We start from the raw sequence: 71,868 nt of genomic DNA, 5'->3' as shown, positions 1-71,868 counted from the left end.
ATTATAATATACAATATCTAATAAAAATTATAGGTTTTAGCAATTCTACTTCTGGGTGTATAATTCAAAAGAATTGAAAGCAAGAACTCAAGGAAGTATCTGCACACTCATGTCCATAGTAGTGCTATTCACATTAGACAAAAAGTTCAAGTAACTCAAGAATGTAATGATAGATGAAAGACGAAAAAAACATATATTTTACTACAATAAAAAAATGTACTGAGCCAGGGAGGTCTATAACCCTAGCTACTTAGGAGGCTGAGATCTAAGGATCATGATTCAAAGCCAACCTAGACAAGAAAGTCCATAAAACTCTCATCTCCAGTTAAGCACCAAAAAGCCAGAAGTGGAGCTGTGCCTCAAGTGGTAGAGTGTGAGCCATGTGTCAAAGACAGCACCCAGGCCCTGAGTTCAAGTCCTAGAATCAGCACACACACACACACACACACACACACACACACACACTAGTTTGTAGCTATGACATCATATTCTACCCTTCCAACATCCATGGGGAAGAGGAGTAGAAATTCCAATCTCCCTGGTACAGTTTATATAAAGGAAAGTGAGACCCATCAGCACTAGATACCCTGGCATGTGGCTACTCTCTGCCTGTGGCTTTTAATTTGCAGCATAGAAACAGGCGCCTACACTGCTAACCCGGGGACCAGGGTAGTTTGGATCTGCCTGGGACTCCTCCATTCTCTTCCTGTTTTCTCTTCTTCTCTTCTGTTACCTCCTATACTCCAAGAAGGTTGCCAGACTTAACAGGAAGCCTCCAGGATGGACCTCCCATTATGACTGACTCTCACGTTGGCACTGACCCCCGAGGTGAGGAAGACCAGAACCAGCTCAAGCACCACTGTCTGGGTGGTGTCCCTTGTCCTGTCCTTTCCGGGCCTCTCAAGGCTTCTTTTGCCTTATCCTGGAACCCCCTTCTGAGCTCCCATCCCTTGTCAGCCTCCTCCAAACTCAGTTCCCAGTTTTTAGGACAGCACAACCCTTCAGCATCCAACCAACTCCTTCCTCCCAGGAGACAGGTCTCAGCTCTCCTGGGGCCACTGCTGAGTCAAATCTCTCAATAGTATCTCTCTCTCCCATTCCTCCTTCTTTGCCATCCTCTTTTCATCTCCCTTTTCTTCTAGAAGCTTCTGTATGGGCAGACCATTTAATTGGGCGGCTGATTTTGTTTGCTTGAAAACAGGTGCACCTGCTTGGGCTTTGTGGGACTTTCCCATCACTGGCCAAAAGGAGAGAGGTAGAGCTTGCTTGACACCAGGGCCCTTATAAGAGCAAGGACAAGAAGAGAGGGCCTCTTTAGTGGGGCTGGGTGTGCCAAAGAAACATGGAAGGGAGGCAAGGCCTGGCCTGGGAACAGGGGAGGGTCCTAGGTTGGTGCTATTCCCGGGTCCAAGGAAGGGGAGCTGGGAGGGGGAATCTAGAGTCTCCAACGGTGTGAGTGTGTTTAGTAGTGGAAGTACAGGGGGAGAGGTGTCATGCCCGGGAAGTTCTGGGAAAGTGGGACCCTTCCCGCCCATCCCGGGCGCCTCCACCCAGCGTCAACTTTTTGCTGTTCCCGTTAGATGGCGCTCAAGACTTTCTAACCACTTGGTGAAAGTGCTCCTGGCCCGGAACAAAAAGAACTAGGGGTGTGAGGAGGCGAGGGGAGCGGTGGGGGTGGGGGGAGAGGGGGGAAAGGGGGGGTGCGCGCGCGCGGGCCGGGCACGGGGCGCGGGTGTCGCCTGGCACCACGAGAGACGACGTCACGGGTCAGCCTGGCCTCGGCGGGGGTGAGCTGCGGGGAGGACTTGGAGCCTCCCGCCTAGAACTTTCTTTCCTTTACGGTTCCCGTGGCTGCTCGCTGCCGGGGGCAGCCCTGGCCACGCTCGAGAGAGAGAGAAAACTGGTGCCCAGGGGTGACAGAGGAAAGAAGCGGGGTGCAGACGCACCTGGACCCCCACCCCGCGCCTTGACTCTGCCCCAGCTCTGGCACACCTGTCTGGGATCTGTTTCTTTTCTTTCTTAAAGAGAAGAGGGGGAGGGGGGCAGGTGCAGGTTTTTTAACCACTCGGTTGAAATGGTTCCAGGAGAGGTTCAGAAAGCTCCGGGCGCGCGTATTTCCAGCGGGGTACACCTTCTCAGCTCCAATGCTTCCTTAAAAATAAAACAAAAAGCCCTCTAATAACCTCAAGAATCAGAGGCGACCAGTAATCTTAAAACAATCATTGATGGAACCGACCAAGGATCAAGCTTTCTCTGTGACATAAATTCACTTTTTCTAGTCTTTTGCCAGTCTCCAGGAAAAAGTGAAGGGGCGATAGGCGATGCGTCCCCTAGTCCTCTCCTTCGGGCGGATGTAAGCGCGCCGAAGGATGGGTCTCCGCACCCTCCGGGAACCCGCCACAGCCAAGATCTTCCCTTAGGTTCCCCTTAACTGTGAACTTCCCGCGCGGTAGGTTCCCCTTTAAGAAAGTAGAGATTGCCATGAATATTTCATAGGGAGCACCGGCTATCCAAGCTTGACTAGGGGGTAGCCGAGGATCGGGTCCCCGCGCGGGCAGCGGCCGGGGCGCCCAGCTCGCCGGGCCCCACCCGTCCCGCCGCGGCTAGAACCTGGGAACGGGCGGAAGGTGGCCAAAGGAAATGGCTGGGGGAGGCGGCGGGGGCGGGGGGACGGGAAAGAGACTGGACCCGGGGTTCCAGGGTCGGAGAGAGCGGGCATTCGCGTTCATTTCCATAAGAAAGCTGCGATCCCCGTTGGAGGCCGGATTTCTTGGGCCCCTCTGCCCTTCCCCCACAGCCGGGTTTCTGTGAGCAGCGGGCCCGGGAGCGCAGAGGTCCAAGTGCGTGCTGTGCTTGTTGATGGTGTTGATAAAATGTGCTTTGAAAGGTTGCCCTGGTTGAGGCCAGTTTCCTGTCTGTGCGTGGAGTGGAAGGAGCGCGCCGGGTGAGTCCAGAGCTCCGGGGAGCGGGCAGGGGAAGAGGTGAGTCAGGATGAGCACTGTGGATGTAGGTCGCCCTGGAGAGAAAGCCCTCCCAAGGTTTTGAATGGAGAGGAGTCAGGTTGTGTGTGTGTGTGTGTGTGTGTGTGTGTGTGTGTGTGTGTGTGTGTGTGTGTGTGTGTGTTTTGGAGTAGATGATGATAAAGAAGGTCACAAAAGCCCCAGAGCCCAGGACGCCCCGCGCTTGGGAAGGACGGGATGGCCTTGTGGGGGTCCCTCAGCAAAACGCCAGGGAACTTTCACTCGCCACTGCCTACCCTCTTCCTACGAAGGAATAAAGTGAACTTGCTCGTATATTTGAGCCCACAGTTCTCTCTTCGTTTTCATCGAGTTTCTTTTTCGGATTTCAGTGTGAACAGTGCTGGTGTATCCTTAATTCTATCACACACACACACACACACACACACACACACACACACACACACACACACACACACACACACACACACACACACACACACCCGTCTCCCAGGTACTTTATTATCTCATTTGGAGAAATCAAAAACCAGATCTGTAATATTTATCCCTCGTTTACAAAGAACGAGTGGGGGTGGGGTGGAATTTGTTAGACACATATCTGCGAATATAGCAAAAGTATTTTTCTTTCCACTGGGAAAAGTTGCCTGCAAATGGCTGGCTTCCTTTTACCAATTCTGGACCACCTGTACCTCCCTGCGAAACTAACTGGGGTCACTAATAAAGCACCAATTAGATGGAGCAATTAGATACCAATTATGACTATTAACAACTCTATCACTAATGATTGTAGTTGAGGACTACAAAGCTGGTCAAATTGATCAAGCTATTTAAAAATTCTGTTACCTAAGAGTTTTATATCCCTTCTGCCCTTAAAGGAGGTAAGAAGAGCCAAGGAGTTGACCAGTAGGTATTCATCCACCCTCAGTGTTGAATTTTTTTCTTTTAGTATTGCTACTTCCTGTAAATAATGGAGTCTTCATTTTGGGGCCCTGTCAAGTTATGCAAAGTGTAACTGATGAAGATGGTTGCAACACAGTTGGTTTGGATGTGAAGTTGGGGCAGGGTGGGGGTACAACTTCTCTCCAATTATTTGGTTGTTTCTGAAAATGATGCACGTGTTCTAACTCTTCAGATGGAGGAAATGGCTCCTGGGGTACTAGTAGGCAAAGGAATGAAAATTGCTAAGATTCAGAGAAAAGGCTTATTCACACCTATAATCCTAACTACTCAGGAGGCTGAGATGTAAGAATCACGGTTCAAAGCCAGCCAGGCAGGAAAAGTCTGGGAGACTCTTATCTCCAATTACCCATCCAGAAGCTAGAAATGGAGGTGTGATGCAAGTGGTAGAGCACTAGCCTTCAGTGAAAAAACTAAGAGGCAGTGCCCGCACCCTGGAGTTCAAACAACAGCACCAGCCCAAAGAGGAAAAACAAGAGAAACAGAGATATAAGGGATTTGGGTGTCCATTTAAATTTTTCTTCTGGCCTTGGCAGATCAGAACTGAGTGGCTTACCAAGTGAAAAGTTATCAAGATTTTACTGGTTTAAAAGTCTGCAGTATAGCTTGGTTTACTTTTTGTTGAGGATGATTAGCTTCCTGTCTTAACCTTTTTACTGACAACCCTTGTAATCAAATTAAAGTTAAGGCTCACTTCTGGGGTGGGAGACGTGGAAAGATCAGTTCCCAGCAAGAAGAATAAGAGGAGGGGGGAAAAAAAGCAGTTTGCCAGAGCTCCTCTACCAGTGAGAAGCAGGCTAAGCAACAGGACTGTTGAAGGAGCCAGGAGTTCCTCTCCATATTGATTGCTTCTGCTCACAGTTGCTTGGTTCCACCCTTCATTCTGGCTTTCTAGACCACTGGAAGTGTTTGGGGAAATAGAACTTCAAATCTGTTTTACTTAGAACAGTCTTTGCCCAGCACCTGAGTTCCTGCATGGAAGCCTGCAGCAGCAGCATACATCTGGTCATGATGTATTTGCTAGGATGTGTTGGAGATTCCCAGGCTGCGTTGTAGACACCTGAGTTGCTTAAGATGAGGAAGCTACACAGCTACACTGCTCAGCAGTCCTAAAGGTTTTGCTTGGTTCCTAGTGTTGTGTGTGTGTGTGTGTGTGTGTGTGTGTGTGTGTGTGTGTGTGTGTGTGTGTGTGTGTACTTGTACTGGGGCTTGAACTTAGGGCATTGGTGCTGACCCTTAGTTTTTTTCTCTCAAGGCTGGTGCTCTTCCACGTGAGCTACAGCTTTCCTTCTTGCTTTTTGTTGGTTAGAAGTAAGCATGTCATAGATGTTCCTGTTCAGGATGGCTTCAAACTGTCATCCTCAGATCTTAGCCTCCTTAGTTGCTAGGATTATAGCATGCGTCACCGTGCCTGGCTCTCATTTTTATTTTGTCAGAATTAGTTGCTCTCCTCTGGGGCATCTCACACTTCAGACCAGCCAAGAAATACTGTTGGGAAGAAAGAAATTCTCCACAGGTAACACGCAAATAATCCCCCAAACCGTGTTTGAGTGGAATGAGCTTGGGTTAGTCTCTCTTTAGCGGGTCCTATGGATAAGCTTTATTCTGCCCTGTACTGCAGGCAACTTATATAGGACCCTGATGAATCCTGAAAGAAAAGCTAATACAGCCCTTTATGTGGGCCACTGACCCCACAGGCAGGTCTTAACAGGCCGGCTTCGCGGGCTTCAGGAGTCAGCAGCAATTCTCTGCTGTCCCTAAACCAACCCCTCCCAGAGAACAAATTCTCTTTTAATCCTGAGAACTCCAGAAACTCTAGGACTGGGTTCCACGCAACTTCCAGCAAGGCTCATCAGTTTAAGGGTTTGTCTCTCTTAAGTCTGGGGATGGAGTTGGCAGGGCTTGGGAACGAGGAGGAAACAACAACAACAACAACAACAGCCCTACCAATTGTTCTCATTCCCTAGTCAGCTGTAGACAAGTCTGAAACAACAGACTTGGTGAGGAGGGGAAGGATAGGGGGTGGAGCTGGCCCTAGGTTTATTGACCGTCCAGTTCAATCTGGTGGTTCTAGCAGGAGATCCTGAGATCTGTGCTAGAAGAAAGACCAGAGATCTTCCCAAATGCCCAGGAAAAGTGAAGAATACCAAAAGCTAGTTGGTTCCCAGACTACATCACTGCTTCCCTTTTGCTCAGGAGGTCCCTATCACCCAAGTCTCAAGACACCTGGTGGTGGAAACTAGAGAGAGCCAAATTTCCCTCAACTTGTCATTTGTTTGAAAGTTGTCAGATAAGCGGGAAACATTTCTCTCACTAATAGGGTCTCCCAGGTGTCAGAAAACCTTTCAATTCCTAGTGTAGCCTTCATATCCTCTTAGGGGGACACTTACACATTATTTAGGATTTGAAGAAGAAGAAAGGCAGGAAGGAAAAGAAGGAGGTTGATTGATGCCCAGCTACCCAAGTAAGTGTAAATGAGTTTATTTCCTAAAAAGAAATTTTACACCTTTAAACTTTTCCCAGCCAGGGCTCACCAAATTTCATTACTGTCTCTTGTCAGCAACCATCCCCTTCCTCCATCTCTTTTTCTCAGGCTTCTTTGTGGCTTAAGCTTGCATTTTAGGAGGGTTTATATAATGTTCATGTCAGCAAGTCTCTCTGTCCCCACCCTCACCCAGCTTCTTGTAAGAAATTGTAGTTGGAAACCACACACGCAAGATCTTTAAAAAATTTTCTGCTATTCTTCCTGACTAGAAGAATTGACAAGACATAGACACATTAAGTTGCATAAAATACAGTGGACTGATCAGCCAAAATGCATCTCATTTGCACTTGTATGTAGCTAGGGTTGGGGCTTGTGTCACTCACAGCCTCCTGAAATCTCCGCCAAGCTAGAGCGACTGGGTAGAATTTCTAGCAGGCCCCATGGTGAGGCCATTTGTGAGGTAGGAGGCCCAGCTCAGCCTGGGCAGCGGGAAATGGAGGGAGGTGGGGAGGTGGGGAGGTGGTGGGGAGGTGTCTGGAGGCCTGGTCTGAGGGTTGAAGAAGCCAGTATAAAACTTCACGCTCAGTAGTTCAGGAGGCTGGGACAATTGGTTGGTGGGTGTCCGCAGACAGAGATAGGAGGTCTGTAGTGATCCCTCTGGGCATCCACTGGGTTGTAAAGAAAGGAGACACCTTGAAGTAGAGGAATAGTCACTGACTGTATTTTATACCCCAATGAAACCCTCTCCCAAGTTGTATCCTTGGACACCATAGAAGGGATATCTGTGTCTGATTGGGCTCTGTACCTGCAGCTGACCTTGAACTTGGACTCTGAGCTTCCCACTACTTGATTCTACTACCCCTCCTAGGCTACCAATGGGGAAAGGGGACATGTACCTGGAGTTTCCCAACCTGGAGGCAGAAACGTTGGGGCTTTAGTGTCCTTCTTTCCTTCCTTCCTTCCTTCCTTCCTTCCTTCCTTCCTTCTCCTTTTCTTATTTATTCCTCCTTTCTTTCATTTTTTTCTCTTTCCCTCCCTCCCTCCCTCCCTTCGTCTTTCTCTTTCTTTCTTTCTTTCTTTCTTTCTTTCTTTCTTTCTTTCTTCTTTCTTTCTTTCTTTCTTTCTTTTTCTCTTTCTCTCCCTCCTTCTACTCCCTCTCCCTCCCTCTTCCCCCCTCCCTCCCTTCCTCTTTCTTTCTTGCTTGCTTGCTTTCCTCTCTGTCTTTCTCTCTCTGTGTCTCTCTGTCTCTGTGTCTCTCTGTCTCTGTGTCTCTCTGTCTGTCTCCCCCCACCCCTCCCTTCCTTCTTTATTTCCACCTTATGTAGACTTCAATCCTCTTGGTCTCCAGGGTTGAATTGTCAATTCACAGGGACAGGTTCTTGCCCCACAGCTGGAGGCCAGGGTTGTGCATGGTCTTAGGGTTACTACCAGGTTCTGTGCTAGCAGGGAGAGTGGCACAGAGATGCTGGTGAAACCGGGGTCTTTGGGGGAGCCACGGGGCGCGGGTGAAGGAGAGAACCGAGTGCGCAGGCCTAGGCGTGCCTAGGCGTCCCTGGACGCCTCAGGGTAAGGGGTGCTTCTATCCCAGCGTCCTGTTTCTGGTCCTCACAAAGTGTAAGGCTTGCAGAGACACCTCTCACTCCCCCACTCCTCAGGGATCTGGCTGGAGGTCCCAGCACAGGGGTGGTGGTGGTGGTGGTGGTGGTGGTGGTGGTGGAGGGAGGCTGTACGTCAAGGCCTGATTTCTGCCCCCAATCTTCCGGGGCAACCAAGGGGCAGGCGCGTTGCCCAACAAATCCACCGCCTCCGTGAGCCGCCCGAAGAATTTGCCAGGAACAGGGCCCTGTGGACCTAGGCGCAGCCACCTACCCAAGAACACGGAGGCCTGCGAGGGAGCAGGAGACGCCCGAGGGCCTGGCAGCCAAGCCTGCACCATTGGCAGCCCCCCCCCACCCCACCCCCGCACCTACGCGGAGCCCGGGTGTGTGTGTACGGGGTATATGTGTGCAATCAACCGCTTCTACCTCCTGGGAGCTGGGGAGACGCCTGCAAGGTGTGTGATCCTTGCTAGTAGTTTTTGCTGGAAGCCTTTGTTACAGCTTTGTCCGCGGGCGTGCCTTCATCCGCAGCCACTGCTGGGCCGCTCTGGTCCTTCTCTCCTACATCCCTGAGGAGAGGACTCGGTGCGGTACGTGGGGACGAATCTGCCCAGGATCAATCGTCTTGCTCCAATTCCCCTCTTTCAATAACGTTTCCCCCTTGCCTGCAATTTTCCTTTCAGGCCTGGGGGGCAGATAAACAGTTCTTTACCACCAAGGCCTTTGGGGCCAAGCTTTGCCCAGAGATCAGGCTTTTTGAACATGACCTTGCGCTACTGCTGGTGGTAAATGAGAATTGGGCCTGGCCAAGGTGGGTCCTGCCGGGTGCAGCTGGGAGGGAGTAACCTGGCCTCATCTGGATTCGAAGATTCTGACAGAGTTGAGTAGAATGCCATTTGTCTTCTGCTGGACATAGGCAATGAAGATGCAGTATTCTTGAAGACCTTTGCCTTCCGATCCTAAGTATCAAGTGTGACACCTCCTCAGGCAGGACCTCTGAAGGATGCTCTGGCACAGAGAACTGGAAAATAGGACTGTCTTCATGCACACCAGTTTACCCAAGGCACAACACACCCTACTCCCTCTCTGCCTCCCTCTCTCCCCTCTCTGCAGTATTTCTGTTGAACTGGTCTTCATGTCTCTTTCTTGGGCTTTTCTGCCCGAATTTGGAGAAATGTGGTGTGGGTGTGTGTGTACCTCTCCTAGCAGAGGCTTCTGTACATTACATAACACACTAACAGGGGATTCCTCAGATTTATCATTTTGTCCCAAATCAGCTAGCACTTGGTGTTCTGGCAAGGTGATGCAAATGGCAGTCAAGGCTCCTGTCTCTGGGGGCTTTTGTTCTCCTCCTTGAAGCCCAAGTTCAAGGGATTGGAAGAAAGAGGTGAGACAACTGATCTCCCTTTTGGTCTCTCTCCTGGTTTCAGGAGGAAAGCCCAGAAAGCTGCTGGGTGAGGTATATATGTAGATCCTGCTGACCCAAGCACCTCTCCTCACTGAAAAGCAGAAAGCCCATTCAGGTGGTGGTGGTTTTTGAGTTTTTGCCACCCCCATTTCCCCAGACTAGTGGAACTTGAGGTTACTGGCTTAACAAACCTCTCCTGTTAAAAAGCAGTCAGGACACGAATGGGGATGTGGTCCAGTGGTAGAGCACTAACCTTGTCTATGCAAGGTCTTGGGGTTTTATCCCCAACACCAACCAACCAACCAAACAAACAAACAAAACTCTCCCTGAGATAGCTAGGCAATAGTTCTTAGAAGGAGGTGAAAGCCTGAAATGTTTAAATTGGAAAGATTTCTCCTCCCAAACCATTCACTAAATATAGTTTGTAAATGTCTCCACCATTGTAACTCAAAGATTCTCAAACTAAGGCTAGTAAGAGTTTTATTTTCATTTTGTTGGTTTTTGGTGTGTGTGTGTGTGTGTGTGTGTGTGTGTGTGTGTGTGTGTGTGTGTGTGTGTGTGTGTGTGTGTGTGTGTGTGTGTGTGTGATTAGATTCTTTCGATACATCGGATTTATCTTTATCTTCAACTCTGCAGGTGAGTTTTCAGCTTTGGACATGTAAATGCAAAGTCATCTTCCTTGCTGTGTAACTTACCTGGACAGGCCCAGGCCCCTCCTCACACTTTGATATTGTATCTGACTTGGGTAGTGTGAGGTGGCAGGCTTTGACACCTTTCATTTCTGTGCTGGCAAAGGAGAGCTCTTTGTAATGAGTATCTATTCTATTTCAGCGTGTAAAGTTCCAGCTTAACCTTCTGCTGAGAGACCATCCTGGAAGACTGGAAACTCTTCATCAAAACATCTCTTGTCTTTTTTAATGTAATTAAACAAAATTATTTAAGAAATGTTTCGTCTTCCCTCCCAATGTATGCCCCGTTACTTTGTAGCTACAATAATGAAACATGAACAGTGGTGGTCATTCTTTAATCTTTTGTAAGAGTGTCCAGTAATAGGGACTTACAAAGCCCCAGACACAGCTCAGGTATGCCCTTGGCTTTTTGTTTTCTCCCCTCTTACTGAGCCACAATGCAAATTCACACTTGATCTTGCTTCCCTCTGGCCAACTCTTCCCCTAAGCAAAACCTCTCTGCCAACTTCCAGGAGAAGGGGATTTACTTAGAAGAACACGGAACTTCCCAAGTTCAAATGAGACCAGGATCAGGTGCTCCAGGTAGGCAATGCCGACTGTCCTGGAAGCTAGGAGATCAAACCCTTGTAGCAAACAGAAATCCTAACCAACATGTTCCAGACAATGCTAAATTGATGGCAACCTGGGATGTTTTACATATATAATTTTCCTGTATTCTCTATCAGCTCTGTTACTTGAATTCAAGTTTTGTTCACATTTGGGTACACAGAAACCAGCTAGGTTTACATTTCCGGCACATTTCTATTGGGCAACTGGTGACACTACCCATAACACACTTCTTTTCTGAAAACTCAAAAAAAAAAAAAAAAAGCAAAAATCTCTTCCACTTAGGAAGATTGTTTAATAGTATTTAACACTCTATAGAAAACCCTTTTTTTTCCTCCCTCAAAAAATAAGCAAACTAACTGTTCTTTTTCTCCTTTCACACACGCCAGCTATTTTCTCAAAGCAAAAAAAGTTCTGTTTCCGAAGGGAGAGAAACATACAAATTCCATTAATGAATTACATACATGGAATGTGGCTTGTCTGGAGCAATTGTATTTGTAAATAAATGGCTTCCTGTTTATTATGTTTGAGCACATCGTAATTAATACAGCAAATAGTGCGACTCTGAGTTTGAGTTTCATCATTGTTATTTTGGCCTCATTAGATATAAGTTTAAATTGAGTTGATTGTTAAGTTCTTTATTCTTCAGTGCCCAAGATGACCTGAAGACAAGTCCCTTCTGAAGTTAACCCATTTGCAAGAGTTCGGGGAATCCGGGGCTGGTTCCTTGGAAATGTTATCCGAAGTAACCTGGGGCCTTTCACGTTTGCCCCAGAAGCTTTCTAAAGCCAACCACGACCTCAATTTGTCGCTTTAGCAGCGAAGCGGAGGATTGTGACCTCTTTAGAGGGACATTGGGCACAGATCAGCCCGTGGGCACGCTTGCCCTGCCCGGCTGCCGAGCCCACACAGGGCCTGCTCAGTATCACCCAGTGGGACTGGGGCCCGCAACTGCCAGGGTGTGAACTGGGCTTGAGTGTGTGACTGTCACAGGGTCGGGCAACAGGCAGATCACCTCCCAGCCCGCGGGAAGCTGAGGCTGGGCCAACCACTGGGGGGGGGGGGGGAATCCAAGAACTCCACCGCCCCACAGTCCGGCCGCCCAAACTTTCACAAAGCGGCTTGCCTCCCCTTGCCCTGCCCCCTCCGCAGTCCCAGCTGCCTGGACTTGTGAACACTGAGGAACAATACGACCTGCAGGCGCGCCGGGCCAACGTGCTCTGACCTCTGCGCTCTCTACATTCGGATTATTGCAAAAGGAGCCCCAATTGAAGCCCTTTTCGGTGCCAGTGCATCACCCTCTTTTAGGAAGAGGTGCCAAGCACGCCCCTCCAGTAAATAAATCTCAGTGTAGGTCTCCCGGCTGGGCTACACAGTCTTTGAAGACCCAGAGGTTCAGGACACCAGTTTCCTTGGGCTCCAGGGCAGCAGCAGTAGACATTCTGAGATCGCCCGGAGTCAGCCAGGCCCGGGATTCAGCCTCTCTGAACTTCAGGGTCAGCTGAAGGCAGGCGGTATCCGAATCCTCCTCCCTCCTCCTCCTCAAAAGAGGCACCAGCCCTGGATGGAAAATCCACATACCTGCAGCCAGGAAGGACAGGCCTTCCTATCTTCTCGTCTTCCAAAAAGTTAAGCACACCACCTTTAAAACTGAGTGACCCCAGCTTTCCCCCCAAGTCATCCTACCCTCCAAGGAAACTTTCAGAAGTTCCTTTGCTCTCTCCTCCTTGGGCTTTCTCCAGTTACTTGGTTTGCCGAGTACTTTACCAACTGTCCTTAGTCCCTAGGTTTCTCAAGGCCCGGTTATTTCCATAATAATAAAAATCACAACAGTTATTATTAGGCTGGGGAAGAATCGGATCAGAGGGCCAGTGGACTACCGGGAAGGCAGGAATCTTGGTGAAAAAGGAATATTTCAACCTGCGTTTCAAAAGGTTTTAGTTTGACAACTATCAGTAACCCGATAGACAACTCCATTTAAAAAAAAAAAAGGAGAGGAAGAAAATTTACTACTGCTCTTGAAAGCCGTTATTTTTTTACATCGCTTTTAGGAAGATAGATGAACAAAACATCGCGTTTCAAGCCATTTTGATCTGTAATTAAATGGCAGGATCGGTTTGTATTCTCCTACGGCTTTTACAGAAGTTGCAGTGATCCAAAGTCGGGTTGCTGTGTCAGAGTGGCATTTTTATTAATGAGAATACAAAAAGCTTGCATATTCTTAGCCCTGCTTGAATTTAGTTGCTAAGCAACCGGTGTATGGTAATTCATCCGCGAAATTTAAATCTTTGAGAAAAGATCGTGCGTTTTTGCTGAATGGTCGCCACGAGGAAAACAACTTGTGGGACCCGCAGCAGCTGCCACCTTCGGTCTACCGGGCCTTGCTGGGTCCAGCCTGTACCCGGCCGCCCCGTGGCCACAGCCATGGTCTCCCTGACGCGCTACACTGCCATTCCTCCCCGGGAGGAGCAGGCCTTTGATACCCGGCGTCCAGCTTCCCACCACTCGACTCTGGTGATCTGGGGTTTTTCACCCCAGGCAGGCCCTACATTTGACCAAGTTGCCTTCGTCCCTGGGGCTTCTCAGTTCACACTGCAAATTTCTCCTCCTCTCCTCCTGTGCACACGCGCGCGTGCACACACACACACACACACACACACACACACACACACACACACACACACATTGCCTCCAAGAGAATGCCTGTTGCCCCTTCCCAGACCCCTCTGAGGTCACTTCCAGAGCCGACTGTTCCTCGAGGAAGAGCGGACTCATCAAGAACGCAACCCAACAGTCCACCAGAAGGCCAGGCGGCTGCCTCTGGCCGGCAGTGACATCATAGGCTCCTGCTCGCCAAACTCGCGCCCACATTTTAGGATACAGGAACAAACACGGATGTGAAATCAAGAATGAAAGAGAGAGTAATCTAATTAATAAGCCATGAGCCAGGCTAACAAAATCAAAGAATCTGATTACCCAAGTACCCTTCTTGCTATCTCCGCTGCCCCCACCCACCCCTAGCTCTTCCAGACTCCTCCTGATTTCCTTTCCTAGACTGGAAAGTTCAGGAGGTAAACACAGAGCCCTCTGATTTCCTTGCTGAAATCAAGATCAAGCCTACCGTGGGGCTCCAGCAGTCAGAAAGGTCACATGGGCGACCTTCAAGCCCAGGGACCAGCATCCCTGTGGAGCTGAGATGACCAAGCAACCCATAAAATTGGCAGAACCAGAGAGAGGTGGCCTCACATGCATACGTGGGTCACACCTAAGCACAACACCTGTCTTGGTGACTTCAGCTGTCAGTAGCAGGACCAGGAAAAAGGGGTTCTCTAATCAAAGCCATTAGAAAAAGGGTCTGTTCTTTTTTTTTTTTTAAATGTAGCACCATGCTCCCCCCCACACACACACCCTGCTTCTAGGTCACTTTAAACTCCCAACTGTCTTCAACTACCTTTCCCAGTACAGAGATCTGGACACCTTCAGGTATTAGGTTTTGTTACAGAAGACAGCATCTTCTCTAATCCTTACAGCCAGCCACGTTATATTTCAGAAGAGAATTCTTCACTTTCTATCTTTCTGCCTTAAAAAGGAAACAAACCAGTACCACCTCCTAAACAACTAATTTCAGGTCTGCATGCAGTGCCAATACTTGTTGCATCCATTTTAGAGTTGATTAATTATCTGGAACTTGGGCAAACTAAACTCCATGTGGAAAGAGTGTTTCATCCTTCCTTCAATTTAGTTCTGAAAGCTACAAGTTATTGATGGATCTTGCTCTATTTACATACAAATTGGTGCAAAGATGCCTATTTCTTAAAATGCATTTTGTATAGGTATATAAAAATGTCATTTTTGATTTAGCTTGAAGAGGTTGATCATTTATTACAAAAATAAACGAATAAATACAACAATATATTGTTGCTTCCAACAGGATAAATACTTTACAAATATATAATTAAAAACAAATTTAATTGTTAAAATTATTTCAGATATTACACTTATGGATAAAACTATAGTATATGCTGCATTTAATATTAGAACCAATTAGCCTCTGAATGTTGAAAACCATCCATACAATACAGGTTATGAGCACTGAAATGAGCAAGCTGTAGAGGCCACAGGGCAGAAGCGGAGGGCATCTCAAAGATCGATAATGGACAGTTCTATTTGGGAATAAAGTAGTCATCCTTGGCTAAATACTAAGAAAATGGAGAGGAAGAGCCACAACAGTAAAGTGACTTTTAAATATACCTCAGATGATTTACTGTACAGACTTTCAAGAGAAGATAGTTGGTGAAGGAGGGGACCAAGGCATGGAAAACTGATCGAGAAATATCAGAGGCCATTAGCTAGTTGTAAATGGGCCTGGCCTGGGACTAGCTAGGCTAGTGGAATAGAACTTTGTCATTTTCCTTTGGGTTGGAAGGGGAGGAGGGGATGGGTTGAAATGAAGGAAACAAATGGGCACTTTACAAAGAGAAGCACAAGACACTTGCACTGCTTGGGAGCACAATGACCAAATTCATTAAAAAGATCTGGTGATATATAACAATATTTTCATTATTTACATGTGTAACAATATGAGCCTCAGCACAAAACCTCTCAGTTATATCTCCTCTCTTTTGTGTTTCCACCATGAATTTCATTTTGTAAATACATTCAAAGCATTGGGGTTTTTTTTTTTAGTCCAAACAGCTCACTTTATAAAATGCAAAAAGAAAAAAAGAAGAAGAAACAAAAAGGAACAAGATGGGTTTGCTCGTCCAGCTTCTTCAATTAAAAGTTAACTTTGCTAACCTCAAATCAGGGCTCTTTCCAAAGTAATCAGTATAGCTTTTTAATAGAAAACAGTGTGAAATCTAATGTAAGCTCTTTTGTTATAAGCTAAATCAAGTAAGTGGATACCTCCTAAGTTTTAAAAATAGACCTACCCCCTGTTTAATCAAGCACAGTGTTTCAGCAAGGAAACAAATAAAAACAACAAAAAACAACAATATGATTCCATCTCATAGACTAGCAATGTATTCCACACACAAGCAACCTGCCCAGTCCTCAGCATTCCAATGATGCCCATTTTGCTTTACACAACAGACTCTCAACAAATGAGCCCCCTCCCCAAGGTTGTAAAGTCTGTGGGCAGGGTGATTATAATAGCAAGAGAAGTAAGAAACAAGAAGGCTAGGAAATGTAAATTGTGGTTTCTTGTCTTCCTTTTTTTCTTTCCTTCTGTTTAATAAATGTTGTTTTTTTCAGATTTCACAAATCAAAATGATTGTGATTTTTTTAGTACGATATGGTGTTTAAAATAATGCAACCCAATACACAGCCATCTGGCTGGGCTTGATTTATGAAAGTGACACAGGGCCCGTCTGAGAGAAATAACTGTTTCTGGGTTGTTCTCATAGTTTCCCCAGGATTTCTTTTTAACCCCTGCATCCACATCCCAAGCAGAAGTGGTGACAATGAGAGAAATAGGCAAACTCTAAGAGACAGCTGAGAAAGACTGGCAGAAATTCACCTATAAAACCATTGCTTCCTCACCCATAACTGCACTTTATCTATAGGTACAGTATGCAGGGACTCAACCAAGCAGAACCCTTCGCATCTTTAGTGCTCATGACCTGAGGTAGTACATTTCAGGTTCCCATATTATAAATATTGATATATGAACTTGACAAATGTGACCATTCTGCAGTGCTTACCTAAAAAAGTGACCTAAAAGTGGAAACCTTCAGCACCAGTAAAGAAGATAAAAGAACCATACTGGATAGATATCGAGTCACAAAAACATAGAGCCTTAATTCTGAGCTAATAATCACAAGGACAGTAGCCAGAACATATGGAGCCAAAGCAGAAATTTAAAACTATATTCTTTCATTACAGAAATAAAATACCCCCCCAAAAAGCAAAAACAAAGAAAACAAAATGGCACAAGCATAATAATTTAAATTTAATTACATATAGTCACTGCCCAGAACTAATTGCGATCAAAATATTTCATAGATTTATAAGGTAGTCTTCACAATTATTAGTCTTTAGAAGAAGAGAAAAGGGACTGAGACTCTGCTTGGGATGTAGTATAACAGAGAAAAGGAGAGGCTGGCCTTAGTAGGGGGGTAAATTGACTATTAATGATCAGTTGGCACTTTTTTTTAACTGTTGATCATCCAATAAAGAACGCAAGTATCTAAGAAAAAGGGCTAATACTTATAGACAAACTCACTGAAAACCAATAAAGACACCCACTAAAATTAAGGGAGATGGGAAATAATTGTGAAATTTATGGATTAACAAGATTGGCCACTATGTTAAAGCACCAGCTGCTTTAGTAATACTTATTCTGCACTTGAGGTGTCCAAATATCAAATATCCTTAGATGGAGCAGATCTACTTTCTTAATGCTATTACTTAATGCTTTGCTTTACTTAAAAAAAAAAAAATTCTAGAGACCTTTTTTTCTTCCCACACAGTATTTATGCATCAGACACAGACTATTTCATTCTAACAAATTTATTTTCTCAATCAGCTTCTTACGGAATCACTACTCAAATTAAATTACAATCAAATGATCACATCAAAAAGATACCCTTATTACCTAACAACTGTCCATATTTTCATTTCATTTTGATTTGTGCTCGTCTGAAAAAAACACGTAATACAAGATCTGGGGAAAAATAAATTACCGTTTTGCAGCAGTTCATAAGTATTCTGAATAAAATATTAAAAGAAGTCATTTAATGAAAATATAAAGCAAATATTTTTAGATCAACAACGGATCTAACAATTCTATATTGCCGTCTTTTCGAAAAGTCTGTTTATTAAAACCTACCAAAAACACTGCTTGGAAATGGCAGTATTATATAATCACATCCACAGCACCCATTCAATCAAAGTTGGCAACGGATTGAGGACTGAAGTCCACAGAAGTGCAGCGGCTGGTGCTTTAGTCTCTCTTAAATCCCTTTTTATCTGAGTCAGTCCAGAAATAAAAAATAAAAAATATTAATAAAAAAAATATTAGCGGTGGAATCTTTAGGCAAGGTTCACCCTGAGCGAGTGAGCGGTAGCCGGTGAAGCCCGGGTCGGTGGCCGGGCGCGGGCCTTCGCTAGGAGGCAGGGAAGGCTAGGCCCTTACTCAGCTCCCTGGCAACACAGCTGCGCTCGCGCGTAGACTGGCCAGGCCTCTCGCCACTCGCCCATCCTCTGGACGTCTCCCTCTCCCTCGCCCATCCTCGGCTCTTGCACGACGGTTTTATTTCCAAGGTGATTTGGAGGATGCTTTCTTTTGGCTTTGCTATTCAGTCCATTAATATCAGAAGCTGTGAATTTTTTTTTTCTCCAGGAGACTTTTCTCTCCTCTTCTTCTCATTTCCAAGTTGATTTGTTCCCAAATGATTTTAATATGGCCAAGAAAAAAAGAAACAGGGTTCAGGAGCACACAGTCAGACTCCATGAAACCTGGTGCCTCTGATTTCTTCCAGGTCGCTCCCAGGAAAGAAAGTTTCCGTGGATCTCTTTTAGGCAGCCCTTTTGGAAGAACTGGGAGGAAAGGGGTGTGTGTGTGGGGGGGGTGTCTTTCTCTCCTCTCTCCTCCGGTTTGTTTTGTTTCAGAGGAGAGGAGGAAGAGGCAGGTGCTGTCCACCACTGCCACCTCAGCGTGGGAAACACCTCAGTGCAGTTTTGGTGTGTCGGGTATCCACCCTTCTTCAGATACAAAAACAACACACCACCACAGTATAAACGAGATCTCACGGTTGTCCCCTTTTGCGCTCTGGTTGTTTGTTATACAAGTATATAAAACAGTCTGGGTATGTATTATGCTTTAAATTTTCTGGTTTGGTCCCTCCTTCCTTGAACTTCAAAAATAAAAAATAAACCAGTCTCCTCGGTCCATCTCTCAATCGATCGTCTTTTCCTCCAAGGGCGTGCGCGCCGGCACGCCTGTGTTTGGGCGGAGGGGGAGGCGGTGGATGAGCCCGGGCTCGGGCCGGGTGCAGCCCAGGTGGCCGGGTCTGCGCTGCAGCGGCGGCGGCGGCGGGCGGCAGCGGCGGCTGGGCGGCGGCGGCTGGGTGGCGGCGGCAGCGGCGGCAGGGACGGCGGCGGTGCTGACCGAGGCTTCGGAGGCGGCGGCGGCCCTCTTCGCGCGCCCCTGGCCTTCACTGCACACTTGTCTGCAGCCCGTGGTGTGGCGGCGGCGTGTCGGCGCTCACGGTGCCCACCTGCGAGTAGACGTCGTCGGGCGTCTGCTGCTGGATCCCCGGTGGCGTCATCCGCTTCTCCTTTTGGCGCCGGTTGCAGAACCAAACCCGCACGACTTCTTTCTCGAGTTGTAGGCTGTCGGCCAGGTTGGTGATCTCCTGCGCCGAGGGCTTGGGGCACTTGAGGAAGTGGCTCTCGAGCGCGCCCTTGACGCTCACCTCGATTGAGGTCCGCTTCTTGCGCTTGCGGCCCTGGGCCGCGATCTTGTCGATGCTCGTGGGGCTGCCGGTGCTCGAGTCCGCCTCCTCCAGCCACTTGTTCAGCAGCGGCTTGAGCTTGCACATGTTCTTGAAGCTCAGCTGCAGGGCCTCGAAGCGGCAGATGGTGGTCTGCGAGAACACGTTGCCGTACAGCGTGCCCAGCGCCAGCCCCACGTCGGCCTGCGTGAAGCCCAGCTTGATGCGCCGCTGCTTGAACTGCTTGGCGAACTGCTCCAGGTCGTCGGACGTCGGCGTGTCCTCGTCCGAGTGCGGATCGTGGTTGTTGAGTCCCGGCCCCGCGCCGCCACCGTGGTGCGGCGGTCCCTGCGCGTGGTGCGGGTGCGGCGGGTGCGGGTGCGCGTGGTGATGGTGATGGTGATGGTGCTCGGCTAGCTCGGGGGTGTCCCCGCGCACCAGCCCCGGGTGCACCAGGCTCTGGGCGCCGCCGCCCGCGCCGCCACCGCCGCCGCCGGGCCCGGGGGGCGCGCTCAGCATGCCGTTCACCGTGAAGCCCCCGGGCTGCGAGTAGAGCAGACTCTGCGGCGGCGGCTGCTGGCCCCCGGCCATGGACGGGAGGTGCGCGGCGGCAGCGGCGGCGGCGGCGGCGGCGGCAGCGGCGGCGGCGGCCCCCCAGCCCCCGGGGTGGCCCTGATGCGGGGGCGGCGGCGGGGGTCCCAGGTGCGGCGGCCCCCGGTGGTGCAGCGCGGTGCCGGCGTGCAGATCGTCGCGCCCGGCGCCCCCCTTCACGTCGGGGCCCTGCGGCGGCGGCGGCGGCGGCTGCGGCGGCTGCTGGGGGCTGCCAGCCATGCCCACCGCGCTGCCCGACCACGGCGAGCTCGCCTCCACGGCGGCGGCAGCGGCGGCGGCGGCGGCGGCGGCGGCGTGGGGCAGGGCCGTGACCCACTGGTGCGCGTGGCTCAGCATATGGCCGCCGTTGCTGGCGGCCATGGCCCCCTGCATGAAGTCGCTCTGGACCATCTTCACGGAGGATGGATCCCCCCGGTAGGCGCCGGAGGTGACGGCGGCGCTACCGGGCTGCATGCCACCGCCGCCGCCCCCTGCACCGCCGCCGCCGCCGCCGCCGCCGCCTCCGCCGCCGCCGCCGCCGGCCCCCGCCGCGTCCGAGTGCACAATGGAGCCGGCCGCGAGCAGGCTGTTCCCCGGCAGGTAGGGGTTAGAAGCCGCCGTGGCCATGCCGCTCCGCTCCCGCCACCCCACCGCCGCCACCACCGCCGCCGCCGCAGCAGCAGCCGCGGCCGCCGCCGCCGCCGCCGCCGCCGCGCCCCCCCGCCTCCCGCCTCCTCTCCCCCCTCCTCCTGCCCCTCCCCTGCCCGGGGCCCCCGCCGCCTTCGCCGCCGCCTCCGCCGCCGCCTCCGCCGCCTCCGCCCCCGCCGCCGCCGCCGCCGCCGCCGCCGCGGCCCCGGGCTGCAGCTGCAAGGCCGCTCGGCAGGGCGCGGGGGTCGCCGGCCGGCCTTGGTCAGCAGCAGCAACGGCAGCAGCAACCGCAGGAGCAGTGCTGTGGGGAGGGGGGCTCGCTGGTCGGGGCGGGCTCCGTGGCCAGCCCTCGCAGGGGGGGTCGTGGCCGCCCCCCGGCCCCGGCGCTCGCGGCTAGCTCCAGCGGGGCTCGCCGGGCGGGGCGGGACGGGCTCTCGGGGCGCTTTCCCGGGGCGCGCGGAGTCCACCTGCTAAGTGAAGGTTTTCTCGGGGAAACAACAAAGAAAGAAGGTGTCCCCTCCTTCCTGAGCCAAAGTAAAGACGGCCGGTGTCCGGCCCCGCCGCGCTCCTTCCCGGCTGCGAACTCTTCTCCTCCTCGCCAACACTTTTCACTCGTTCCTCCTCGGAGTAGTTAAAACTTTTTTCGTCCTGGAAGGCGTGGTGAGGCGGGCTGCTCGCGCGTGCGGAGCAGCAGAGGGGCGACGGGCTCCGGCTCTCCCCCTCCGGTCCTCTCTTAGCAAGTTTTGTTCTGTCCTACGAAAACTTCTTGCGATCGTGCATTTCTCTGAAGTTGCTATTGCCAGAGCTCTGGATGGCCTCTGAAACAAGCGTCCTTGTGCATTCTCCTCGCGACACGCACAGTCTGATGCGACATCTTTCCTTTTGGGCAGAAATTAGGAAACAAATATAACAAGGAAGGAAGAAAAAAAAAAGGAACAGGCAAAAATGATGTCGAATTGCTCTGTTACCTTGCTGCTGACGGTTGGGGTTGTTGGTGTTTTATTTTTTTCCCAGCAGTTGTCTGGAGAAGGAGGAGGAAGAAGAGTGCATTGGTAGAGGTTGAGGTGTGTGTGTGCATATAGGGGATCCTTGATACACAGACCAACTCCAGTGGGGCACGTTCCACTGCTCTCAGAGTGCACCGACGGCGGGCGGCTGGAGCTGGCCAAGCCGGAGCAGAGTTGCCTCGCTCTGCGCCCTGGTTCGCTCTCTCTCTCTCTCTCTCTCTCTCTCTCACTTTCTCTCTCCCTCTCTCCCTCCCTCTCTCTCTCTCTCTCTTCCTCTCTCGGGCGCCCGCACTCGCTCCGCGATCTGACAGTTCGCTCTCTGTCCCTCCCTCTCAGAGCAGGGACTGTCGAATGTTTACCCTCCGCCGCAAGCGCGCACCCACCACCACACTTTCCCAAATACAAGGAAGTCGAGCACCAGGGCTCCCGCTGATTGGCTACCTGCTGGGTGATTGGCAGGCCCGGAATGACTGGCTCAGGACGCGCGGCCCCCCTTCCGGCCGTTCCGATTGGTTGCTTTTTAATTTAGGCAGAGCGTCGTAGAAGCTGGAAATCTGTTGCCCCCCCTCCCTTGCTCCCTCCCCATCGCCTCTTTCCCCTCCCCGCCAACCCCCTCCCGTCCCCTCCGCCACATCTTAACTCTTAGTGTCCGGCCCAAACGTTGGCGTTCCCTCGCCGGCTCCGGGCGTTCGGGATAATTCTGGGAGGGGAGGAAGAAAGGAGAGCGAAAAAGAGAGGGAGGGGACGAAGAAGAGGAGGGGGGGGAGCGATTGGGAGGAAAACGAAGGGGTGGGGGTGGGGGAGAGGGAGAAAGAAAAATAGCAACCGAGCCACCCCGCCCTGTGCTGCACCCGGACCCCACCACCCCCTCGCCGGAGATTTTGTAAAGCGCGCGTCACAGATGCACCATTCAAGCTAATACCTATAGACAGATGTGTCCCCAGTGGGTTTTCAAAGTTTCCTCTCCTCTGCACGCGCCGGCCCCCATCTCCCTCTCGGTGGGGGTGAAGGGGAGGTCGCCTCGCCGGGAACTCAGGTGGCCGCGATCCTTGGAAATCCGCCACCGCAACTTTCTGCAGCCGCGGCGCGCCGGCGGCAGCCCTCTTTGTTTAAGTTCTCGGGTGCCATCATCTGGGAAACCCGCAAGCCCAGGACCTGCGCGGTGCCGGCGCGTGCGAGACGGACGGCTCTCGGCCGCGACTCGCTCTCCCCACCCCCTTCTCCCTCTCCCCCCTTCTCCCTCTCCGGTGCTCCCTCCCTTCCCTTCTTCCCACCCTCCTCTGGGATTCATGCAAGTAGCGTGCGTGCCCTTGTGAGTTCGGAGGGTGCTGGTCAGCGGAGCCTCGCCACGTATTTGAAAAGCAATCAGTCCGACCTTCCCCCATACATTCATCGTAAGTGTATTCGCCCCTGATTCCTCTAGGATTCCCATTGGAATCCAGCCCGAGTGGTCCACACAACTGGGGTGCACTAACCTCGCTCTCCACCGTGTGTGTGTGTGTGTGTGTGTGTGTGATTTCAGTGTGATTGTTGTTAGCGGTGGTGTTTTGCTTGCTCGCTTTCTTGGAAATGGGTGATTTCCACTCCCCCTTTCTTTTCTATCTCTGATGGATTTTGCATGGTGGATAGGACTGGCAGCTACAAACGCTTCCTCAGCCCCTATCCGGCTGCTGAAAGAGTTAAGGGGGCCGGGAGGGGGAGTGTGCTGGGTAGGCGGGAGAAGCGGGGGTGGGGTGGAGTAGGGTGGAAAGGGGGGGGGGACGCGGCCAAGCGGAAACGCTGCACAGAGGAACCTCAGCGAACCAAGAAAAAGGAGAAAGTGGCAACGAAAACAAGAGCAAATTGAACCCTCCTCGGGGATTTCCAATGAACTAACCCAATTCGGACATTCAATAAATACATGGTTTCTAATGAGTGTGCGTGTGCATGCACCCCACGCTCCCAGCTGCGGGTGCGCGGGGCCGTAGAGACTCCACTAAGTCCCCAGTCCTGAACGGCGGCCCGGGATGTAGGGTGTAGTGGTAGGACGGTCGGGGTGCCTCGGTTATAAAGTAAACGGGCCTGCTCTTCTCCTCTCCCGAGGCAAGGTTCCTGTGTCCAGTGCAGTTAGTGGAACTCACTGCCTGAGCTCTGGATTCCAGAATTATTAGTACGCAGCCTCTATGCGGTCTTAAGATTAGCACGAGAAGCGTAGAATTTATATAGGATCTCGTCCAGCTCCTGCTTGCCGGTGAAAGATACCATCGTAGGTAGGTTGCAGAAAAGCATTTTTTTTTTTTTTTTTGGCCAAGGAGTAGATCTAAAAGACAGCGATAACCAATCCCCAAACAGAACGAATTTCTTCCCTCCACGTTCCCCAAAGCCTCCTTTTTATATTTATGTATGAGGATATGTATATATATAAAATAGAACACAGATTTCATTGAATAAATCTGAGATCTCCAGGTGCAGACGTTTGAATAGTCGGTGCCAACACCCCGTGTTTTCCTTTCCTGCCGATTTTGCTTGGATCCGGCTCAAAAACCGAGAGTCTCGTGGTTTTGTTTACACTGAATGGGGAGGATAGGAACAGAGCCATGGGGCCGCCTTTCATTAATATACAGTGAGGATTTTGTCTAAATTACTGCTATGAATTTCACAGTACACGCTTTCAAAAGCAGTCTCAGGTGGCCCGATGAAACGTGATAGCGCCTTTGCAAACAGATCCACTTTCTTTCTTTCTTTGCAAGCCGTGTGTGTGTGTGTGTGTGTGTGTGTGTATGTGTGTGTGTGTGTGTGTGTGTGTGTGTATGCGCGCGCTTGCGCTTGCGCTTGCGCTTATGGGAAGCCTCCCCAAAACGCTGTGCTCCTCGATAACAGAAATGCACTTCTGTTCCGAGGTCTGGCCCCTTCTACCTCCCCCCTTTCCACGTACTTAGTTCTCGAATCGCTCCCCAGCCTCCCTTACCCCCGCCCTCCCTTATCCACCCCCTCCCTTCGAGGAGTGTGATTGTTTTGTCTGGGAAAAAAAAATCCAAAGTATATAACAAGGGGAGAACAGTTAGTGCTGATTTTCATTTGCATACATTTTCATATATTTTGGTGAAAATAATAGACTAGTGAGAGCTGGGCTTACAGGAGTCAGTGTGAGGAGAGGCTAAGGATGCACCGGTTCTGGAGAATTGAGAATATACCTTCTTCTCCACACCCTAGGCACCTTATTTTATTTTATTTTTTAAAAAATAAACATCTCCTTTTATTTAAAAACATAACCTTGGAAGTTTGCTCGGTAAGTGTTTTTCATTTTCTTTCCCTGCTTTCTCTTTCATCCTCTCCTTCCTTTCTGGTGTATTTATTTATGTACTTGTAGGTTTGGGAGCTTATTTTCATTGCTTGGGACGAGAGGGTTCACAGAGGAACTGCCTGAAAGAAGGAAAGCGAAGTGTGTTGGAGGGGGAGCATAAAAAGTCCAACCCTGCTAAAATATTACATAAAAGATGGACTCATTCCAAAGATACACACACTGCAAGGTTCTTTACTCTTGAGGGGGTGGGGGGAGAGGCATAGAATGCTATTAATTTTAATTGTTGATCATGAGGGGGGAAAGCCTTGGAAAAAGAAGTGATTACTACAGTATATAAATACTTCTTATTTTCTTAGGGAATGAAAACTAGAGGGGAAGAAGCCCCTTCTGTAGCTAGTAGGAAGGTACAGAGCTGTGGGGAGCCTGTGGGATTGGAGGGGGGCTCACCGGATCGGAGCAAGGGGATGGGGTAAGGAGGGGGGCCGGGGAAGGGAGGGCAAAGAGCTGGTGAAGGAGGAAGCAATGGGGGAGAAGAGGCAGGAAGTCAATGCACCTCTGGTTAATGCTGTGTCTGGGAGCAAGAGGTTGAGGTGCAGCCTCCCAGCTCAGTAGTGAAAGCTTATCAGGAAAAGGGTGATCAATCAAAACTAACCAGGACATCTCTGTACTTTATCCCCAAAGGAGGCTGGAGCTTCAGCATTGAAAACTACATTTTACAGTGTCTTTTTTTTTTTTTGACAGCCCTGTGTGCCCCCCTTCCTTATCACTTTGGTTTTTTTTTTTTTTTGTCAAAATTGAGGGTACACTTACTACAAGCAGTAATGGCAGAAATTTGGCAGAAGGAAATAGCTTGACCATGTCCAGGTTGTTGTGAACGTCTTGCCTTAGTGAAATAGGCCAGAGATGATTTTAAAAAAGCTTTTGTTTTTATTTTTATTTTTAGTCTTGTTCTTGTAAAGGAAACTGTGTCTGGGGTGTTGGGGGTGGGGTGGGGGAAGCAAACGGCTGGAATTTTATTACACTTTTGTACACCTTGCAATTTCGAGTTGGTAATTTATTTGGAAACAGTTGATGCCAAATCAATGAAATGGTTTGTAACAAGGGAGGAAGAGGTTTCGGCCGGGGAGGGGGGGGGGCAAAGATTCGCCAGTTTTCCACTCCTTGTTTATGTGCTTGGCAGCATTGCATTTGACTGAGGTTAACTCTGTGTGCTCCGTTGGACCAGATGCCATATAGAGCTGCTCCCTGAAGATCATTTGTTTCCTTGATGGGGAACATTTCTGAGCAGAGCATATTGGTTGCCATAGAGAAAGAAATAAAAGGAAGAACACTAGTCACATTAAGCTATATGTTTGTGCACTGGGCTTTAGATAAAAGGACCTTGATTCAGCCAAAGAGAAGAAGCCAAACTAGAGATTTCTAGTGCCACTAAAACTAGCTTTATTTTGTTTTGGACTTTTACAGTTGAAACATATAAGCTAATTTTATTGGTTGTTGTTAATTTTATATGACACGGTTTACTGAACAAAATAAACTTTACTCAGGAGTAGCACCATGAGCTAGTCAGCAGGGGGCGCACTGAGTCATTGTAGCTAGTGCTGAGTAAAATGTAGCCGGTTCAAAAGCAAATCTGCTCTTCCAAACTTGCCAAAGGAACAAACACCTCTACCTTTCTATGCATATTCACGAGTCGTGGATGCACAGCATAACACAGAGTTTTTAAAATATGAGGACAATGACTCCCCTATTCCCTCCCCCTCCCTCCTCCCCGTCTGTGAAATGGTTCAGGAAAGAAACAGAGTGCAAAGAGAGATCTCCCTAGAAATGGGTTGTGAAAGTAAGGATACTTAAAAAAAAATAGTACCACAGTTACCTAATAGGATACTTAAGACACTATCTTTACAGTTGTGTTCCCCACCCCCCGGGGAGGAGGGGGAGTCAAGAAAACAAAATGCATTCTGTATTATCTGTTAAATAATGGATTTTCTTCAACTTGATACACATTTGGCCCTCTAAATAAAACTCGAAGCAATAAAGATGTATCCAAGTGGCCAAGATCTCTTTTAGTTCAGGTGATATTGAGTGGCTACTTTTATTCGGGATGATTTCGGAAAGACTTTGGATTTACTCTTGAAAAGGAAGACTTGATATTCAAAGGGCAATACCAACTAGCCATGGTTAGAGATCTGTCTTTTAGCCCAATATTACTTAATCCAGTTGCAGAAGCCTTTAAATAGAGCACAAAGTTTCTGCCTGAAAGATTTTTAAGTTCTGTGAAAGAAGAAAGTTTATCGTGGTTAAAGCATGAAAAAAAAAAAAAGATATGTGGAAATCTTCCTAAAATAGTGAAGGGCAGATCCTGGTGGGGTTTGAGGCATCAGTCAGTTTGTTTCTCTGGAACAGTTTTCCCAAGGAGATTTAGAGAGCGTGACTAAGAAAGAGAAGCCAGCAGTGACTGGAAGTGTGAAGCTGCCTTGCACGGTTAGCTGGCCTACTGCACCTGCAAATGTGGCAAAGAACCTGCCAGGAAAGGGCATGATTCCGAAAGCTTTGCTGTTCCTCTGCTGCAGGGAAACCCGCCACCCATTTCTTTCCAGCTGAGCTCCCAGCCAAGCAGGGTCCAGTAGTGAGACGTTTTCTTTGAAACTAATTTTAGCAAGTCAGGGATTGGATTGAAGTAGTAGTTCATCTTGGAGGGTTGAGATTAGGCAAATAGACTAAGCAAAGGGGACACACTCAGACACTTTAATTCTATGATTTTCATCCTCAAGCTTTTGCATTTGAAGTCAGAAAATATACTATCAGATTTTGTGCTAATAAAACAAAGTGGACCAGAACAGAGGGAACTGTAATCTGAGCTCAAATGTGGCTTTTTCTCAGCACTCTGGACAATTCAGACAAAAGAATTCTAGGGGATATCCACATGAATTGGACAAATAGTTCAGCCTCAAAGCTCTACCTCTAGCTTATTTTGCATTCCCATGGTTGTCCAGAACATTTAAAAATATTTTTACAGAAGGGAACTTTTCTATTAATTTGGATATTTTACAAAACCACTGGTGACATGATCATTATACATACTTAGAGCAAGCCTATGTAGGAATCATTCTTCCTGAGATCTATGATTGTTCTAGGTTGCTGTTTAATTTCCTTTCGTGCAAATGTGCTTTAAAAAGATCAGGGAAGTTAAAAATTCTCGGTCCTCTTGATTTCTACATTTTTAGTTAACCTGTAGTAAAAGAAACAGTATATGAATTCTACGCAATGCAACAAGTTAACTGGAGAAGCGCTGGACATTCTAGGGAAATCCTTCAGCATTCTGTCATGATTTGAGGAGTGGAAATGATCAAGCTAAGTATGAACTAAGATCCAAACTGCTAGACAAACCTACAGACTTTTCAATTGTTGGAGACAGTGAAATTGCTTTTGCCAAATGAGAAGCCAAATGAGAAAATGAAGACTATTACCTGGGTCAAATGTACAAAGTGGGTGTTTACTAATTTGCTTCTGTTTGAGAATGATGAGGTGCTCTGTACTGCTGTAGAGTGGAAGCACAATTTCCCTTAGCATCTACACATGAAAATGTTCAACATGCCATCCATACCATGTGTTCTATACAAAGAGAAAGGCTCTGCAAAAGTAGCTTTTGATGGGAAAAGAATTTATTGTGTGGGTACTGCAGCACTTGTTCTTTGGGCTTGCTAAGGGTTTGGAAGTGTGGGTTCAATTTTATTCCCTCTCCACCTACATTTTCCATATCACTTTGATATCTGATTATCTGATCTGGAGAAAGGGAGAAGAAATAGAGAACTTTTTTTTTTTTTAAAGATGAGGTAGAAGGAATAACTAAATCTAAATGTTCCATCATTTCTCATTCTAAAGTAAGAGGCTTTCATTCTGATACTTAGAGAATAGCTTTAAACTACAGGGCATTTCAGATTGTGGAAGATAAATTAAGAAGGCATAGTAAGTAAGTTGGTAATCAAGTATGCACTTTTGAAAGAACCTATTTTCAACTGTTTGCCCAGTCTAGCTGTGAATGTGCACCTGACAAGTTTGATAATGAACACTACCAATGGCTGGGGAAGCAGAAATGCTCCTTCTCCTGTCTTCCCCCCATCATTCTCTCTGCTCACTCCCAAATTAGTGGTCTTCAAAATCAGATCTGTAGTAGGTTAGGTAACAGGGAGCCCGGCTCAGTGACTAGAACAGCCATATTGGTGATGCTGATGCTGATTCATTGATTTAAAAAAAAAAAAGTGAATTCTCTCCCAGCTAGAAAAAATATTTCAAGGTCAACGTGTGTGTGTGTGTGTGTGTGTGTGTGTGTGTGTGTGTGTGTGTGTGTCTGTGTCTGTGTCTGTGTGTTTGTGCATTTTAAAGAACAAAGCCCAGAAATATTAGCTCAGCTTTCATAAAGGGGTGCTAGGTTATTTTGAGCTTGTAGTCATTCTAAAATTGAACCTGAAGCACACTTCTTGGACCAAACACTCCCTACTCCTATCTATTTTACAATACCTTCTCTCTGGGTTGGAATCCGGAGTCTTGAGGTGGATAAGGGAGCCACTGTGGCATGCTGTTAGAAAGCAATTCTTGCACTTTGGATGCCTCTTTTCTTTTTCTATTAGAGACTTTTTATTTTTACATTTGAACTTAGCTATTATCGGAGGAGCTGGGTACAGACTGCAGTCTGTCAGTCTGTTCTTTTCTACCAGATAATGCTCTTAGAAGTTCATTCTTCCCCTATGTTGAAATTCCCACTTCAGGACTCTGTTCTTTCCCCGGGCCAACTGTACCCAGTGCCTCAGGGTATCTACCAGAAGAGATTGTTCTTGTTACTCATTTAAAAATAAAACCTTCATATTAGGTGTTTGCAGCAACATAATTTTTAGGGCTAAAATTTCTGGTCGAGATTTTGGTTGTAGTGACCTTATTCGAGGTAGCTTCTTGCAGCTCAGGCTGATTAGTCTCAAGTTAAAAGTTAAGTGTCCAGTATTGCCTAGAGTGCTCCCCCATTTTTTAAAAAAGAGAGCCAGCTTAATAAAGCCCCCCCCCGGGGGGGGTAAGGTCCCAAGCTTAGAGTGGCACTTGATAGATGTAGAATGTTTAGTATCAAACCAGTGCAAAAAAATAATCTCCAAAAGTGAATACATATAATTCAAATGGTATGGGCTGTGTTTCCTTTATTTTTTATTCGCATCACACACACACACACACACACACACACACACACACACACACACACACCGATCAAGTAAAACTTCAGTTTTTTAGTTTCCTAAAATAATAATAAAAAAACTGATTTATTCCCCCCCCCCAGGTGTCTAGCAGAGGTTCCCTTTCAGAGTTAAGGTATAAGAACGTTCCCCTTGAAAGGTTTTCCTTGGAGACTCCAGCGCTCCGGGCTCCCATCCCACAGCGGAAGGGACCTCTTTTTTGTCCCCCTCCCATTTCTGTGATTTCTGGGCACCGAAATGGACTCTTTCCAAATCAGTGGTAAAATGTGGAGCCTCGGGGCTAAGCTTGGCGTCCTTAGGTCGCATTCTAACGACATTTATTTTATTTAGAGCGCAGTTTGCATAATACAATTACAAGGATCCTTTACTCTCCCGCTCTCTCCAAATGCTGCCCAGCAAGGTCTTTCAGAACACGGAAAGGCCTGCAGGAGTCGAGTTCGCATTGTCTCTCCCCTCCCTCCCCCAACCACCTCAAGTACAAGAAAAAGGGACCGCGAGGTAAAAAAAAAGGCCAAGTGAGAAGAAGATAAAAGGAGTGAAGTGGAGAAAGAAAGAAAAAAAAAGCGGACAGGAAACTGGAGACAGAAAAAGATAGGAGAGAGAGAAACAGGGGTGGGGGAAAAGAACCCTCGAATGCTGAGTCATCCGCACAGGTCACTAGAAACCGGGTGCAAATTGCACCCATCTCCAGGGTTTGCCTCTCACTGGGTCCAGGGAGCTGGGGCTTTCAGCTCGGCGCCGCCTGCCGCCTTTGTCACCAACACGGTGCGCGCAGCCACCGGCTCCCGCGGTGGGCTTTGTTCGGTGGGAGCCGGGCAGAACCCGCGTCCAGCCGCGTCCCCGCCCTCCCCGGGCTAAGGACGGAGGGGGTGGGGACAGCGTGACAGGGATGGGGACCCGAGCAGCACCGGCGGGCGCCCGGGACCTCTTCTCTACGCTCCTTTTCGTAATTGAGCTGTTCTCCCCTTGGGGAGGGGACCCGGCTTGGTGGGAGGGGAGACCGGATAGGGGGAGCGTTCTCAGGCCCTCTCCAGGGCAAGGGACAACACTCCGTGCATCTGTGCACGGATTTTTTTTTTCAAATCGTATGTATGTATGCATGCAGAAATGGATGGGTGCATGGATGGATGGATGAAGACAAACGTTGAACTGGGTCCCACGTTCTAGGCTTTCTGGCTTAGGTTTGGCGGCGGCTGGCCATCACAGGTGAAGGCTTCTCGTCACCCCCTAAGATCTGTTCTCCAGAGGGGCTTTGGGGCCACGGGTGGGCGCTATGGACGGACTCTTGGGCGGAGGAGGCTGACCCCCGCAGCGCGCAGCTCTCGGTGGTGGAGGCCTGTGGTGGGGGACAAAGAGGTAGACACTGGAGCAAGCAGAGACCAGCGCGCAGCGCACGCACGCAACTCTGAGCGCACCCCGCGGGGCGGGGGGAGACGCTCCCGCAGAACCCCTACCCCTCAGAGCCCAGGCTCCTGCCTCTGGAAAGTTCGGCTGGTGCGCAATCCTCTCTCTTGCTCCTACTAGTACATTTAGCTAGCGGCGTGTGAACGAGTGTCGCCCTCTCCGAAGCCATCCCCTAAAGGTGTGGGCATCTTGTAAGAGTTGCTGCTCTGTTATTGTTTGTCAAACAGGCCCTTTCTCTTGGGAGAGGGTCGAGGGGCATGTGGTGGATCCCGGGCCAGGATTACATTAATCAAAGCATTATTTCCCTAGAGAAGCCGAACACAAATGAGAGTAAATCCTGATAAAATTGGATCGCGGAGAAATGGAACGCTTTAAGTAATCTGCGTTGCCAAAAGAGAGAGATTGGGGGGGGGGGAGAGGGAGAGGCGGCGGAGAGAGATTAAAAAAAGCTATGAGTTTTAAGGCAAAATCTGTACATCTTTGGCCTTAGCTTGGCTGCTGGGTCTAGGTCAGTGGATCTCCTTTAGTGAGAAAGGGACGTGGTCACTGTGGGGTTCAAGGTTCACAAAATCAGGTTTCCGGACCCCAAGCCCCTGCCAGTCCTTGAGGAACCCCCAGGCCCGGCCAAGTCCTTATGGGCGCGCCTGTGAGGTTTTGAGCTCTGTTTCTCTGGGAACATGGCCCTCAGTTTCCCGTGTGATCGGGTTTTAGGGTGGGCAACACTCCATCTGTGTGTGTAGGGAGTGCCAGGCGAGGGTGCGGGTAACCCCCCCTCCCCATCCCTACTTCTTGTCCTAAGGTCCACTGAGTTCGCATCCTCAGGGTGCATTCCCAGGTGGCCTCAGGTCGTTGCTCTTGGCCCGGGGAAGAGTTTGTGTTTGGGGAGACCAGTGGGGAAGCCAAGAGCGAAGTTCTCCTGAGAGACTTCTGGTCCTTTCTTCCCCACCAGGAAGCAATACTTGCACTTCATCCTCAAGTGGTAGGAAACTTTCCGATGCCTTGTGCAGCTCTGCAGGAGAGAAAAAAAGGAAACGCTCTCCCTCCCAACCCCACCGTAAGAATGGAGTCAAACTGGAGAGAGATCCCCCCCCAGGCACCCCAGGCCTCTTCCATCCCCAGGGATAGGAAATCGGATTGCGACGCCCGCGGCCCTTGATGGTGACAAGCGTTGACAACGGCCGGCCAGACTCTTCTGGTGAGCACTAGCCTCAGTTTCCCCTCCCTCCGTCCCCCCCAATAGGAGAGGCGAGGGGTGGGGAACCCCTTGGGGTTCGACCCCTACTCTGAGTCAGGCTGGCAAGACTCACGCAGGGCGCCCAACGCGTTGCGCCCTCTGCAGGTGGGCGCCGGGAGGGCACGCGCTCCTGCTCCGGCCGCGAGGGGCCGCGAAGGTGCCAAATCCAAGCCACCCGCCCCCCAATTTACCCCCCTCCTACCGCTCGGCGCGCACAAGCACAGCCGCCGCTCCAGGTACGCGGCGCCTGCGGGCTTTCAGGGGAGTTTGTGACGCGAGTGGTGCGAGACGCTGGACTGGCCGGGCGGGAGGGTAAGAACCAGGCAGTGTCACCCAGGGTGGCGTCACCCCAGACCCTCTCACGTCCCTGGTAGGCTGCTCCGCTCCCGCCCCTTCTCCAGTCTGTCCCCGGGGCAGCGGTCGCTGCTGCCAGCTGCGTTGCGCGGCGTTCCCAGCCGGCGAAAAGCCGGGCTGTCACCTTGCAGGGCGGGGCGGGGCTGTCTCACCTAGACGAGCCTGACTCTCGGAGCGGACGTTTCACTCGTGGTCTGGCGGAAGGAGCGGTGTGCGCGCGCGAGTGCGGTGCGCGCGCGAGTGCAGAGCGCGCGCAGGGCAGGGTAGGGCAGGACAGCGCAGGGCAAGAGGAGCTGCAGAGGCCCTGGCACTAGCCTGTCCTTTCTAGTTAAACCTGCAGACGTAGAGCTTATCAACACCCCTTCTTCCTACAGCTCTCTATTTGTGCATCTTCTGCCTTTCTCTATTTGGTTCCCAAAGAGATCTTGGTTGTGACCCGGGGATGTTTTGGGGCTCCCTGCCTCAGGAGGACCAGGGTAAAACGGAGAGGGGCAGAGTCAGCTAGAATTACCCCCTGAGAACATTTCCATTATTCAGCTTGCTCTTAGGACTGGGTTCCACACATCAGGAAGCCACGTTAGGGAGTGGACATCTGCTTGTTTTCTGCCTTGGCCTCAAGGAGGTTGTTATTGTTATTATTGTTATTATTATTGTGGGGGAAAAAAAGAGAGAGGGTAGGATGTAGTCTTTAGCTGACCAACTGTGGTCCCATGGTGAGATTTCAACTTACTCTTTTCTAGTGATGGGACATTGTAGGGGGAAATAAAGACACCCACACTTTTTCAGTTTTGAAATCATACTCCCTTTTCTCCAATCTGTGATATCTATAATTTCATACAAAGCAGGAGATGTCAGTGATCTCTCAGAGAGATATCAGAGAGACAGAGAAAGAGGGAGGGGAGACTAAGACTGGTAGAAAAAAAAAAAAAACAAAGTTGGGCCCAAATAAATTCCTTCTTCTTAAAACATTAACTAGGGACTCCCTGTTTTCTCCTTCCTGGGGACCCACTCAGTTTATTTTTCAACGGGGAAACAGGATAGAAAAAGTCAGGGAAAAAAGGGCTTAACTGTTTTCTCCTTCACGGAATCCAATTGCCATACTAACTTTGATGACTGGAGGTGATGACCACAAAACAAAACAAAAAACCCCCAACAACTGTTGGTCTGTCTTTTCATGGCCATAACATTTACACCTGAGGCTTTCCCATACCTTGGACATATATTTGTTTCTTGGATCAGTTAATATTAGATGCTTTTTCTTGATTGAGATTCTTAGTAAGATCTCTTGTTCTGGAGAAATATTTTAAGTAATATAGACATACACTTTCTGGCTGCCCCAAGAGGCCCTCAGCAGACAGTATCTTGACACAAGATTTCAATCACTCCTTTTCATAAGATAAATTAGAGGCAGTTACATTTTAACAAAGAATGTTAATGGTAAAATGTTAGTGTTTCAATAGATGAGCTTTTGTTTTTAGAATCAAAGTTTAGCTTTCCTTTGAATTATTTATCAGGCTGTTTGCCCATAGGCCTTCCTAAGAGAAGGCCAAGGTAAAGGGGGTGGTTTTACTTTTAATTATTTAAAGCATATGTTAACATAATATTTTAAAACTGGCCTTTTAGAAAAACAACAAATAATTGTCTGTCAACACCCACCTTTGGGATTGTAAAAAACAAAAATCAAAATACAACTTAATTACTTTCATACACAACAGTGCTCAGTTAACAGTTAACTAAAATATTGCCTGGCATTTCTTCGTAGCTCCTCCTCCTCCTTAAGTATAGTACAGTTTGGTAATATACTACACATATTTACACACGATGTAAATATACATATGCACAAGGGTAGATGTTTATGTACATAACATAACAAAATATATACATACCACAACTGAATACATTTGCATAGAACATGCCCATGTGCGATGTACCAAACTTCTATGATTAACAATACATTTTATAACAGATAGTCTCAAAATAAGAGGATGTGAATCTTATTCACGTCGGAAAGAATATTCAAAATTTCTTTTCAAGTGTGAATTGTGTTCTTTGTAGATGACATCACAGAAGTTATTAAAAATAGATTTCTGGTACTATTTTAAACATACTCTATTAAAAAGTACTATGAACTTGAATGTTTAGTGTGAAATTAAACAGCAGCATACTTTTTAAAAAGACATTTAAAATAGAAATATTCTATTTAAAGTCAGATTTTTTGCCCCTCCCCTCCCCCATACATTAAATACGATTGTTTTAGAACATAACTTTTTCATAGGCCCGGGAAGTAGCAATTGGATTCCATTCTTTTGTAAAGAAAACATTTTTAGTTATTTTTAGGGAAATTTATTTGTATTAAAATACATTTTGTTAGTCTGGTGGTAATTCATACTACAAAAGCAAATTTAAAGCATACATTTCATACCTGAAATGATTCATATTAATATGGAGTGACCTGTTTCTTATATGATTCTTTTAAAGTGTATCGGTGTCTTTGGATTCTTAGACATTTTTGTGTTAAAATGAAGATTGTAGTTAATATAAGGATATATTGGCATTTATTGGCAAGGGTCCAAATGCTCATTTGTGCTTGACAAATGTTAAGAGATGTTATAACTGAATTTACCTTTCAAAAGCTATTTGTTCTAATGCAAAAGAGGAACTAAAATGATAAAATTTTGAAGTGTTCTCAAGTATGATCAGGAGCTCATTCCTATAATAAGTTAATTTTTCAACATATTTGCTCTTATTTTTTATGTTTATGAAAGAATATATTTATTTTTAGAAAAATATATAGACAGGATGCTATTGATTTCCTAGTATAATTTATTATTATTTAATTTGGGGAGAGTATTTAAAAGGCTCATGACACTCCAGTAGTATCTACATTATAGCTATGAGCTTGTAAAAATAAAAATCAAATTAGCTGAATTGTTTTTTAAGGTTTGTTTCTTAATCACTTAAAAAGTTTAAAGCTAAAATGATGGAAATTATTGAAAGTTAAAATTAAATTACAAAAACTTATTCCTTGCTAAGGGGATTTTCTTTTCTTTAGTTAGGGGTTTAACTGCAGAAATAGTTTTTTATTTAAGAAAGTTTCCCACCTGATTTTGTGGTGTGATAACGGAGAGATATAGTTTATGAAATGACTTTAAACTGTACAGTGTTCATTCAAAAATTGAGTTGAGGAGTTATTCACTGCAAAATTGTAAAAGGATCTTTTCTGTCATGTTAATTAAGGAAGTGGGTAAAAGTCTGGTTTACCAGGCTCAAATTACATACGTAGAAAGATTTGTAAGAATAAATACTTTGGCATTATGTGGGCTAAAAGCAGACAAAACTATAATATAGCAAATAAAAAACTCCCCAGAATTTGGGCATCCAAGATTCAATTTCATTAAAAAATTTGGCAGTTAAAGAAAAGAAGGAAAATGCTTATTAAATCAGGGTAACTACAAAATGTTGACAGATCTCAAGTTTCATATCCAACTGGGTCTTAGGAAACTGCTGGGGTGTTGGTGGATTTAAGCTATTCTGTCAGACCATTTTTCATAGTGAATTATCTTTTCAGTACTTTCAGATTTAAATGCAACTTCATGGCCTAACCCTTCCTGCCTCTGTTTCGATCTGTCTCTGTCTCATCTATTTTTTTCCTTCCTTCCTCCTTCCTTCCCTCTCTCTTTTCCTTTCTTCCTTCCTATATCCCTACCCCAACTCTGTAAGCACTTAGACTATTTAGAAAGGCTCATAGAGACCTCCAGGGGATGTAAAACCTTCAGCTCTAGTGGTTTAAGATTAGCAACAAATATATGGTGTGCAAAGAAATATCTGTGCTTGCTCAAAGAATTATTATTATTACTATTATTATTTCTCACCCAAGTACTAGCATTTCTAAAAGAGAGAAACAGGTAGTGTCTATTAAAGCAAAAATCCTTGGAGAATTGAATTTGTTATTTGGGTAATTCAGGTATTCCTGTTCTCCCTTCCTCTTAGTTACTGAGAAAAAAAAATCTATCTTAACTATCATTAACTTGTAAGATATGGACTGATTTGACAATATATTGCTTGATTCCCCATTCTACCAATGCTAATAGAGATAGCCACCCCCTTTTCTCCAGGGAACCTGCATTCAGGTCATTGTCTGGGTGAAGAAATTTACCTCAGATTTAAATCAGGGGAGTTGAGGGGCCTGATTTGCCAGGCTTTGCTAAGGACAGTGATTGAAGTTATTAGATAATTATTCACCTTCTTCTTTGCCTCCTGAGAGGAGGAGACACATGCACATAATATAAAATACTTTAAATTAATATTAAATAGTCCAAGTGGGATCACTAAAGTTATTTACATTTAGCAATGAATTAAAATGTTAGCATTCTACGTTTAATGAATTAGGGGCTTAGTCTCCTTATACGATCTGACTCAGAAACATTTGCTGAACAAACCTTCAAGAGCTTTTTAGTTTAGTGAAAGTTGGTGAGCTGAGAAGTACGGTCCCTTTACTTTCTGTAGGGGACAAAGTGGAGACAGTCAGAAAGAGGACAAAGTTAAAATGTTGTAGGTGGTAAGTGGGCCTGGAGCCTATTTTAAAGTTGTCTTTGGAAGATTAGGAAGAGATTGAACATAATTTGGATTTTGCTAAAGAACATTGGCAAGCGTTAATCAAAGGCAGGTTTCAAAAAGATATGTAGTGGGAAATATTATTTAAAAAAGAGAAATTTAGGCTTTGTACTAGTAAACTTTGGTTTCTTCCTCATTTTTAAAGAAAATTTTATCACTTGATTTTGAATTCATCTAATGAAATATTCTTCTGACACATAAAGTCTGACTCCTCTAAGAGCAAGTAAAAATGTGACCTAGAGAAGACAAAAATGCGGTTGATTTCTTTATATATATGTCTTGATCATATTATATATATATGTATAAATTTTTTATACTAATAGAAACTAGGTGAACCTTGAAACACTGTGAGTGATAAATTTGGGAAATTTTTAGTAATTCCTATATCTAGGTGCACATAAAAAGAGAGAAATGCTTAATGTATTTAAGAGTTGTTTACATGGACATTAAACATATAGAGATTAGTGAATAAATGCAAGAAAAATATTCAACGTCTAAGATTGTACTATTGCTGACTACAACTATTAGTCATTGAATGCTTTTTCTTTTCGTTTTTTAAATTGAGCCTTCAGAAACTTATACAGTGTGAAATTGTTATAGAATTGCTAATTATTCCTTACCCCAGACCCTTTTCAATAAAGTGATGCCATCCATGGAAGATTTAAAGCAAAACAAAATCATAGACTTATTATCAGGAATTTCTCTCAAGCTAAGTATTTACAAGATTTTCTAAAAAAAAAAAAACAAAAAACAACAAAAATCCAACTCACTAATAATACCCATCAGGATATTTATTTGGCTTTCTTTTCTCTCTCATTTTAGAGGTATGGCCTAATTCTCCACGTTGGCCGTTGATTTCCATGGAGGCCACCGTAAGGTAGCCATGTAATTTCTTTATCTTTCACCTGCAAATTACACACATTATTTTGCAGCTCAAAATAAGCATTCCCAACGAGTTGCATTCAGTAAATGTCTTTCACAGCATTAGTACAGAACTGAGGTTCAAAAGAATATTAATCTAATACATTCCAAAATTCAAATACTTGTGATTAATAAGCATTATTATCTATAAATAAGGCCCTAATGATACTTTGGCAGTGTTGTAAACACAAGAATCAGAGGCAATTATTGTCATTATTGTTCAGCAAGTACTTCCCATGAATACCAAATGGGTATTGCTGTCCAGCTACTTGGCAAGTAAGGTTCTTATAAAGAAACAGATGTTGGCCAATCAGGCCTGGGCACTATTAACTGCCCTTAGCTCAAGACTCAGAGCCCTTAAAGAAAGAAAAGAAAAGAAAAGAAAGCCATCCCCAAACTAAGACATTAAAAACAATTGTGATGTGATTAAAAAAAAAACACAAAAAACACCCTTTATTGCAAATATAAAGGCATCCTGAAAAATGTTGTAATTCAATACTGACGTTGGTGAATTGGAACTATCAGCAGCCATTGTGTTATTCGGAACAGGAAGTCTTATTTGTGATACTCTTCCCTCTGTGATGAAGTACCCACAGAACAAAATCAATGAACGCCAAGATATAAGTTGCAACAGCGCTGAAATCCCTCCCAAGGCCAAGGCCATGATCAGGACATAGAAAACTCTTTCTTCTATCAAACATATTCTTTCCACCAGACTAGCACCTGTGTGTGTGGATGAGAGCTGCAGTTTAAGTTAAAGCAAGGTCTCTAGTCTCCACAAAAACAACACAGACCCATGGCCACCCATTTGCTCTTTACTCCCTGTCTTAGAAGTCAACAGAGAACCAGCTCTGCCCACAAGCTCATTTTTGCTTTAAGTCCAGTGGCATTGGATAATAGCTGATGTGAGTTGTTTTTGGTGGAGAGGAGGAAAACAGAACGTTTTGTGTATAGATTTTCCTAAGGGATTAGGGCATTAAGCATTGGGTATGTCTATATTTTGGGTATATCTATATTTCTTTTCTATTTTTAAATTCCTCATGCAAACAAAGCCTTATACCTTTTTTTTGTTGGTAATGTGGCTTGAACTCAGGGCCTGTGTGCTGTTCCTGAGCTTTTGTGATCAAGGCTAGTGTTCTGCCACTTTGAGCTACTGTACCCTCTCTAGTTTTCTGGGGACGAATTGGAGATTAGAGTCTTATTGACTTTCCTGCTTGGGCTGGCTTTGAACTGTGAGCCTCAGGTCTCAGCCTCTCGAGTAGCTAGGATTACAGATGTGAGGCACCAGTGCCCAGCTCCTTATACCTTAAACATGGTTAGTGAGAGTTCGAGAAAGCATAAATTGTTTTCCCAAAGACATTGACAAAGGAGTAACTCAGACAAGATCAAGACTGTGTGGGTGCAAGGTAGGGTAGGTGAGGTTTTGAAAAGCAGTGTCTTTGTTAACTGTTATTAGCAGTCAATTAAAGCATGAGAGTGTTAAGGGGAGTATTTGGTGGATTGTGTGCTCACTCACAGGAGATGAGTGAGATTGTTTAATATAGCCCCTCCCTGTACCCCTCAACCCTCATTTTTCAGCATCACTTCAGATTGGATAGGATCCTTCCTCTTGGTCTTCCTCATTCTTCTCCCTCCTCCTTCCTCCCTCCTCCTCCTGGCTAAGCCATGACTTGAGCCATGACTCTGGGTTGAGCTTTTATGGCTGATAAATTGGAGATTAGAGTTTTGAGATCTTTGTCACCTGGGCTTTGAACTGAGGTGTTCAGATTTATTGAGTGGCTAGGATTATAGGCATAAGCCACAGGCCTTAGCCTCAAAAATTTCCTTCTTGGTCTCAGAAAAGTGATGCCAAATAGAGTCCACTATTCTCAGAATAAACAGAAAATGAGTTTTTTTTTTAATTGGGCCCCTTTGGAAAATGTTCAGCCAGGGATTTGTCAAGAGAGCCAGGTGGCTGTGTCAATGAATGTGGACTATTGTGTGCCAAAGCCATTGGATGGAGGCGATTGCAGTCTACTTTCTCCTCTTTCTTGAGTTTGAACTCCTCAGCATTGGACACAATGTGCATTACCCACCAGTATTCAGCATCATACTCTCAGTCTCTTCAGTATCTTCTCTCGTTCCCAAGCATGTTGTGACTCAAATAATTTTTATAAGTAATGACAATCACAATGATAGTGCCAATAATAATGATGATAGTGATAAAAGTACATGTTACTGAGGACTATGTACCAGAAATATGCTCCTGGCATACATGGTCCTATTGAGGCATGTTAGAAGCCCTCTCGAAGGAAAGTTTGGATCTTGCTTTGACAGATGCACTGTCTGAGGGCTGTAGGGGTGATGTCATCCATCAAGGTTCCTTGATGATTGCACCAAAAAGGTTCTAGTCTTCCTATTTCTAGGGACACTGGTACTTTCTGCCCTTCGTGGAGTTTCCACACATTGGTCTTTCAAAGCCACTTCCATATTAGCTTGTAAAGCTTTCCTGGGACACTTGGTAAGCACAGTCTCTGCCTCCACCCTCCACCCCATTTCCTACTAAAACAAAGGTGGCAAAGGCTCTAGGGCCTCTTCCTATACCATAATTGGACCTTTGCCACACAAAAGCCCTTCATTATGATAACAGCGAGGGCTCACCCTATTAACCTGCGATGATTCAGGTTGGATGCTATAGGACATGGCATGTTTCGTTAGGGACTCCTCAAGTGCTGTTGTGTGCATCTATGAATGCTCACTCTTACTTTACATAGAGGAATGTGTCTGCTTCTCTGTGTAAGAACACCCTGGGGACAAACAAAATTTATGGATGGGAAGCAACATTCCTGTGACTTTGACTATGGACTTGGGGACTTGTGGTAGCTGTGTGGGACACCCAGTCAGAACTGATGCCCACCACAATGATTTCACCTGCTTGCTGGACACTGAGCTTAGTTCAGTGTGTGACCCTCACTATATACAGGTAGGACAACTGTCCAACAAACTTATGAATCTTGTCACTGTTTGGGAAAAAGTGATACTGTTTCAAACATACCCAGCAGCAACCATGGGGGCTAGGCTTTGTGCCAGCCTCGGGCTCTGTGCCCTCCCCTGGATAGAAAGGGGCTCTGGGGCTGCAGCTCCAGGCACTGGCTAGCTAGCAGAGTGTGTAAAAGCTGGCTTTTTGACTAATGAAAAAAAAGTGGCTTTATTTAGGGGCTAAGAGGAAATACAGTTAGCTATGGAGCTGTGTTCTAGCACCAGGGTCATAAAGTTTGAAAACACTTTGATAATGATTTCATTTTCCAGGAAAGATTCCTTGCTGCTGCTGACCCCCAGAGAACAAAAGGTTCTTTGTACAGGTCAAAGTGAAAAGGTTACTTGGCTTTCAGAAAATGACTTTCACTTAATTCATTAATTGATATTCTGTTTCATTCCAAGAAAGAATTTGAGGCTGTTTATAAAAATACATGATGGAAAGAAACTAAGGTAAGAAAAAAAATCCATTAAAGTTGACATGTACAAATGCAACCAGTAAGAGGTGTTAGGAACTCATATAAAATGGCAGGAGCAAAAGAAGGCAGAAGGCAGGTGCTGATGGCTTATGCCTATAATCCTAGCTACTCAGGAGGCTGAGATTTGAGAATCATGTTTTGAAGACAGTCTGGGAAGGAAAGGCTATGAGACTCTTATTTCCAATTAACCACCCAATAAACCAGAAGTGGTAGAGTGCCAGTCTTGAGCAAAAAGCTAATGGACAGCGCCCAGACCCTGAGTTCAAGGTCCAGATCAGCACAAAGCAAAACAAAAAAAGAAAAAAACCCAAATGCACAATAAACTATCAATCTTGTTAACTGTTATTTAAAAACAAAAAATTATACTGTTTTCAAGGTGAACTATCAATTATATGTGACATGAAAATATTCCCTAGAATATCTTTGGTAGGCTTAACCTCAAAGAAAAATGTTCAGAGGGGAATTTATGATGACATCTTTTGTATTCACAATAAAAAAGCTAATCTTGAGTCCGTTCGAGTTTTATATTGGAAGAAGGGCATTATGATAGTCTTTGACAAGCAGTAATGCTAGCAATTGGCATTTTACTTCCCATGCTTACCTCCCATAAGATACTTTGACAGTTTGCAAGGTATAGATCACATTTTGCTTCTTCCCAGTAAATCTCAGAAAATCACCAATGATATGTGTTTTACTGGCTCCTCTGTTGTTGCTTTTTTTGTTTTATGTTTTTTTTTGGTTTTTTGTTTAGATAGTCAAGAGTCAGATAATATAAAGATCACAATAAAGTTCCTTTTATTTAGGATATATAAATTCATACATCTTTTACTACAACCTGCTTAGTGACTCGGTTGCCTCATGTAACCCTTCTGGCTTCACATTTTCTCATCTGTTCAATCAGTGTGTGGGATTTAGTTGATCTTTAAGTTGCCTTCTAGTCATAAAATTCTGTTTCAAAATTTCTGCCATCTAGAGAATCCATTAATGTAAGCATGATTTTTTTTATAACTAGTTATATTTCCATTGATAGAGAACTTGCATGTAAAGAATACAGAATGTTCTATTATGTGGTGTAAATCAATAAAATGAAAATGTATCCATTGACAACATTTGTATTTCACCTATTACAGAGCTATGCCATCTCTTTGAATACAATACACTTTTATGCCCCATTAAAACATGCTTGACATAGCTTTCAACTACTTGCAAATGCTGAGAAGTTGAAAAACATAACATTTACAAAAGATACATCTGGTGCATATTTCTATGACTTGGAAGAAAGAATCATTTAAATACTGCTGAGCCATCTCCATATTAGGAGAAAAGATATTCCATGTCCATATGGGAAATTGGTAGTAAAATACATGTAGGTTTAAATTTCTCCAGCACATTTCCTTCGCCTTGACACATGTTAAAAATATGGAAATATTGATTAGGAATTAAATCATCTCTTTGGGTTGTTAGAATCGCTTTTCTCTAGAATTTTATAAGATTGTATCATGAAAGCCAGTGGACATGCTAGCAGTGGTAAGTTTTGAAAGAGACTGTAAATAGCATGTAACACACAGAAAAACTGCTTATTTAAGTTCATAACTTCTTCACTTGGGGGTCATGGATCTGTCAATTATCTAAAGATGAGATTCAGCTGGATACTGGTAGCTGTAAGCTAGCTATTCAAAAGGCTGAGATCTCAGGGTCATGATTTGAAGCTATCCTGGACAGAAAAGTCTGCAAGATTCTTATCTACAATTAACTAACAAAAAGCCCAGAAATGGAGAAGTGGTAGAGGGCCAGCCTTGAGTGCCAGCCTTGAGAATTCCAAGGGAGAGTGCAAGGTCCTAAGCTTATATCCCAGTATTGGCATAAAAAAGATAAGGGTCAGGAGTTCTGGACCTCCATCCTGAGTTGGTATGAAAGTGTGTGTACTTGTGATTTATTCTTTCCTGGAAAGGGCTTACCCCATACTAGTATCTCCACACAGTTCGTGATCCTGGTGTCCTGGAAAAATGTGAAGTCCATAAAAAAAACCCACCAGAAGTTGCCTTTTTCCAAGTAGCTTTATGTGGAGTAGGTAGCTGCTGATCACACGTAAGCCTCATTAATATAAATACAAGAGTGGCACTGTCCAGCTTGACCGTTCTATGGTTGTGTCAGGAATTTACCTCTATCTATCTAAATCTCAGAATCACTCACTAATGCCATCCCATTTAGAGCTGTAAGACTGCATTTATTTTTAGGTTGTTAATGTGGAGGTTCTGGGCAATGCAGAGATGAGGTTTTGCTGAATTGTACAGAGATCAGGTTGGGAGAAAGAGCGCACCTAAAAATTATACAGTCCTTCTAGAATGCCTTGTGTTTCCCTCATGTGAACAAGAACATCTTCCTTCTAGTGTACAGATACTTAATTGATATTATGGACTGTGCTTTAAATAGTGAAAAATGAGAAAATCAAGACTGAGGACACTGTTCTACTATTAAGGACACTATTCTTCTACCATGAAGAAGACTATAAAAAAAGGAGACAGCTATGTAAATGAAGGATTTTGTATCGCCTTGTCAATTTCTTATCCGTTGTCAGTTTGAATGATTTCTAAATCAGAAGAATGCAGAAGATCTGTTTTCCCATCAGTTCTGAGCCTAAGGAATTTGGAGCTGGAGTTTGGAGCCAGGAAACAGTCCTGCTTTGAATTCAGAGGCTTGACTGCTACGCACAGATGCCAGGCTTATGACAGATTCCAAAAAGTTCAGCTTGATATTACAGCCCTGAAGGTCAGAGAGAATTCCTTAGAGGGGGCAGAGGAAGAAGAACTAGAGTGGCCATGGAGTCTACATGGTAATGTGGTCAGCTAGCAGGCACCTGACTTTACCAAGTAAATACTGATCTAGAGGACATGGCTGGCCTCAGACTGGGATGTATTTTTGTATTTCCCTCTATTTGTGATGGGGTAGCGCCAATATTTAGAAAGCTCTGGAAGATTTTCCACCATAAGGTGAAAAACATATAGACTCAAGTCTCCAAAGTCTAATGGGCTCCATTGTATAAAAAAAAAATTGAGAACATCAATTTGATTCTTCTAGATGTTTTGAGTACTTGATGTTAGGTCAGTGTGGTAGCTGTGAGTGGAGGATATCATGCACCTGCACCAAAACAGATCCAAAACAACATAATCTTAGTGGCACCTCTTTACGTTAGCTGGGCTAGGTTCAGTGAAACAGGTGCATTTATTTATTCACATATATACACATGAGGTGATTGTCCTATGATTTCAGTATCAGAAAGGCTTTGAGAGGAGAAATAAAGTGTGTCATAAACTCCTTAGAACTGCTTCCTTCCTTCCTCCCTCTTTCCTTCCCTCCCTCCCTCCCCTCCTTCCTTCTTTCCTTCTTTCCTTCCTTCCTATTTGTGCTGATACTGGGGCTTGAACTTAGGGTCTGGGTGCTATCCCTTAAGCTTTTCCACTCAGGGCTAGCACTCTACAACTTGAACTAGACTTCCACTTCTGGCTTTTTGCTAGTTAATTGGAAATAAGCGTTTCTGGACTTTTTTTGGTGGTTGTTTTTGTTCAGTCTGGCTTTGAACTTTGATCCTCACATTTCATCTTCTGAGTAACTAGGGTTACAGGCATGAGCTATTAGCACCAAGTAGTGTTAATTTTACCAGTGACTCAGTGCAGCTCTGAAGCTGGAGGTCAAGAGGGAGGCACTCCATGAAATGGAAGATGATAACAGAGAAAGAAATGAACAGAGAAAGACCTCTGAAACCCTCCTTTGCCTGGAGCCGCATTGAGACTTCCTAGGTCCTTTTGCCGAGGACTTTCTACTCTAAACTTAATGGACAACACCATTAGCTTATCACAGTGATTTAAAAAATGGAATTGGTTATTATTATTATTATTATTATTATTATTATTATTATTATTATTACCATTCTTAATTTTTAGTATTTAGACTTGGGAACAAAACTCCACCTCAGAGAGGCTGAATAGTTACACAGGCAATTCTTTTTATTTATTTACTTTTTGTCGGTCGTGGGGCTTGAACTCTGGGCCTAGGCGCTGTCCCTCAGCTCTTCAGCTCCAGGCGAGTGCTCTACCACTTGAGCTACAGCGCCACTTCGGCTTTTCTGGTGGTTTATTGGAGATAGGAGTCTCACGGTCTCTCCTGCCCAGGCTGGCTTTGAACCTCGATCCTCAGATCTCAGCCTCCTAAGTAGCTAGGATTACAGGCGGGAGCCACCAGCGCCCGGCTTACACAGGCAATTCTTGAGACATCTCAACTCAGTTTCTACCTTCGGGTCTGTCCACGGAGGATTTTCTTAAGTTTCATGCAGTCATCTGGATATTTCGTCAATGTGAATTCCAGAGTAGTTTTGCTGAGTAAATATGAGAGCGCTTATCTGCAAGTGTTTTTTTTTCTTATCTTTCTTTTCCGCAGTGAATTCCCTGAGAAGAGTTGCAGCTTCTCTTATACACACTATTTAGAAAATACAACGATCATGACATGCAGGATAGTTTCAGGAAATGGTATTTTTATGTTTGGGATTAGAAAATATTATTTAAAATACAGGGACAATTCCTGTTTTATTAGTGATTCTAAGAATATTATATAAGATCATTGTGTTGTTAAGCAGCAAGATTTTACTGATGGAAAGAAGTATTTAAGAGGGTCTGGAAACGTTCTTTTTGAAGGTGTAATTTTCCATAAGAAAAGGCATGGTCTTGGGGCCAAATGAAGTGACACAAATATAATCACAGCTATCTGAGAAGCATACATCAAGACTGTGATTCAAGGCCAGACCAGTTAAAAAGCTAGTGAGGTACCATCTCAACAAATAAGTGAAGTGTAGTAGTTTATGCTAGTAATCCCAGATACACAGGAGGCAGAGGCAGGAGGGTCAAAGTCTGAGGTTGGCTCCAGGCAAAACTGAGACCATATCTGAAAAATAATGCAAAAATGCTGAGAGCATGGTTCAAGAGATAGGAGGAGTTTAACAACCTCATTAGAGAAAAAAAGAATAAAAAAAGGAAAAGATAGCTGGGCGCCGGTGGCTCACACCTGTAATCCTAGCTACTCAGGAGGCTGAGATCTGAGGATCACAGTTCAAAGCCAACCTGGGCAGGAAAGTCCATGAGACTCTTATCTCCAATATACCACTTAGAAAACCAGAAGTGGTACAGTGGCTTGAGTGGTAGAGAGCTCGCCTTGAGCTGAAAAGCTGAGGGACAGTGCTCAGGCCCAGAGTTCAAGCCTGATGATTGACAAACAAACAAAAGAAAAAAGAAAAAAAGAAAAAGGTTAAAAAAAGATACTAAATTATCTTGCAACTTGGAGAATCTGTAGGTTGGTTGGTAAATAAAATAGTTAACGTTTATATTGTAGATTTGGATGTGAAGAAAAGAAAGTACAAATTAATCAATATTTAAGAAAGCTCACAAGGTATCTATCTATCTATCTATCTATCTATCTATCTATCTATCTATATTTAGTTGGTTGTGGGGCTTGAACACAGGGCCTGGACACTGCCCCTCCACTCTTCAGCTCAAGACTGGTGCTCTACTACTTGAGCCACAGCACCACTTCTGGCTTTTTCTGCTTACATGGTGCTGAGGAATCGAACCCAGGGACTCATGCATGCAAGACAAGCACTCTACCACTGAGCCACATTCCCAGCCCGAGGTATTCATATGTTTTAATGGTTTGCCCATTTGGGCTGAAATAAATAATGTATTCCAGTTAATTCCATCAGTTCCAGTTAAGTTGGCGAACCATTTAAATCAGTAAAGGAATTAAGTAGGGCTAAATTTTAAAAATGGAATTGAATTTTGCTAATAATAAAATGTTGAGACAAAGGACAAAGATTGAACTAATGTAACAGCAATACTCAGAAGACACAATATTGGAAATGAACTTTACAACTTGGGGTTAGGGGAATGGGGGGGAGGTAAACTGGGAGAAAACGAGGGAGGGAGTAACAATGTTTGACAAGAAATGTACTCATTACCTTATGTATGTAACTATAATCCCTCTGTACATCATCCCACTTATCATACAGTAAAATTGAAAAACAAAACAGAATGGAATTGCATGGTTTAAGTAGCTCCAAACCAAAGAATACATAGGGAAATATGAAATAAGCATTTCTTTTTGTTGGCACTAAGATTTGAACTCAAGGCCTCATACTTGTTACCACTTGAGCCACCACACCAACCCTGAGCATACGTATATTGTCCTGATATCATTTGCAAAGTCCTGCCACAGGCTGCAAACATCTATTGTAGTGATTTGAGAAAAATGTACAACTTTGGGGTATATAAGGTAGGAAAATAAATGAGAGAAAGATTTCAATAAAAATCGGGAGGATCACAGCACTTTTTTAAAAAAGAAGTCTGCATGAATTTTGAATAATAAAAGCATTCCTTTCTCTTGTTTTAGTTATGCCTTCTTAAATAGCTTATGTCTATAGCAGCATCCTTAGCCCCAGTCAGAGGATTTGGCTCTTTGTGATTCTTCCCTTGTTTCAGATGTGTGTTTCAATGTGGTTTTTTCAAGTAGCCAGGATTTATTTACTTTGTGTGGAGGAGACACTGTTGACTAAAAAATTAAAATAAAAAAAACCTCTCACTTTTTGTTTTCTTTTGCTCCATGGGTTTTCTTCTGTTTTGCCTCTTTCTCCCTTTGAATGTTTAACCTTAACCTTCAATTTCCATCCTTTTTCTGCTGCAAGTCTCTGATTTCCTTCTTCCTGGTGAAAATGCTGTCCTTCCATCCAGCTTCCATCTCAGCATTTCTGAAACGTCTACTCATTCTTCTTTATCCATCCCTTCGTTGTCTTTCATTTTTCTCTGAATCTATGGAGAGAATATATTGTATTCTTCCATAGTGATTTTTTTTCTGGAAATTCCAAGCTGTTAGAAAATTCAAACTAACATAGGTTGATGATGGGCGATTACATTTCACATAGTTCCACTAATTTTCTAATTGAATTTGCTTCTGAATATCTTTTCAGTTGTTGCTTACGCTTGCCCTCTCTTCCCCATGGGCATAAGATATCTTTATTTTCTTGTTTGTTCAGATTCTACTTAGTAAGGTAAACGTTGGTCCTACCTAAGAAATTCTACTCCACACATTTCTGCCATGATGTTTCTGCCTTGCCATGGCCAAAGCCATAGGACCAACAGACCATGGAATGAAACTTCTGAAATCATGAGCCAAAATAATATTTTTCTCCTTTGAGTTGTTTCTCTTAGGTATTTTGTCCCAGCAATGAAAACTGACTAATACAGGGGCACATCCATATCCACCTTTTATGGAAAAGACTTGGCTGGTAGCAAGAAGACTTAAATAGGAGTTGGTAGTACATGTATGTTGTGTCTGTGGGTGGGAAGACAGACAGACAGCTAGATTAATGGATGAGCAGGCAGATATCTAATTGAGGCTATATGGTGACTACTGTGTGTGTCACTCTGGGTGAACTACTGCTTCTCTGCCTTCCTGTGCATTCTGGGTGATAATAACATCTGGCTCATGGGGTGTTGTGAGGATTTTATGCTGGGCATATCTCCAGTAAGTATGAATTTTCTCTGTTTTTACCTATGTAGAGACTTTGGATAACTTCAAATCATTCAAGTTATTTATAGTAGGCATGGTAGAAGCCTACTACGTAGATAGAAGCTAGTGATGGCAGAAATAAGGCTACTTGTACTGTGTCCCAAATACAGTTACTTCATTTTGATAGTGACCCTAAGAGCCTTATGAGGTCCCAGTGCCTCTCTGAAGGGGACAGGAGTATAGTTCTTTTGGCCACTGTTGCTATGTGATTCATTTGAGAGGACAGAGATGGCTACTAAGAAGTCATGGAGTATATTGAGGTAAAAGCCAGTGAAAGATCATCCCGATTGTGGAAAAGTAGAGCCTTTCAGCCTCATAGAAATGAGTTTTATGTTTCATTCCCAAGTTTGGAGAAAAGAAAACCTTCCCTTTTCTTTCCTTTTTGTTTTTTTTTGGCAAGAATCAGTAAGTCTGCACGTCACATATAAGACACACTGGACCCAGGTTTCAAAGGGCCTGTGTACTTTGCATGTGTTAGATTTTTGTTTTTCAAGTCCAGCTTCAGTTCCAGGAGGTGGTAGGGGTTGGGGGAGTGGCTGGGTGCATACACAGATGGGCCATTCCCATTTGCCGCCCCATTTTGCATGTGAAAATCGACTAACTTTCACGAGATTTCATTTTCTTAAAATGAGAATTCCCCAAGGAGGCTCACACTTGGAGTGGTGCATCTTCAGATCAGCAGCTCTGAAAGTTGGCCTGTCCACTCACCTTCATAGTGGTGAGAGGCAGTTGATTGTTAGAAATCGAACTCAGACAAAAGAGATCTCCAGATTAGCAGAGTTAGTATGGGCCATAGGGACTTTCCATCCCTTCAAGTTCATGGCATATCATATTTTTTTTATATGCTCCTTAGGTCTAGAATAGACCTTGGCTGGAGAATAGAAATGACTACCTCAGGATTGTAAATTTGGTAGCAGAGGGTTTTATTCTGGTAGAGATGTAGACTCCTGTCTGATGTGATCCATAGTTTACTTTGACACCTTTGTTTTGGCCATGTGTGGCTATTAGGCTGGGGTAGTTATCCTGTCATAAAAAATAACTATAACGATCTCAGTGGTTTAAGATATCTTTGTCTGTTTCCACTGTGGGTTAGAAAAGGGAAGAAGTCTGCCTGTCATGGAGACTTAGGGTCCCACGATTATGGAGGCTCTTGCTGACCTCATTCTTCAAAGGTCTGCCATGTGTGATATCTGTCTCTCCTTCTTTTTCTGTCCCAATTTCCATTTTCATTTACTTCTCCTCCCCTCTCCTCTCTTACCCTCTTCTCTCATTCCCTCCCATTCCATTCTCCTCCCTTTTGTTTTCTCTTCTCTGCTTCTCTCCTCTCTGCTCTCTTCCCTTCCTTTTCCTGTCCTCTCCTCTCCTTCTGTCTTATTTTCCCCTCTATTTTTGCGGTGTCAAGCCTATGACCACGTACATGCTATGCAACCATTGTTCCATTGAGCTAGCTAATTTAAATCTTTTGTTCTTTGAGACAGGGTTTTACTACGTAGCCTAGGCCAGTGCTCTTGCCTCAGTGTCTTGAGTGCTGGCATCATAGGTTTGAATCACTGTGCTAGGCACTGGCATCTGCCACTTCCGTTTACATTTCCTGAATCAAGGGAGGTCACATTATTGTGACTAACTTCGAAGCAACGGAGAAGATTCCATCCTACACTGAGCCTAGAAGAAAGAGAAGAAATATATTGAAGACTGTCCCTATGAAGGTCTCATTGTCCATTAAACATGAGCATCAGGGAAGGGATTTCTCTTCGCTTATGCTGATTAGAACTGCCAGCGTGAACTTCTATGCTGCAGTCATTTCTAAGCATTGCTAGTGAAGTGTCACATGAGCTCTATAGTAGAATTCAAACTCCTGAATTCTTGGGATCTTACACTACCACAGTTTGCAATGCTTTCAGTGACAATAACCATGATGAAAGTAATGGCAAAGAATAAAAACTTACTCATGGAGAGAAATATATCCCTTAAGCAGTGCCTGTAATTCTACTTTGTTTCATATTCTTTTGAAAGTGCCTTTCAGATCTTAATCAAAGAAGAACATAATTGTGATCACATTAATCAACATTTGATGGGTAGGAATTAAGACTCAGAGACCATAACTAGAATAGATTTCTCAAGTTTCAAATGTAAGTTGAAGTCTTTTAGGATTAAAAAAAAATCACTGCCACCACATTTGCCTCCATCACTACTACCTTACTCCACTACCATCATTATCACTTCTACAAACCACTGACACTACCACCACCACCATGCCATTAACACCGATATCCTCACAACCACCACCATTATCATCATCATTACTACTATCTCCACCACCATCATCACCATCATTACCACCACCGTCACTAGCATCTTCCACATATATCTACCATCCATCATATCTACCACCACCACCATTATACCACCGTTTCTACTGCCATCACCTTCACCACAACTGCCATCATTACCACTACCAACAACTAACACCAACACCATCATATCACCACTACCAGTACCACCACTATCACCACCATCACCACTATCACCATCATTAACATTGTTACCACTGTCACCCTGACCACCCCCATCATTATCACTGTATCAAGACCATCCTTCACACTCCTCTACTGACACCATCTACCACCCCCATTATCACTAGTATCAATACCATCACGACCAACACTACAACCACCAATCCCACTATCCATCACATTGTGGTGACATACAATGTTTCTTTTCAGAATATCATGGAGACCAGAAAGCTAGGTCAGGTTCCTAGTGTATTTCTGTATACACTGCACAATTCAGGAATAACAAGGGTCTATGGGACGAACTGGTGACTCTGAAATACCTTGATGACTAAATTTGGATAAACGTACCTCTCTTCCTCTTTGTCCTTTTGTTTTGCCTTTCCATCTTATTCCTGTAGCATCTTAACAAAACCTGAAAACAAGCCAAAACTCAAAAGGATACCCAGTTATTTTCACGTCAGAGGGGCTTGCACTTTCCTTCAGTGTTTGTACATTGTTTCAGTGCCTACTTTTTTGGTTTGAAAAAAAATTGTTATTATAAAGGTGATGTACAGAGGGATTACTGTTTCATAAGTCAGCTAATGAGTATACTTCTTTTTGGAAAATGTCACCCCTTCCTTCACTCTGTCCCAGTTTTTTCTACCCATCTTCACCCACAAATTGTATCATTCATTTTCAGCATAGTGTTTAGTGAGTGAAACTGCTGCATTTGTTTACCCTTTGTCCCTCCATTTCTGTGTCCCCTCTATTCCCCTTCCTCAAGACAGATAAAGGAGCAAAAAAGATAAAAAGAAAAGAAAGCAAAAACAAGGCAAAACAAAAAAAAACCCTCTTGTTTCCATTTTCTATATAAGCCTACTTCTGTTTTTCACATGGACTTTTACTCTACTGTCCAGGCTGGCTTCCAACTCTTAGAATTAGGATCGTCCTGTATCAGGCTTCCAAATAGCTATGACTACAGGCTTACACCACTATATTCAGTGTTACTATAGCATTTCTTATGTATTTCTAATATGCACTACTCAGATATAATCTTTTGAAGTGCAAAAAGTATAGTCAGTGTTCCCAAAAGTCAAGCTACGTTTCAGTCCAAGTTCTGTTCAGCAACTAGCAAAGGGAAGCTAGAAGGACCGATCCAAGGTGAGGTGACATGAATACCAAGTCATGATGGTTTGTTGGAATCCTCTCGCTTGCTGCTGTAGTTTTGATGATGGTTCAGGTCTCATGGAAAAGTGCTCAGAGTGGGTGGTTCCTACTGTCCACGTTGCTACCAACAGCACACTTCTGTTTTAGAGTCTGGCTTATGTGAGGAGAGACAGTGTCTTGAATCCCTGCCCACAGCATGGTTTGCTAAAGCCACTCATTGCAAGGTTTCTAGGCATTTGTATCTTGAAGCAACCTTGCTGACTTGGATCATGACAGAGAAATTCTGGTCCAAACTAAACCCCTAATGCTTTACCCTCCCCCTTCAAATATTAATAAAATAAGGATGTATTGAATTACCAATCCTGGATCCAACTGAATATTTGCCAAGAATCCCAAGCTTTTACTTCATATAATACATTTTATTTTTCTTCTGGGGATTTGTTTTCTGAATCAGTTTACTTCTTTGTGGTCCAATAATCACCAAATGGAATTCTTTCCATCTTTCATTCTTCATTATTAGGAAGTTAAAAAAATACAGTATTATTTTCTGGAAAGAAATAAGTATCTCCAAATGGAAGATGCTATGTAGTGACCAAACAAAAAAAAAATCCCTCAAGAGTACATTCCTGGCGAATTAGAAATTGAAATGTTTAGGCTCAGAGTATTAAAATACCACCCTCCACTTGCCTGTTTCATAAGAAAACAAAAATAGTATTTTTTTATAAAGCAAACAAGGATCTTGCCATTCCAGAAGTGAGCCACAGATAAGTGCATAGGCATATTCTGAGAAAATTAAAATGATTTTTAAAAATTATACTAGCAGTCCTTATTGGAGATTGAGCCTATAACTATAAGATAGATATTCATCAGCAGCTTAATTTCTATTTATTTGTTTTCTGCCTGTCACCTTGAACTTGAGGAGAAGTTCTGGGTTGTAACTTACTATGTATTTATGAGTGTTTCTTGACTATGAAATAATGTTGTCTTAGATTATATATTCAAATAAAAGTGAACTTAGCTTGATCATTTGAATTGATAGTTATTGTTTTTATACATTTACTATTTATAATTCCTGCAAGTCTTTAGGTTGACTAATTATTTGGTATATTGTAGAGAACTGTGACCATATAATTATATATTTTGGTCATGCTCATTTGGCAATTTCCTCCTGCTCTTTTATAATGAAATTCTTAGGTAAACACTTTTGCAAGCTATTTTTTATTGTAAGTTGCCACCTTTTAGCTAGTTGAGTCAGAGTAGGCTATTTAAGCTTGGTCATGTTTAGTTTAATCCTCAGTATATTCATGGAGATACTCAGTATATTCATGGAGTAGTATCTACTGTAGTATCTACTGTAGTAGATTCTTAATTCTCATTGCAAACTTTTTGTTTTGGTGGTACTAGAGTTTGAACTCAGAGTCTCAAACTTGCTAGGCAGATGTTGTACCACTTGCATCATGTCTCCAGCCCTGTTTTTGCTGGTTGTCTGTGAGATAGGGTGAAGCATTTTTTTTTGTGGGGTGACAGGAGGCACTGGACTGGCCTTCAAATTTGATCCTCCAAATACCAGCCTCCTGAATAGATAGAATTATAGGCATGAGCCACCAGTGCCTATTATGGACTTGTATTAAAAGGAAGGCTATTTGAATGCAATATATTACACCGAGTTGACCATATTTTGCTCAGAAGACAGATAGTAGTTATAACAATTGGTAGATAAAAATATGTATTTTTTTATTTATGTCAGTTCTGGGGAATCAGACATAGGACTTCACATATGTTAGACAAGCACTCTACTACTGAGTTACATCCCCAGCCTCAATTGCTTCATACTTTATACCAGAGGCTAAATAGTTTTATATGTATTTTTGGTGTGGAGATAGCAGTTCTATTTTTAGGTGGAAATTGGAAACCCAAAGGATATGCATAATTTTCCCATGGGCCTCCAGTTGGCAGTGGGAGAACTGAGGAGATCCTTAAAATTCAACCAATGTAGGAGGTCTATTTTCCATTGGGCAGCAGCTTGGTCCATATCTAATCTATATCTATGTCTGTATCCATGCAGAAGCATCCACGTCCCTATCTACATGTGGATATTCACTTCTCCACAGAGACATTCATTCTTCTTGAAGCTTGAAGACTGAACTAAAGCTCAGAATGATACCTTAACACCTGCCTTTTCTATTTCTATTTTTCTAGCTATTCATGTGTGTGCATGTGTGTGTGTGTGTGTGTTTGTGTGTGTTTGTGTGTGTGTGTGTGTTTGTTTGTGTGTGTGTGTGTGTGTGTGTGTGTGTGTGTGTGTGTGTTATTGAGGATCGAACACAGAGCCTTAGGCTTGCTAGCCAATTCCTAGTCCATCCTGGATATTTTATTGTTATTTTGAAGCTCCAGAGACAAAAGGTGCTAAGTACAAATGTGACCCTGTTCCCCTCCCACTTTCTAGAAATGCTCCTACAAAACAACCATGCACTTTCAAGCAGGCTTTCCACAAGAGAAACTAGTATGGGCACACACTCAGTTCAGTTCCCCAGACACTTTCACACAGAGGTTTGTCCACGTGATTACAAAGGCTGGGAACCTAGCCCATCATTATTAATGTTTAAAAAAAGTTATTTTGGCTTCTTTCAGGGCCATATCGGTTTCAAAGATCGCTGTCAGGGTGGGAGCAACTGAAGTTGAAATGGTCTGAATGTTTAATGTAGCCTTGGAGCGGAAACTTTTCTTCAGAGTTGAAAAGCCAGCGGAATATTCATAGAAATGTAATATGAGCACAGGATACCAAGTCAGTGTCAAAACTTCCTTCCAAAGCACATTTGCTGTTTGTAAAACTGGCTCCGTGGGGACCAGTGGAGGGTGGAGATAAGAGGGCTGAGTGGGCGGGTCCTACAGGCCTTGAACAAGATCTACAGCTTAGGGATCCTCTTCTTCCTCCTGGGAAGCACTTAGGACTTTGGGGGTGATGGCAATGAAATACAGCCCTCTGACTCTTGGACAGCCCTCTGGCTCTCTAATCCAGACATGTAACACATCTCTGTGTTGTGCTTTAAAAAATGCATCCTGAAGAAGAATCTATATGAAAGGAGTCGTGTGGTGTTTTGTAAGATCAGAAATGGTACCATTAGTTTTCTCTTCAAAGTCACAGTAGCAATAAAACAATAAAACAAACAACAACAAAACAAAATAGAAAGGCACTGATTGTATGACCTCGTTTTAAGATTCTGGACTAAATATTAAACCGAGGGATCAAAAAAAACATGAAGACCTAAATTTTCCTTCCAAGAATGAACACATCTCATTTCCCCTGCTAGGAACTCTCATCATCTGTAGTTAATCTTAGAATTAACATTTCACAAATGACTGCCTTAGTGCCTTCAATGAGGTATGTGCCTGGTGGCTCAGTTGATTAGAACCCTGTGCTAATGAGGTCACAGGTTCAATCCCCAAGAGATAGCTGGTTTGCCTTGCTGTTATTTCCCCTCTGAAGCTCAGCCAGGTCTCCAAATGGACACTGGCCACAAGTGGCCTTCTGGGTAAGGATCAGCACAATTTTTTCATCATTTGTGGGACAAACAACTCCAAGCAGATGCCTGGAATTAATTTGGAATATGACAATGATCCCTGGAGGTAACAAGATGATACCCTAGAGGACACAAGGATTTTTATTATTTTAGACTGTGCCATGTGCCCCACTTCCTGGGGGTGGCTTCCTTGCAGGGAGAATTGATTGATATATGTGGGAGGTTCCCATCCTCCTGGCAGGAGGGGGGAGTAATATCAGTAGGAGGCTGAAGACTTATCAGAAATGCTTGAAGAGATTGTGCTGAATTGTCACTGGTCACTTATGTAAAAAAAAAAAAAGGATCACGTGGGGCCTTACAGGTTATGTCTGGGATACTTTCTCCCATACCCTTACCACTTGCGTGAAGTCATAATAGCTAAGGACACACGGAGGGAGTGGCTCTCATTCACATATTCTCTCCATTTTCCACTCTCTGCTCACTATCGGGTCCAGTTTCAAGGCCACACGACAGGCAAACATGACTGGATCTATGGATAGCCACGGAGGCCATTTGCTGTGTACAGGAAAGAACAATGCCTGATGAGCTTCTTTTGCTGTTGAAATCATCAACTCAGACTGGCCTTTAAAATCTTTTTAAATTTCAGAGACAAGATCTCACTGTGTTGTCCATGTTGGCTTCTAACTCTTATTCCAGGGCTCAAATGACCCTTCCTGCCTCAGCCTCCTCAAGTAGTTGGTACTATAGCAGTTCACCACTACGCAGGATTCTAAAAAATCACATTGCCTTTTTCATCTAGCAAAATGCCTCTAGTTGGTAGTGTGAGAACTGAGAGGTGTCTTAGCAGCCAACCTCCTCCAAAACAACTGTGCATTTTCAAGCAGGTTTTCTACAGAGACGCTAGTGTGGGCACACCATTCAATTCCTAAGATTCTTCTGGAGGATAGATAGCCACCATTTCACCAGGTTGATGCAAGAACTAGTTGAGGGAATCATTTCCGTATGTTTGAACCTACAAAGCAAAGCAAAGGATGAGGATAAAGTCATGTGACCTGGTGGACAAGAGTCAAGAAGATAAATGAACTGAGTACTGGGTACTGAGGGCTTGGGTACCCCTTGCCATACGTTGTGCAGAGAAAGACACCTATAGAGAAAGAGAAAGTGGCCATTGGCTGAGAGATTGCTGGCTTTGGAAATTTCAGACCTTGACTAAGTCAGAGACACTACAAGGGCAGGCAGTTTAGAACTCCAGCCAATTAGAAAGAGAAGGGAATGAGACAAGCTAGGGTAGTGAGGCGTTGGGATGGCTGGCCTTTCCTCAGCTGCCCCAAACCATCCAGTGAGAGGGACGAGGGCCGTGCTGCCCCTTTTAAGAGCCATTCCAGTGAACTGAAACTGTATCTCAGGGGTGAGAGCACCAGCGGTAACTGGAAAAATCCAGTGAGAATCAGAGGCCTTGAGTTCAAGCCATGATTTGGCACAGCAGCGGCAGCCGCAGCAAGAATGACGAGACACTGAGGTCACTGAAACTGAAGACAGGTGTGATTCTATGGTTGGAGCATACCTGTGCTTTCCAATAAGTGTCTGGAGTAACGCTGCCTTGGAAAAGCATACAGAGTAACTGAGTAATGAGAGATGAAATGCTCCACTAAAATAACTCCAGCACAAATACAACCCTGATTATATAAAATGGTATATAAGATGTATGTAGTATAGGCAATATGAGTTATGTATCCCATACTTAAATGTAGTCATATGGCGGGCATGACCTTTGTGTAATTTCAACTTACTAAGAAAGTAGTAATGAGTTGGGCACCGGTGGCTCACATTGTAATCCTAGTTACTTGCAAAACTGAGAACAAGAGAATTGAAGTTCAAGGCCAGCCTAGAGAGAGAGAAGTCTGAGAGACCCCCTTTTGTAACTCATAGATGAGTTTTGTGACGTGCACTTGCTATCCCAAGTTGTATAGACTGCTGAGATTGGCAGGATAGTGTGTCCAGGTGAGCAGAAGCAGAAAAGTCCTTGATATTCCATCTACCTGAAGGGAAGCTGGACATAGTTGCACATACCTGTGATCCCAGAGATGATGGGGAAGCCTACAAATAGGGGGATTAAGGCTCAGGCATGAGCAGAGATAGATGGGAAGTGAGCCCTTATTCTAAAAACAACCAGTGGGGAAATATCATAACATGGCTCAGTAGTACCCAGACAGCCTAGCAATCATGAGGCCCCGAATTCAAACACCAGTGACCCCCCAAAAAAGAAAGTAGTGACAAAGCATAATCTGAAGATATGATTATCTTTGCTTTATTTGCCCTTTAAAGTGTTATTTCGCTTGTTACCATCTGTAATGATGATCTAATTTGGAAAAGACAGACTTCAACTGCTGTCTTCTACTCTGTAGCCCAGGTAACCAGAGCTAAGCTCTGGGTCATCATCTTCTAAACCCTGGGTTCCACACAGATGACAGGGGATACTTACATAGCAAGTACCTCCTTGGCAGGCAAGATCTTAGCAACATATAGGACACATCTGTGGCTAGAAGCAGATCTGGTCCTTCCCTCCAGATGATGTATGCTTAGCGACTGGCATGGAGGAGGTTCCAGTCAGTTGCAGAGTCCAGAAGTTGAGCATGGACAAGAGGAATGATTGGAGATTTTTTTCTTCCCATCTAGCTCACGTTCTTGAATTCTGTTCATTTTAATGAGAGAAGGTCTTGCCCAGGCTGGCCTCAAACTGGCATTCTTGTTGTCTCAGCATCTGGTGTAGGTGGGAATGCAGGAACAATCAGCTACCTGGGTAAGACAGAACTCTTGTTTCTTGAGTTGTTCATGTGCCAGGCCAATGAGGAACGAGGCTGAGATGACTGCTCTCCCTACAGTAGGGATATAGGGAGAGGGAAGACACATGAAGGACCAAAGCCACAGGGACCAGACTAGAGAGCCATTGAAGGAAACTCACTGGCTGTGGGACAGAGGATCTGGATCAGCAGTAGTAGCAAGTCTTTGTGACTAGAGGATTTTTCTCAAAGTCAGAACTGAAGAGAATGGGCCAGTGGGACCACAGAGGGCAGAGAAATTCCAGGGACACACTGGAGGATGACTAGGGTGTTTGTAGAACCGTGAGCCAAGTGCTAGGTCTGAATAATGTGCTGAGAGGCATGCAGAATTAGATTTTCTCTTCTGTGCTAGGGTAAGATAAACAGTATTTAGGAATCCAGCCTAATGATAAAGCATCTCCCGATGTAGCTAGTGGAGAAAGATTTGCGGAATTAATATAACGTACCTTTGGTACATGGATATTCTTTCTCAGAAACTTCTCTCAAGAGTATGGAGATTTGAACTCAGTAAGTCTTGTGCTTACTAGGCAAGTGCTCTATCACTTGAGCCAAGCCCCAAGTCCTTTTGCTTTTTAGTTTGTTTTTCAAACTGGCTCTTGTGCTTTTCAGGCTAGTCTTGGATCTAGATCTTTCAACGTTTGTCTCTGGGATTATAGATGTTCATCACCAGAACAGGCTTTTAAAAATCTGTCTATTTTTTGGGCTGGGAAGGTGGCTCAGTGGTAGAGTGCTTGCCTTATATGCATGAGGCCCTGGGTTGAACTCCTCAGCACCATATAAGCAGAAAAAGCTGGAAGTGGCACTGCGGCTCAAGTTGAAGAGCACTAGCCTTGAGATGAATTGCTGAGGGACAGCACCCAAGCCCAGAGTACAGGCCCCACGACTGACCAAAAAAAAGTCTATTTTTCTATCTACTATTATCTATCTATCTATCTATCTATCTATCTATCTATCTATCTATCTATCTATCTATCTATCTATCTATCTATCTATCTATCTATCTATCTATCTGTCTGTCTGTCTGTCTGTCTGTCTGTCTGTCTGTCTGTCTGTCTGTCTGTCTGTCTGTCTATCCATCTATCTGGCATCTATCCTTCTACTTATTTATCTCTTCATTCATTAGTAATTTTTTTGGTCAGGACTGAAGTTTGAGCTCAGGGCCTTACACTTGCTAAGCAGATACTATACCACTTGAACCATTGTTTTGGCCTTTGTTATTTCTTGAATAAGAACTCACATTTCCCCTGGGCAGACCTGGACCTCTGACCCCTATCTTCCTATTTATGCCTCCCATAGAACTAGATTGACAGGTGTGGAACACCATGCCCGGTTTATTGGTTGAGATGGGAGGAGTCTCACTAACTTTTTATCCAGGCTGGTCTCAAACTTTGATCTTCCTGATCTTATTTTCTTGAGTAACTGGAGTTATGAGTAGCTGGTTACTTTCTCTTTAAATCCTGGTTTTGACGTCTGTTAAATGAAAATTTACTCCATCTAATTTTCACTGAAAGACAGCTAAACGATGAGAATACAAGGTTTGTGTTTAGCCCCATGCCAGCAGTTAGAGGAAATGGTCCCGAGATGTTCTCACTGCACAGACCCAATGAAGTGTTTTTACAGATGGACCTCCATCTATCTTGTTGACCCAGTGTGCTAAGAAGAGTAGGTCTTCATATTGCCTCTGTTGTGTCTATTCCCCAGTAAGATCCCACTGGTAACTCTTCAGAGCAAGCGGATTCCTTAACAAATTAATTATCAGTGTGTAGAAAATAAAATCATTGGCCTTCAGAGAGGAGATGAAAGATTTGACAAGATCACAGGCGCACTCCCTGGACGCCTGTCTCCACTCTAGGAAGCTTTCTGTGAGCCCAAGGCAAAATGTTCACAGTGACCACACTAGTAATTGTTTGGACTTCTTCCAGTGACCTCCGAAGACCTGGATGGAAAAGTCTGTGGTAGACCGGAAGGAGCTTACAGGTGGCCATAACCACCTCCTCACTGCTTGGATGCTTTTAGCTCATAGTGCTGTGTGCTCACAGGGTAGAAAGGAGACCCAGTATCTCTAATCTCCCTCAATGATGATTGACTACCCACATCCAAGAAGTAATCAGGGCTCTCTGATTACTTTGGCACATGGGCCAAAGTGATCAACAGGAGCTTTAATCCTCATGCCAAACACTTACAGATTTGTGGCTGTGATGATTTTGGATGTGCTACCTGTCCACAGTATTTGGAGCTTCTATTGCCTTGGACCCTTGAACTCTGCCTTGAACTTGAACTCTCTGAGGAAATTTGTTGTGTTCATTAGGATCACCCCTTACTGTCTGAGTTTCACCAGTCTTGATAGTGTTTTGTGACAAACATGTTACATTAGACCACCTGATGTAAATCTCCATACAAATTATGAGTTTGCGTTTCCTGATAGGGTTCTCTGGTTACCTCTGAGGATTTAAGAGTCAGTGTAAAGTATAGGATACATTGTCTGAGTTTGTCAAAGGAATCCATGGTCTGTGAGTTCTATCCCCATGTAAGAATGACAAACTGACATGAATGGAGGGAGGTAAGTGAATGCAGTCATTATAGTCAATATACAATATTTAAAAACTGGGTAGGGATGGAGGAGGAAAATAGGGGAGCATGATGGAAGGGGTGACATTGATCAAGAAGTATTTTATTCATAAACTGACTTACTGAATTGTAACCTCTTGGAGCAGCTAGCTATATCATCATCATCATCATCATCATCATCATCATCATCATCATGAAACAAGCATATGAAAAAATGAGGAATTTTAAGCCATCAGCTGGGTGCTGGTGACTCATGCATGTAATCTTAGATACTCAGGAGGCTGAGATCTGAGGATCAAATTTTGAAGTCAACCTGGGCAAGCAGGTCTGTGAGAATCTTGTTTCCAATTAACCACCAAAAAGCTGGAAGCAGAGTATGGCTCAAGTTGGTAGAATGCCAGCATGATCAGAAAAGTTCAGTAAGAGTATCAGGCCCTGAGTTCAAGCCCCCAGGACTGGCACAAAAATAGAGTGAACTTCTCATTGAAATCACCTGGGAATTAGTGTGTGGCAGAGGGACTTAAGGTCTTTGTTGCTGGGTAGATCTGAGTTCCATACCTGGCTTTGTGCTTCTAGTTATGAGTCTTTGAAATACATAATTCACATGCTCTCTTTAAAGCTCATTTTATCACCTTCAAAATGGGGTAATACCATTTACCTCATAACCTATTGGGAGGATTAAAAGTGAGGAATTACAATAACCTGGCACAAGAGACATTCAAGTATGTTTCTATCCCCTTAACTTTACCCTTCATAATTGAATTATTCCTTCCCCAAACGAACATTCTTGGGAGTAGAAGCTTACCCATTTGCTGTTGGGACATTTAAAGGGGTATGAAATTCCTTTGTTTGGTTTGTGCTAAATTGACTTTGCACTTTAAAAAAGAAAAATAAAAGACAACCTCTGGTACCTCAAACAATGAGCCTTTTAAAGTCTGCATTGGACACCAGTTTCAAAGAAGATTCTTATTAACATATTTTCTTATAAATGGAGCTCCACTCATCAAATATTTATAAGTAGTAGAGAAGCCAGCACGGTGGTTGGCAAGCCTGGGGATGTGTCACACGGGCACGGTGGGATGGCATAGGTAGGGGACTCCCTTTAATTTTGTGACATGGTTTGGGGGCTCCAATGTGACCAGCATTTGGCATGGTTTCTCCTGGCTCTGGGTCTGCTCTGGAACCTGTCAGAACTCCCACGTAGCTGGTCCTTGCAGGCAACTTCCTTTGAAGTCCACGGGAGTTCTTTGAATAGAAAACATACACTACGGGGTGTTGATGCAAATAAGAATCAGACCTGATATATTCCAGAATAAAGGTGTTTCTCACCCCAAATATTAGCTCTTTAGCCTGCAAACTATGGTTTGATCATTAAATAAAAGAGTTCCCCTCTTTCTCTCCAAAAAGCCTAAAATCCACTACCAAAGGTCCACAATCCACCTACTCAGGGGATGCCAAACCTTTTAATTACTATAGAGTTTTAACTAAGCCAGTTATACACAGTGCAAAGCTCTGATTTTGCTTTAAATATATCAATAGAATAAATATTCTCAATTCCAAGGCAACCTACTAAATACAAGGCATAACCGTAGCTCTTCTGCAATATCACTCATCCACTGTGATAATTCAGAAAAGTATCTCTATTAAAGATAGTTAGAGATAGTTGGAAATGCAATCGCCGGTAGAGTACAAAGTTGCAATTTGTAGACAGGTTAAGTAAATTAAATCACTCACTGTCTTTTTTTTTTCTCCAATGGCTTTAAAAGTTAGAGGTAATTTGCAAAGAAAATGCTCAGTTTGAATTGGTTTGTAATATCTGCTAATGATCTTTAAAAAAATCCACTTATTCACAATTCTATCCCTGAGGGAATTCCAGTGTGCTATCAGGAAAAAATTTTCTAAAGTCTGAAATGTCATTAGGTAGTGATTTCTTTGAAGTAAAAAGCCCCGAAAAAAATAAATTATATAAGGAATACAAGTGCATAGGACAATCACTTTGATGAATAATATCTACCTTTTCCATAATGTTTCATACCTTGAAATACAACTGAAATCTGAGCTGCTAAATTATAGCACTGTCTTTTGAATGAACTTAGTGTAGGCATAGCCGTCTGTTTATTTCACACATAGATTGAGTTCTTTCATATATTTATGGATTGTTGATGTAAAAACAGTAGTGTTAGGACCAATTTTGATTATGTTCATTGTATTTACCTTTTGAAAACACAAGATGTTGCTTAAATACAGGCCTCCAGGTGCTCCCATCTTGGATTAAAACAATAGCCTGCTTCAGTAGTGCATCCTGGATTCCTGAGTCAGGTGCCCCTGAGTGGAAGCGCAAATACTCTGCAGTGCTGAGACTTGTTCAATATTAGATAACAGGATCTGTGAAATATAACACCAAAGGGAAAATTTCTCTCCTGACCCCAGCTGGGCCATCAGTTTTTGTCTGGAGGCAGAGGTAACAAAAACTCTGGTCTGTATAATTGCAGATAATGCGACCACAACAGCTCATCTTTTATTTTATTTTATTTTTTTTGAGGGAGAAATTGAGTTTTAGTAACTCTTATCTACAGGTTAGTTATACACTTGTAAGGAAACATTTTATCGTAGGCCAGCCTTATTTTATATAGGAGTCAACATACATAAGCCTCCAGCAGCCTCTTCATTACTATTATTGTTGTTGTTGTTATCATTACTATTATTAATATTTTGCTGGTCTTGCGGCTTAAACCCAGAGCCTGGGTGCTGTTTCTGAGCATTTGTGCTCAAGGCTACTGTTCTACCACGTGAGCCAGAGCTCTACTTCCAGCTTTTCCATGGCTAATTGGAGATAAGAGCCTCACAGACTTTCCTGCCTTGGCTGGCTTTGAATCATAATCCTCAGGTCTCAGCCATCTGAGTAGCTGGGATTACAGGCAGGAGCCATTGGTGCCTGGCTTTACTGTCATTATTTTATACATTGGGCCCTTACCATTCTCTATCTGTCCCTCCCCCCACTTCTCCTCTCCCTCCTCCCCTTTCTCCTTTTCCTTTTCTTTCCCCTTCTCTCCTTCCACCACCACCTCCTCCTTCTTTTCTTCCTTTCCCTCTTCCTCCTTCTCATGCATCATTAATTTCTTAAGCCCAACTTGTTCTTCATACTTGCTCATAGTGAAGACATTCTCTTTTTTCCTAGTTTGACTGGTCGCAAGTAATATGCCTTGTTCTTCCTAGTTTCTGCTTTTTTGTAATTGACATCAGGGCAATGCAATGAACACAGGTACGAATAAGTCAGTCACCCAATTAATAACAGATTTTAACGAAGACATTCTGCTAGGATTTGGCTAAGAATTGAGTACATCTTCAAAAGGTTCATATTGGAATCTTGGTCCTCAATATTGTGATGCTGGTGGGACCTTCAGGAGGTGGAGCCTAGTGGAAGATTATTGGGTCATTGGGGGGTGCTGCCCTTTATGAGGTGAGGTTTAGTGAAAGGTTGGGGATTAACATAGTTTCTTTGAGAGTTGTCATAAAAGAGCAAGACTGGACCCTCTTATTCTGGCCTCCTGTCTTACTAAGTGTGTGCTCGCTCCCTTTTGCACATGCTCCTGCATTTAGATGCAGGAAGCCTTCATCTCGAGCTGAATGGATGCCAGTGGCCTTGCTCTTGACTCTCCAAATTGCCTTTTCTCTTTCCTAGCTTCGGGTATCTTGCCATAGCAATGGAATCCCCTTCATTTACTTTAGGCAAGAAAATGAAAATAAACATCTTAAACTTTAAAAGTAAAATCTTACTGAGGCCTCAGATATGAAGAATAGAGAGAACCGAAGCATGTGTCTCAGCCTGTGATGTTGCTTTCTGGGTATGGTGTGAGGTTTCAATCATTTTTTCCCTCACCATTAATACCCACATATAATGTACCATTAATGGAAAAGACTTTGTTTCCTTGATGTTCTTCAGTTGTAATTTAAATATTGCTTACTTATGGCAACACTTACCCAATTTTTAGTATTTGTTACATGAATGTGAATTATTTGTTTTTTTAAACATTAAAATAGTCTTGTATTTTGTACTAAATCCAACTTGGTTGTGATGTATCTATTTTATGTGTTTGGATGATATTAAAATGTTTTTACAGCAATATGAATTAAACTCAACTATAAATTTCTTTTTGCTACAATATCATTGTTGATTATATTGTCAAACTCAATTGCCTCGTAAAATAAAAACATATATGAATCTATTACATAAATTTAGTAAGTATACATGGGTATAGTTGGTCTTGAGCACTTGTATACCATTTTGTTTCCCTTCAGGTTTCTGTACATTTTAACTTAGACTTCTAACAGGGAGCTGGTTTTGTGAAGAAAAGAAAATGCCATTTGTTGGGATTTCCATCTGGCATGCAGGAATACATGCATGTGTCCATAGCTGGAATTTGTTACTGCATTTCAATCCTGGAACCCACAAGCAAGATCCATCCTGGGTTTAAAAGAGAACCTATAAGATGTATCAAAGGTCTTTTTGGATTTGTGACAGGAATTCAGATAAAACATCCGATCTTCACTGAGAATCTTCAAAGCTAATTTTATTTCTGACTCTTGACCCCTTCAGTCACTGTTCTGGAGGGGTTTTTTGGTGTGTGTGTTTTTAATTTCTTTCCATACTATCTCTATCATTCATACCTTACCCATTTCTCCTTTCTTACTTACCATTGTCCCAGTTCAGGGCCAGCCTATCATCCCCTCTAATCTGGGCTATGGGCATTAGTGGACTGTCTGATCTACATTTTATCTTTTCCTCAGTTGTTCAGTTTCTTGCTCTAAAATAGAAGTCTGGCTGTGTTAACTGTTTTGCTAAAACTGTGTGATGGCTTTGCATTGCTCTGGGAGATGAATCTAGGCTCATCAATATGGCACATATTCTTCTATGACCTGCTATTCCAGCCCATTGAGAAAGCTTAATAACGTACGTTGGACTGGGTGACTTAATGATATTTTGTTTTTTGCTTTACTTTTGTTTTTTTTTTTGTGGTGCTGGGAACCAAATCTAGAGCCTTAAGTCCAAGATCAAAGTGCCTGTATTATTTATATCTGGTAAAGACTTTATAGATGGTGGTTTTTTTTTCTGTCTCTTAACATGGCAGGAGGGGCAAGGGAATGCACTTGAGCTTTTTTAAAGAGGGTACTAACCTTATTCATGGGGGAAGTACTCATAACTTAATCACTTTCCAAAGACTCCACTTCTTGGTACCATGACCTTAAGTGTTGGTCTATAACACAGATATTTTAAGAGAATGCCAAGATTCAGACCACAGTACCTGGCTATATTTTGCTTTCTTGATCATAGACTTTGGCTTTTTATTCTTCAGCTGTATTTTCAGCTAAGCTCAGTCTAGATGTCCTTGACTGTACAAAACTAAGGTTGTTGAGTCTCCTTTCTGTCCAGGGCTTAGTCTCTGTGTGTAGCTAGACAGCTACCTCTTTGTAGGCAGAAGGTAGATGTTAATCATCTTTGTATACCCATTTATGAGCTTGTAAGTAACAGGTGCTCACTAAACATTTATAGATCCAGCAGGAATAACAGCAATTAGCTGATTGTTTGGAGTTTTATTTCATCTTCTATTGGAAGCCTGGTATGGAAGAAAATAGCCCAAATGCCATGACCAAGAAGGGCAAGACTATGGAAAGTATGTAGCTACATTCTCTTTCTATTTGAGTTCAGTGCAGTGATTAAAACCTTCTGTTGGTGGAATCTGCTTTTTTTTTTTTTTTTTTTAAAGAATAGACTAGATTATCTATGGGTATAATCTAAGTATATTTCCCCAGAGAAACAAATTTGAGCAAGAATTCAAATGGAAATAATCTTGCTTAAAAGGCAACTTGACCAAGATCATTCCCCTTTCTCTTATTAATAAAAGAGTTTACACAGAAACTCTGTAAGTGGTTGTGTGATGGATTCACAAGGATCATTAAAGTCTCTACTAGACATTCTCTTTCACGTGGTAAAATTGGCTATCCCTTCAAAATGCTATCACATGAAAATGGACTTTCTGTGGCTCTTCTATATGAATGGGTCCTGGCTGCACAGTGGGGCCATTCATGTTATTTGGCCCATTTATTGCAAGTACATTCTAAATTTGGCCTTAATTATTTTTCCTTTCACAAAAATATTTTGTGGGATCTTTTGGAACCCTGACTACTTCCTCCTTGCCCCTTAAAACAGAAGCCAGGAGTGTTATTTTTTGTTCTCATCTAATTAAAATAATTGCTTGGTTCCTTTTAACTAGATTCATGCAGTTATTAGCCTAACACATGGATGAGTGCCATAGGTGCTTGGAAAACAAAATAGAAAATGATCATGTAGCTTCACATGAGAAAGACTGTCTGGTGCCAAGGAGCATTATTTCCTTTCAGCCAGCATTTTATAAGGACCTTGCGGCCCCTCGGCCCCTATTTCACTCTCTCACAAAAAGACAGCTAAGTGAAAGAACACTTCTGCTTCTTTACAAAGGTGTGTGTATAGCTAGCTCTGTACAGTCTGAAGGGAAGTGAGTACTTGATATGCAGAGCAGGGCACAAAGACTTGGATCTGGTTTTAATCTCTGCCCCTGTTTGTCTTTCAGAAAAATTGGGAATGAAGGACCAAGGTCCCACCTCTCTTCTGCCAGTTGGAGCTTATTGAAGGAGAGCAGAGGAAAAGGGCAAGGTGCCTGGATGCATGCATTCATCAAGGGTGGTCAAGGTCCTCCTACCTCAAACAGGAAGTGTGACAATGATGTCTGACAAGACTTTTTTCTCGAAGGTGATGTTGTCTTAAGGGATAACAAACAAGGCTCCTGGAGGTTACATCTACTTGTTGCCTGTGCTTATAAATAAAGTCTTATTGGTGCACAGACATGCCCACTGTTTTGTGTATTGTCTATGGCTGATTATGCATCATAGCATTGAGGGCTGTGGCCTATGGAACCTAAAATATTTATGGTCCTTTCCTGAACCAATTTACATACCTGATGCCCTTTGTCCAACTCACTGAATGTTTACTAAGTAACCTATGATAGAGGGTTTTCCTTTTATAACTCCATCGCCTTGTATGAACGCTAATAATACTTATTTCAAAAAAGTGCTCAGGGGCTTTGGAAATGTGTTAATGTCATACTTGTTCAGAGAAGCTATGTGAAATGCAGGAAGCAAGAGAGGTTTAAAACAAGAAACTGTGTTTAAAGAAAAGATTCTGGTGTGGATCAAGTCGTGGATCTCAGCTGCCTCTCTCTGACTGCTACCTGGAGCAGAAGGTGCAGCTATAAGGCAGAAAGTGCTGGCATGGAGTGCACCTTTAATAATTACATTAATACTTTGTGATCAGTATTGCAGACTTCAGCTTCTAGCCTCAAATACCCCGAAGATGGACAACCTTTGCCACTAACCAATGGTTGGGAGGATTAAGTGAGAGAATGTGAGTCCACGTGTATTCTAAATCACAAGCTGCTGTCTTTATAGCTCATGTCTTATCTATGAAAACATTAGTGTTTTTTTTTGTTTTTTTGTTTTTGTTTTTTTGCTCAACTTGGCACATGAAGAATGGGACTTTGGTAGCATGTCCAAGATCAAATAGTAGTAGAACAGAAGAACTGAGAACAGAAGAACTGAGAACCTCCCAGGCTTCAAGTACCTGTCCATTCTAGTAGCCCACAGTGCTTCTCTGTATCATTTGTGTTCCATGGTTTCAGGAATGTCTAGTCCTGGCTTGGGGTGGGGGTGGGGTACGGCTTATGGCAGAGCATTTCCTAGCATGCCTAGGCTAGATCCCCAATACTGCATCAGGAACAACAAAAATGTTAGTTTTTCTTAAATCATTCATTTATTCATTATTCAATATTATGTACGAACTGGCAATGAGCTGGAAAAGACTGACTTTTCCAGGGATCAAGCTTGAGACTATATAAAGACTCTTCAAATCATTTTGTTCTTGCACTCCTGTGGCTAGAATCCTTCAGAAGTACATACATTCTGCCTCATGTTTCCCATGTGCTGTCCAAGGACTTGGCTCTTACTTATGATGTGAAGTAGGGGGAAGTAGGTGAGATGGATGAGGAAGAGCCATCCTGCCTGCTGTCCTCCAGGTCTGGAATGTCCTACAAAGGCCCCGTTTAGGCTTGCTCTCCAGTGTGGTGGTGTTGGGATGTGGTGAAACTTTTATGAGGCGGGGCCTAGTGGAAGGTCTTCTGGTCAATGAGGGTATGCACTTGAGAGGGAGTTAGAGACCAAAGGCTTTCCCTCTCTCTCTTTCATTCCAGTCATTAAGTGATGACTCGATGTGCTACTTTGCCACAGATTCAAAAGCAACTGAGCCACCCAGACATGGACAGAAACCTTCAAATCCATGAACTGAAATGAAATTCTACTTGTTTTAAGTTGATCCAAGTTCCTTGTTACAGTAATGGAAAGCTAACAAATATCTATTCTATAAAGTCACATATTTTTCCAGTGTTTACACATGTCTAGGTGCAAAACAACGAGAGGACAGAAGAATGTAGGTAGCAGATTGTAGATGCAACTAAAGAGGGACATCCCTTAGGCTAGGAATACTAGAAAGTTAGGATTTGTATGGAAAACAAAGGGAACCCATATTAGAGAAATGATCTAGTATGAATTGTCTAGCTAAACTATGTCTAGTAAACATTTATACAGCCTAAAATCCCATTGCTATAGATGACCATTTCCTCAGTGTACAAACCTCTTCATGATTAAGCCATGTTCTGGAAGGCAGTCTTTTGGAAATTTTAGAACATTACAACTGCTACTATTACTTCCACCATTAGAACATGCACTCATCCTTAGGAGTTATAGTTACCAGGCCAGGGGTGGACTTGCCTGGTAATGTTATTAAATTATCTTCATTCAGATTCTTTGCCATTTTAGCTTCAGATCCACTTCTTTTTTTTTTGGTGGTTGTGGGGCTTGAACTCTGGGCCTGGGCGCTTGTCCCTCAGCTCTTCAGCTCAAGGCGAGCGCTCTACCACTTGAGCTACAGCGCCACTTCCGGTTTTCTAGTGGTTTATTGGAGATAGGAGTCTCACGGTCTCTCCTGCCCGGGCTGGCTTTGAACCGCGATCCTCAGATCTCAGCCTCCTGAGTAGCTAGGATTACAGGCGTGAGCCACCGGCGCCCGGCCCACTTCTTTTTTTTTTTTTTAATTTAATTTTATTTTATTTGAGAACATACTGTACAGAGGGGTTCCAATTACATTGGCAGGATAATGCATACATTTCTTACCAAGCATTGCAGCCTCCTCCTTTGTTTACCCTTCACCTCCCTTCCCAGCCTCCCCCCTCCCCCCACCCAATTATACCCCCCTCCCCCCCCTCACCGACATTGTAAAGCTGGTTTTGACATGACATTTTGTACTTCTCATTGTTGCAACAGGTCCACCTGAATCCTTAAACGACTTGTTTGTCCCCGTCTCCTCCACATGTTATACTGACATCAAATAAAGTGAAAGCGGGGGGTTACACTGTGGGGGAGGGACATACAAAGCAACAAAGAAATAATCAGATCCACTTCTTGCTTTTTGATGGTTAATTGGAGATAGAGTCTCACAGACTTCCCTGCCTGGGCTGGCTTGAACCCATTTCAATCAGATCTCAACTTCCTGAGTAGTTTAGGACTACAGGTTTGAGCCGCCAGCATTTTTGAGATGAAAATGTTGATTGAGTGTGTAGAGGAGTCAGGAGACAGTGACTCATG

The 71,868-nt window shown here is 44.1% G+C and overlaps 1 protein-coding gene and 1 long non-coding RNA gene across 3 annotated transcripts; one reads left to right on the top strand and one right to left on the bottom strand.

Moving 5' to 3' along the window:
* Nucleotides 1–18,781: 18,781 nt before the first annotated feature.
* Pou3f3 (POU class 3 homeobox 3) lies at nucleotides 18,782–20,412 on the bottom strand. The gene has a single exon (XM_069988614.1). It carries the CDS (start codon nucleotides 20,372–20,374, stop codon nucleotides 18,878–18,880), a length of 1,497 nt encoding a protein of 498 aa, XP_069844715.1. The 5' UTR covers nucleotides 20,375–20,412; the 3' UTR covers nucleotides 18,782–18,877.
* A 2,125-nt stretch (nucleotides 20,413–22,537) lies between these two features.
* On the top strand, nucleotides 22,538–69,019 carry LOC138804331 (uncharacterized). Of its 2 annotated transcripts, none has more exons than XR_011365222.1 (2): nucleotides 22,538–22,796; nucleotides 68,748–69,019. It is a non-coding gene; the product is annotated as an uncharacterized lncRNA (long non-coding RNA). The 2 variants fall into 2 exon arrangements; XR_011365221.1 differs by lacking the exon at nucleotides 22,538–22,796 and adding an exon at nucleotides 24,526–24,670.
* The last annotated feature ends 2,849 nt before the right edge of the window (nucleotides 69,020–71,868 follow it).

The sequence above is a fragment of the Dipodomys merriami genome, unplaced genomic scaffold (genome assembly GCF_024711535.1).
Source record: "Dipodomys merriami isolate MVZ:Mamm:240054 unplaced genomic scaffold, mDipMer1.0.p SCAF_36, whole genome shotgun sequence".
Classification (NCBI taxonomy): domain Eukaryota; kingdom Metazoa; phylum Chordata; class Mammalia; order Rodentia; family Heteromyidae; genus Dipodomys; species Dipodomys merriami.
The sequence above is the reverse complement of the archived record's forward strand: the minus strand, read 5'-3'. Positions and strand labels throughout refer to the sequence as shown.

What these genes read in the sequence shown, in the direction of transcription:
- Pou3f3 (XM_069988614.1), bottom strand. Translation starts at nt 20,374, where the DNA reads ATGGCCACGGCGGCTTCTAACCCCTACCTGCCGGGGAACAGCCTGCTC.